This window comes from Condylostylus longicornis, unplaced genomic scaffold (genome assembly GCF_029603195.1).
Source record: "Condylostylus longicornis isolate FDR11 unplaced genomic scaffold, ASM2960319v2 ptg000004l, whole genome shotgun sequence".
Lineage (NCBI taxonomy): Eukaryota > Metazoa > Arthropoda > Insecta > Diptera > Dolichopodidae > Condylostylus > Condylostylus longicornis.
Window position 1 is genome coordinate 10,846,295 of NW_026577973.1, and position 72,089 is coordinate 10,918,383.

The 72,089-nt window shown below is 24.9% G+C and overlaps 1 protein-coding gene across 1 annotated transcript; it reads left to right on the forward strand.

Moving 5' to 3' along the window:
• The first annotated feature begins 22,977 nt into the window (after positions 1 to 22,977).
• LOC129613127 (uncharacterized) lies at positions 22,978 to 55,813 on the forward strand. Its single transcript, XM_055527077.1, has 4 exons — positions 22,978 to 23,458; positions 24,791 to 25,148; positions 50,739 to 50,815; positions 55,608 to 55,813. Exons 1-4 carry the CDS (start codon positions 22,978 to 22,980, stop codon positions 55,811 to 55,813), a joined length of 1,122 nt encoding a protein of 373 aa, XP_055383052.1.
• The last annotated feature ends 16,276 nt before the right edge of the window (positions 55,814 to 72,089 follow it).

Below are 72,089 nucleotides of genomic sequence, written 5' to 3' on the forward strand. Positions count from 1 at the left end.
CTTTCATATATTTAAAGGTCTTCGGACAAGAGTTTTTAAAGCATTTCGGTACTTATTAAATGGCTACTAAAATTTGTAGTTTATATGTACAATTTCAAGGCAGTAAACCCATACAGAAACTCCGATAAAAAGTTATGGAAAAGCATTTTTCTAAATTATTGCATATTTTCCCTCATTAGTACACAGCTCTAAAGAAAACAAAAAGTTTTTGCAGATTTATTGCATAAAAATTAAAACGCAAATCCATACAGAACACTTAAGTTACTGTAGGCAATGTGACGTGTTATTTTGTAATTCATTAGTTTGATGAATTGTACTTTTAAACTAATTTATTGTTAACATAAACCGCCGTATAGAAACCGAAAAACGTAGGCAACCAGCGATTGTCTTTTCAATTCGAAGAATATTTTCTCTTAACATTTATTCAAAACAGAATAAGAAAATTATAATATTCCTATAAATTTGTCTAGGTTAATATGAAAAATACGCCATGAGAAAGCAAAATGAGTAACAAATTTTTAGAACTTCAACACTTTCGCTGTTCTCTTTGTAACTTGAATTTTCACACTTTTTGTTTTAAATTTTTTTTTCTGTTTTCCACGATTAATAATAACGATCATTAAAACGTGACCCTTCGTAACCTGTATAAAGGTAAGTCCGAGTAAATATATTCACCTGTACATTTTTTATAAACAAATTGTGTATAATTTCGTATACTTATACACATTTAAGGTGCATGCATATCCAAATAATTATTTTAAACTTTTCCTCACATTTCAAACTATTTTTTTTAACATACGAGTGAGTACATGTTCAAACGTCGTACAGTGGAATTATTGTTTTAAATTTTTTGTTTTCCAACTGTGAGGAACTGTTCACCTTCATATGTAATCAAAGGTTGTAATTCTATGGCTAATTTTTAAAACTATTAATAAGCATTTTTTCTTTGGCTTTGAAAGAAATTCAAGAAAATATAGTGAAAAGCTACATTGAAAACTTTTCACTAAAATTATTACTTAGAAATTTACAAAGTAAAATTTTAGCTATCTTGCTGTGATATACGCTAATAATCATGCCTTCATCTTCAACAAGTAAACATCAACCATTGAAATTTGAAATTTTTAATAGCTAAATTAAGTAGTTTAATAATTTCTAATATTTTTGTATGTACTTACCTTTTGTTTATTGGAAATTTTAAACAAAAAAACAACTGAAATCAAAAATTTAAGTATGTACATATGTTTACATGTATGTGGATATATGATAGCAACGTATGAAGGTACAACATCCTCTTCGCAAAAAGAATCACTGTGAACAACTTGAAAGCAAACAAATTTTAACTAAAAATAATTTTTTTAAATTTTTATAATATTAGAGAAGCTTTCAATTTGATTATATTGATTATAAAAAGTATTCGCATAATTTAATTTGAAAAATATTTTTGTATGGGCCCTCATGGAGCTTCCTTTCAATATACTATGTATTTCTAATACATACTATCATATTGAATTTGACATGATTTCTGAATCTGTTTGATTATTAAAATATTAAAAAAAATTATATTGCGTCAACAACATGTCATACAAAATAAAAATATTAAAGAAGAAATTTTTCTAAATTTTTATTTTTAAACGTCCACATAATAATTATTCGCAAAGGTTAAGTTAGTGTTAGTGCAATAAAAGAGTAATTTTTAAAATTTCCTTTTTATTTAAACAACATTTACTATCACGTTCGACTTTCAGTGTTTTAATTTTTTGTTCAACAGTAATTTTTTTAATAATTTTTATTATAGAATTCACATTCATCTTCATGTAAGTAAATACACAACATTACCAATTTTTAGCATTTTTTCAAAAACTTTTTGAAAAAGGTGCTTATTAATTTCACTCTGTCAATTCGTCCATGTATCTGTTAACAAAACCTGTATGAGGTGAAATTTTATATATAAATAGGTTTTTACTAAGAAATTTTTTTCCTATTTTTAGAAAGAAATTTTTACCTATTTATTGCAACAAAACCACATTTTTAAATTCTGCAAACGCATAAAAGTAGTAGATGGCTTCTTCTACCGCGACATAACTTAGTTGAACTTAAACAAACAAAATAACTAAAGGTGTTTTCTTTCAAAAATTTTTGATACCATTTGTCTTTCGGCGATAAGCTGTAACACATTGAAATTTTAACAGATACTGATAAATAGTTTTTTCAGTTAGAAGAAAATTTTCTCTTCCTCGATTTTTTCTAAAGTTATCAGCTCGTGAAATTTGTAAAACTCGGATTTCCGAAGCTACAAGCTTTTGCAAATGTCAATAAAATCGAATAGGTAACAGTAAATAATTGATTAAAAAAATATAATCGCATATGAACTACTAATACAACGTGTAGTTGTTTAATTAATAATTTAATGTGCCTATTACATGTAATATCTATTTATATATAATATATTCTTGTGATTGTGTGTTTCAAATAGTATATTGCATGTAGCATCTCAATGTAACCAATACTAAGTAATCATGTGGATTACAGCATAAAGCAATGTGAAAAACATTTCGTCGGCAATTAGTTCGTAGCACTGTAGCTCAGTTGGTAGAGCGTCCGCCTAGAAAGCGGTATAGGTCACTGGTTCGAGTCCAGTTCTGCTTTTGATTACGTTATCCTTCTGTGCTGCAATTGTATGAGGAAAGTTCCATTAAGTTAATATAATTACATTATTATTTTAGCCATTAGCCTAATAATATTAACACATTATGTTAATGCTTCTTTAAATTTTTTTTTATCCTAGATGTATGCAATCATTAAAAATATTTTGGCATGTAAATTAAGTTATTTAAATATTGTAATTTTGTATTAAAACTTTGTTTTTAAAGGCACTATTTTCACCTATTGAAGGGAAAATTGCTTCTTTACAAACCATTGGTTTGACCCAAATTTTGTATAATACGAGTAATATTCTGGTTTAGCTATCGCAATGCAAAATAGAAAGAAGAATTATTATCGTCGCACCTTGTCGCAGTTATTGTAATACCTGTCATGGTATTACAATAACTGCGATGTTAACATTCTTTTACGACGAAATCTGTCTAGGTTAGAGTTAATAGTAATCTCTTCTATGAAATTTTGGCTTATCTTATTATAAATTTTAACTTTTACATTTTCTATATTTATAATTTAAGATATAAAACAAACATGGAAATAAAAGAACAACCATATTTGATATATTCACAATTTTACATGATAAACTTATTTTTCACATTTTTACATATAGACGAATAGAATTAATATCATGGACCCGAAATATGTAGATACGTATGCGATGCGTTATATTTCTGTTCTATAAAAAGGTAAACATTTTATAATATACAAAATCTAACTATGCATTTATATGAATTCTTTGAAAAAGAAGAAACTTCTTAAATTACTACACTTCGTACAATTTTGTGAAAAGAAATTTTAAAAGTTTCACTAATTTTTAGGATGTGTGGCAGTTTATCTAGAATGTAGTAGAGCAAAACAACATTTGATTAAGAAGTGGCAGTTTATCTAGAAATGGTGTGTAGCAACTGGCAGTTTACCTAGAATGTAGTAGAGCAAAACAACATTTGATTAAGAAGTAAAACAAGAAGTTTACCTTTAGAAATTCGAAATTACAATGCTGCTCAAATAAAAATTTGTTATTTGAGCTTTCGCGTTTAAAGCCTTAATTTAAGTACTCATATTTTAAAATATTAGGATAACATAATTTCAGCCATTCATATGAATATGATTTATCAATATGATTTAAAGTTTTGTTATACTGGGCAACTCAATAAACTACAGTTTAGTCATTCTTGCTTATTTACAATACAATCGTTACAATATTTTAATATGTATAATAATAATACATAAGTTGTTCACCTGATAAAATTCTTTCGTTTAGCGACTTCATACAAGTTTCCAGCGTACTCTATGGTTCTCTATAAAGAGCCACTTATGGCCACTTTTCTTCAACATTTCTATTAACGATATTTTTTACACTTTAAAGTTTAATGAGATGTTAATTTGCATTAGTGATGCGAAGACTTTAAAAAAAATCCTCCTTTTAATCGTTGCATCGCTGTTTCTTTTAATCATTATTAATTATTAAATAATTTAAATAGCTCTTTTCAATGAAAAGACATGATGTAACCTAAAAGAGCAAATAAATAAATTAAAGCTGCAGATTTGAAAGAGATGAAAAAAATCTTTAAGACAATCTTTAATAGCAAGCAAAAAAAGCAATAGTTTTAAAGCTTAGGTTCTCATAGCAGCTTTTTCTTGGTATACTTTGCACATCGGAGATTATATGCTGTAAAAGTTAATTTTAATAAGTGTGTGTTGCTATTTCAAAAGTTAAAATTATGTAATTTTTAATAAAGGTAAAAATTTGAAATAATTTTTTTGTACATTTTACGTAGTTTCCAAACATACCAAAAAAAAAAACAAACTTTCTACTTTTTATCAGAAATTTCTCATAAATCACTTTGCTAACATAATTTTTTCCAAAAATTTATTCTGCACTCAAAATTTTGAACTTATGTTGAATTGATTTACTTAAAATATTCAAACCAAATCGACCATTTATATTCATATTATCTTTATAAATATATAATTATATACAATGTCGTAGGTACGAAACACGGTGCGAAAAAATTTTTCAATTAGGCATAGAAAAATCAATCAACAAAATATAATATGTAGAAAACTCATTGTTACAAGAGTGATAGCACTTATTTTAAGTATGCTTACTTGTTTTATATTTAAAATAAAAATTTGATTCTCATGCAATTTCTATTTTATTAGGGTTACATATTACAATGCTTTTCTGTTGTTTTTGAGCATGAGAAACTACTAATTTCAGTATTTTTCGAATACATAATGCATCTTCAAAATTAATTCATTTAAAATGCCACAAATATATCAAAATTACAATAAAATCATAAATTAAAAATTCTTGATTATTTTCTTTCATTTATTATTCAAATATTATGACACTGAGTCACAATATAACAGTTTTTAATATAACAATTTTTTCTTTAATTTTAAATTCATATCAAAAAAAATTATTTATATTTTTAACAATTTAAACAGTTTTTTTTTGCATTAATTTATGTACTTGCTAAGTTGAATATCTAATTACGAATACTATGAAAATTATGCACATACCCATATACCCATATAACAATAATAATGAAAGTGAACGAATAGGTGACCCGATTTTTTTATTTCTTTAATTTTTATAATTTTTTTAAAGAAAAATTTCACTTCTTGTATATACACTATGTATAGCCTTAATTTATAATTTTATGCAATTTATTTAAATTTTGCAGCTCCCATTTTAAATACATAATGTAAAAGTGTTATACACGTACAATTATAATCATATTATATGCATATTTTAATTAAAACAACCAAAGTTATTAAATGCATATTTCATATTTTATAATTAGTTCATTGCTAATTTATTCAATTAAATTTAAAATTCTAAAAAGAAAAATTTAATATTTCTATTTTGCAGTCAGAAGAAAAAAAATGTTTTTCTTTCATTGTGCATTTCAGTTCAACTTTTGAATAATGTCTGAAAATATATGCTTAAAACTATTTGAATAATGAAAACGTCGTCATTCATGCAATAATAAGATTGTAAATTTTCTTGATTATTTTCATTCATGAATTTGAATAGAAAAATTTTATGACCTTAAGTTTTCAAAGAGAATGATACTAATGCCACGTGTATCATTCCTACGTGTATTACCTACGTACCTATTAGTCCACTAATGATAAAAATCGGCAATTATTGTTTTTGTTGAATTTTATAAAATCCCTTACCCAAACCTTATATGGCAGTTAGACATTTGCGATAAATTTTAAGGTGATAAGTGCCGTTCTTAAGGGAATGTTTCAATTGCACTGGCATTCGAACTACCATAGATTCGATTCCAAAAAAAAATATGTAACCTTTATCGTGATAGCTTTTGTCTTGATGCAACATCGCCATGTAATTGTAATATACTTAGGTATACACTGCTTGTATATAGCATATAAAGATGAGTATAACAAGCGTAATAAAAACGTATTGCTGCACTAAAAAATTTCTGAACAAAATGTAAGTTTCCTAATTAATTAAATATTTCTAAGTAATTAATGTCGCAATTTTTAAATCAATTCTTCAAGTAACATCATAAACTTAAAAACTGGGAAATGAAAAACACCTTGCATTTTATTTTAATAATCTAACGTTGTATGTTCATCTATTCATGCTCGTCATATTTTAAAAACTCTTGATTTAAAATATGATTTTAAATTTTAAATGAATGGTTTTATTGTTTTCAAAGAATGTCATTTTCTCATGGTTTATACATTCTTTCTCCTTCATTTTTGGTTTTTTTTGAATGAAAAAAAAAAATGTGAAATACAAAACCAAGTCATATTATGAACTTTTTTGCACAGCATAATTTTAATAAGTGCAAGCTTAACCAAAATTCATTCAGAAATTTTTTTACATACAAAGTAATCTGTAATGTTCATCTGTTTCTGTTTTTTTTTACCTTTTATAAATTCGCAATTGTATAGTTTTACATTTTGTACTAATAGGGACTCGATTTTTATCTCGCTGGATATAATATATTTTTTTTCGCCGCAATGGTTTTGCAAATTTGTAACAAATTTATAAATGAATCCTGTTTTTTTTTAGAAGTTTGCTTGATGTATTTAATTCGTTTTACATGTGTACATATGTTGGAGCATAGCATGTAAATTTTACTTTAGAAATTAAATAGCAATAGTTCTAAAGCCTTATATAGTGATTGCAAATGTTCTATTGTGCACAATATCTACACACATATTTTATTTTAATCATAAATATCAAACACATACATACAAGATTTGTATGTAATAATTTACCTTCGAACTTTAGTTTTGGTTTTTTTTAGAAACCCTGTTGTTTTAACTTTATACAGCCTTTCTATAGTGTAAATGCCTACCCTTTTTTTTTTCTATTAATAAATACGGAAAAATTAATTAAATTTGTTTTTTTAACTATTAACTATTTTTTTTATTATTAAAATATTAATTAAATGTCGGCTGGGTTCCATTTTTACAAAAAAAGACATTTTTTGTAAAGGCATTTAATTAATCTCGACCTACACATTTACTATTATTGAACACAACTGCAATATGTTTTCAATAAATCTGTTACATCATACATACTTTAGCAATTTAATTGCTTGGCATTTATACAAAAACTCTTTGAATAATTGAAAGTTTATATAAAAATTTCCCATGACAATTTAAAAATTTTTAATTTGTCATTTAAAGGCAAATGAAGTATGAAATTTATGAGCAATTTTAAAGTTCGCAAACAATCTTTAATCCTATAAAAATTTATTCTAATTAAATTTAATTGTCTATAATAAGAAATTTAATGTTTAAAAAGTAATCGAAATCTTTCTCATTTAATTTGAATTGTGGAAAAATGCATATTGACTTAGGGATTTTCTTTTCGTTTTTTAATGCTCACCATCAACTTCAACATCAAAAATAATATTTAAATTTTTTATTTCTTATTCTTTTCTTTATTGTGTGTATTTATGTTTGTATGAAAGGCAAATTTTTAATATGTCAGTGTGCCAAATTAATATTAAATTTTCTCCACTACTAAATTTCTTTTTGCACAGTTTGATTAAATATTTTTAATTTTAATAGATGCGTGAATATCCACCCGGTCATAATAGTAGAGTTATGAAATTTAAATCTTACAGAATTTGAAAGGAATTTTAGTCTGCATTAGAAAAGTGTATTACATTTTAGCGTAGAAATTGCAATTAAGAGTTATTACATTATTTAAGGATATTACAATTAAGTGTTTTGCACTCGCATTTTAAAAATTATTTCGTAATTTTGTAAAATTCGCAAAGTAGATTAATAATATTAAATAACATACTAACAGGACAGTAGTGGTACATTAAAATTTTCTACGTTTTAAGTATTGCAAAAGCACATGTTTCACTATCACATCATAAGGTTTCATGTTCATATTAAAGGTTAATGTTCATTTTATGTAGTTAGAATGAGACTATATGGTGATATATAATTAGATATTAAAGATTATTGTGACAATATATTATTAAATATAATCGAAAACATGCACATACTCGTATGTATATGCTACTGAAATTTCCTTATTTGCATTCTGAAATACATATAAGTATAATAGTACAATTTTGCTAACATACGTATAAATTAATAATATACTCTGAAAAATTAATTTTACAACTACATCAAATTAATCTTAAGGCTCATGTAAATTAAAATATTATGTATATACCTAATATATGTTCATATATATATATTTATGTATATGTTCATATGTATATAATAACTTAAATTAAATTTTCAAATAATTTCATACGTAAGATTGTAAAAATACTTTACAATTTAATAAATTATTTTTATAGTTTTTGTTTTAATCATAACCAAATTTAATGTTATAATCATATTTTAACTCCTATGTGAAGTAGTTGGAGTCCAAATCCAACAATTTCATCGGTATTTTAGATCAAACGTGAATTTAATTAATAATTTCAGAGTATACAGGGTGATTCAGAAAGGTATACAATAACATATACCATTGGTTATAGGGTCGAAAATGGGTAAAACTTTTGTTCCGGAATAGGTGCGAAATCTCAAGGGTTTCCAAATTCCAGGTATTTTAAGGAATTTTCACGAAATTTCTAGTTATAAAAAAGCTTTTTTGATTATAACTTCCGTTCCGAAAAATATAGGGGTTTCAAACAAACAGTGTCTGAAAGCTCTAGTAAAGGGCTTAAAATAAGCACCTTACTTAATTATGCATTTTGTGTACTTTCGGATTACCAATCGTTCGAACTTTAGGAAACATCAAATTTTCCCCTTGTTTAATTTTTTCAGATTTTCCTAACCAGGTAATTTCGTTCGAAATTTTTTGAAACTTTGAAATTTTTTTTTACAGAATTTTAGCCATTTTCTCAAACCAAAAAATATTTTATGGTACAGAAGATATAGCACGAAAACCATTTCTATGTTAAGATTTTAAGGGCGCTAATAAAATGTAAAAAACCAAAGAATTGTCATCATTTTTGATTTTTATTGATTTTAAAATTTGTTTTTTACACATTCTGAATAAATTAATCAGTATAACAATTATATTTGTTTTAAATTATTGCTAAACAATATGGAAAAATTTCATTAACTGAAATTTTATAAATAACATTGAAAGTTAATTAAATAAATAAAAAAAATTTGTTGAATAAAAGTTGAAAAAACATCAATTTTTAATATGCACCATATTTCTAATGAGATGCGATTCTGAAACACAAAAAAAAATTTCTATAAAAATCAAGAATATTTATTTCATTTTTAAAATCTCATTGATGAGATCGAAAATCAATGACAATATAAAATATAATGCAGTTGTATTACTACATAAACTCCTATAATGCACAAGACGTGTTAATATTTTTGCGTATGTGTGTATCCAAAGTTTTTTGTTCAGAAAAAGGACTATTCATTTCTTTAGTGCACATATAAATTTCGTATGGGAAGGCTACATCGCTGAGCCGCAAAATAATTTTATTTGTTATTTAAAATTTAATTTTAATTTAAATTTAGTAAATAATTATATTAATTTTTTGTGTTATTAAATAAAATGAAGGTTTATTATTTATATTAATTAAATTTTGTCTTTTGTTCACAATATTTAAGATAAAACAAAGGTGAATTTGATATTAAAGTTTATTTAAAAAGAAAAAATGACTTAATAAATTAGTAAGATTTGGTGTACTTTTTAAAGTTTCTATTGTAAAATTTAAATAAAATATAATAAATAATAAATAGGTGTTGCATCATATAAATGTCCCGAGGGTGTTGCTAAGGAACGAGGTGATCAGGGATATATGTACACAACCATTAGCAAAAACGACCTCGACACCACCGAAGTGTTTTTATTTTGTAAGAACTTTAAATTTTATTTTGTTGCCTGTGGCAAATATAATTTTATCAATTACTTACTAATGTTATTATTTGAACAATTTAAATAAGTATGTAATTTAATCTCTAATAAAAGAGAATTAAAAAAATTTATGAACTTAGTTGAATACATAGGTACATTTATGTCATAAAATTTCTTGGTTTTCCCTTAAAGTATTACTAGTTAGTCAATATGTTTTATTTTGTTAATATTTAAACGAAATAAAATAATTTCTGTATATATTTTGTATTTAATCATTTTTTATTTTGCAAACATCCCAAATCACCATGAACATTTCTAATTCATACGAAAATATCTAATATAAGAATATATTTCTTAACAAAAAGTATGCTGATCAACTTTGGATACACCGTATGTATGCATTAGTAAATATTGTGTATTACGGAATCTTGAGAATAAAGATGGCTGTGACTTCTAATACCATGTATGTACGTATATACATATATATCTATCTGATATTTCCAAATATATAATATATAAATATATAATTTCCAAATTTTTATGAAATCCACAAGAGTGCTGCAAATTATTTGTGTGAAACAAATTGATAAACATTTTTAACTCTACTAATTTTACATATTATTCGAATAGTTTGACATATCAACTCATTAGAAGTCATTTTGGGTGTAATCTGATAAGGAAATGTAACTTTAAGTTGTAGGAAAAAAACAAAAAGGTACTAACATGTTGAAATTTGTACTACTACGGTACTAAAATCATTTCATTTAATCTAGTTTCGAACTAAAAGCCAAATCTTAAGATTACTATCATCTCTTTATCGTAAAAGTTTACACAAATTCAATGCCATGTGCATTTTTACAAATTTATATCTACTGTGATAGCATACTTTATCGTGTTAATCATGATTAATTGATTATTTTTAATAAAAAGAGGAATACAAATTGATGAGTAAAAATTTTTTTTTAAAAACAAGTAACTTATGTAACCATGTTTGAAATTCAATTTTCTTATTTTCAATATTTTGAAAATTCCTTTTTAATCTTTTCGCATAACCGTACATTTTATCTTGTTATCATGATTTCAAAATTTTTTCAAGAAATGTGCTTATTATTTTCGCTTAATCTTATTATTTTTCTTCTCTCTCCGTTTGTCTGTCTCTGTAATTTTATTAAATGTGTAATTTTACGGGCAAATTAATCCTAATTAAAAATATACAGTTTCTCTAGAAGAAAGTTATCTCATATTCAACACTAGAATTGCGCCCAAACTAAAAAGCAATTCGAAAGTTCAGTTAACGCAGGTAGGTCAGAAATATTATTTCTTCTGTAATAAAGAACTACAACCAAATGTTAATCTAATAAAATAATATTTCAAATTAACTGTTGCGTCAAATCGGTTTTTCGAACAATTTTTGGAGCAATTTTTCTTCCGCATTACAATTAGTACCTGCAAGATTCCCAACTCTATTTATCTATATTTATAACAAATATAATATTCCTTTTTCGAAACTCCGCCTAATTTTCTATTTATCCAAGATCTATTAGTCCTCAAATTTTCAAAATGCCAAATATTGGCCGGTTAATTTAACACACTAAAGAATCATTTCAATTAAACTTTTTTTACATTTATATAAAAATAACTGTAAGTTGGACTTAAACTGTTAAGCCAAATGTGCTTTTTTTGCAAAATAATAAAATTTGTGGATTAAATTTCTTTTAACTGATAATTTTGTTTCTCTGAATTCAGAAGAAATTTCTTTATATTTTTGTTTTAAGAATTGATAAAATCTGATAATATTTTCTACGATATTTTTATTGCCTTCGTAGGAGAGAGTAAAAGACGTTTATAAAAAAGAAAACTTTTATGAAGAAAATTCTATAATTTTTATGACATAAATGCACCAAAGAAAAAACGAATAAAATAATTTTCATTTTTAATATTTTTCATTGCCAATTCACGTATTTCACTGACTGGCTGAAAAAGGCCTTTACCATAATTTGAATTTAAAATATTTAATATCAAAATTTCACAAAAATGACATCATAGTGCATTTGGTGAAATTATAAAATTTTTAAAATTCAAAATTAATTCTTATAATACTCAATTTTTATAATACCGTAGATTAATTAATGTAGAAGGCGATCCTTATTTTTTTAAAAATTAATCTCGGTACTAATTTCCATAAATTAATAATTGCAAATTTCGCATTTATAAATGAAGATTAAAAAAATTATTCTTTGATTGACTCATTTCATTTTAATTCCCTAAATAAAATATACAATATTAATTTTTACAATAATGGAAAAAATCTCATATCTATTAATTTAATTATTAACCCAAAACACTAAATGCAGCAAATTGCATCGCTTCATTCAGCAATTCTGTTATATACGTGCATATACTAAAGAAATAAAAATACTTATTTCTATATGTGCTTGAGAATTAATGCATATTTGAACATTTACACTTGAATTTATTGTACTGTTATTAGAAAATGTAGAAGAAAAAAACACCAAAAAAAAAAAAAAGAAATTTTCCTATGAAGGTGGGATTAATACTACATTTTCTTAATGGTTTTACACATGTGAACACATACTTGATAACTAGTTATCCAATTAGTTAAGAATGTTAAAATTTTTTTTACTCATTTGGATTTTATTGGTATTTTTATAAAAAATGCATTTTTTTTAAATAATGAAAAAATAAAATTGAAATTTTTTTTAATGAAAGAGAAATTAAATGATTGAAAAATTAAAAACACAATTTCCAATTTCCGGGAATAAATCGAATTTGGAGAAAAAAATTTTTTCTAGCATTACTATAGTTTTAATTTCTCGCTAAGATACGTGTCTGTTGTATGTATATATTACATAACTATAAGAATGGAGGAAAATTTCAAAATCTCATTCACAATCCATTGGTATGATTATTGCATATCACCGTTTAAATTATTTTACGATATTATTATTCCCGACTTCATCAATTAAATTTCCCTACATGCGAGGCTTGGATAAACAACCGAGCTGTTGGGCAATCATGATCGCAAGTACTTCATTGCAATCATAGAAATGCCGACGAATTGTGTGAGAATTCACGATCTTTGATTTTCACAGCAGTCTTAAAAAGACACCCAAATAATTTGGACTTAGGGACTGATGAGTCTCTATAGTGTTTAAGAGCAGAAGATTCTCAATTAGTGTGGAGCGTTGATCCAGAAGAGCAGAAACATGTTGGATGAACTCTCACTGGTGGGTGTGCCGTTCATTATCAAATATGAGGATATTTCTTCTGGAAAGTTGCTCGGATTCATCAAAAATTTGGGGCTCGAGGGAGTGTTCAAGGTAAGGCACTGGGCGCTCGTGGTAAGGAAACTCAATAGATCTTTTAGGTCGCGGCGCATCATCGCCTCATTTTTGCAAATTTCTTTAATAATTTTTGAAAAATCATTTTAGCTGTTGATTAGAGTAATTTTCAAAACAACCTTCATTTAACAGGTAAATTCATATTTTGAATATTAGAGCAACTCAATTAATAACGAAAGTCGTTTCTTATAAAATAATTTTTGATTTATTTTACATTTTTATTTTAAATATAAAATCTTCCTTACTTTAATTTTAATTATAATTCATACATTCGTAAAATTTTACTACAAGCGTTATGTAATTTATTTGTGAATGATAAATACATGAATTTGCATATAATTAGGCGTACATTATATAAAACTGAATTAATTAATTTTTGCCATTAATCAATCTATTAATTTAATTAAATCATATATAAAATAAAACGCAAAATTTCGTCCTCGATAAAATACATAAACGACATATGTTATTTGTACATTATCATGGATTGAAATGGAATAAAAAAAAATTAAATTATGAATTTTTTTCTACTCTTCAAGTACTTTAACAATATTATGGGAATCAGTGAGAAGATTTCGATACCCTTGCCTCTCTTTATTAGATGCTCTAAAGTAGTGAGTCTTTAGAACTTAAGCGAATAATCGTAAGCATTACGTATTCATAAATATCATCTTTAATCTCTTAAATAAACATCAAGTTTAAGATAGATAATGTTAATTTTATTTGCATCTCGCTGTATGTGAAGAAAAATATTTTTTATTTTAGTGTACACGACTGTTTGGTACACGATTTTACAATTTTTTTTAAGAATATTTTCTCGTTACGCGATTCTACCTTCCTTCATAGAACGGACGTTAACACGGAGGTCAAAAACAAAATGCCAGCTGAATATTTACAGTTAAAAAGTATGTACATAATTTTATTTTCAATCTTAGCTTTTTCTCTTATTTTGTCAACTAGAATTTTTTACAGCAAACACGTATTTGATGACACATTGTTTTTTAAGAGTCCCTTAAGAGACTTCTAATATAATTTTACCATAATGTTAAGTTTCTCTTTGTATTTTTGATGTTTTATTGGGCAACATATGGAACATCCAAAAAATCTTTACAGCTTTCCTAAAACCTACAATTTTAATGTTAAGTAAGTATCTATTTTAAACATTGTACGTGTGATGTATATGAAATGTATATAAAACGTTGATAATTGCTACGAAAACCAGCCCTATAATATTGGAACTATTAAAAAATTTTTAAAATTTAATAATCACACTACTACTTAAACTATAAGCAATACAATAATTTTAATTAAATTAAGTAAAAAATGTTAAAAAAATTGTGATAGCAATTGTTTTAATTCACAGTTTTTTTCTTCTTCTTCTTTGAAATAATGAAGGTGAATGCTTACTTGTAACTTTTATTATTGTCTGTTACAATTGATATTGTAATTTTATTTGTTTTTCGTTTTTGTTGTTTAGTAAATTTTTGCTTTTTTTGTTAGTATATAGATAGACACCTGTCGGCTCTAACAAAGATCGCAAAATATGTATTTATTGTTTTCATTTTCATCATTTTTTGTGTAATTTATGTAAGCTCCAGCTATAATTATGTTACAGGGCATTTTTGTAAATTTCACTTCTTATTTGAAATTAATTTGTTTCTTTTGTTTTGTTTTGCTATGAATGTTGTTGTTGTTATTTGTTTTTTTTCGTTTTTTTCATATCCTATTGTACTTTATAATCAGTTTTTTGCTGCTGAGGAATGCCTTCTGCTACGGTTTTTTTTTGTCTTTTTCGATTGCTTTCCTTTACGTTTTTTTTTTTGTCAAACCTTAGGTTTTTTTTTTATTTTCTAAATCATTCCATCGCTTTCCATTTCATAAATTTTTTTATAATTTTTTTTTTGTATTTATAATAACAATTTAGCAGTTTTTGTAATTTTCGGACACAACAAAATTATTGCTTAGAAAAATAAAAATTATTAATGTGCACGTGTGTATGTGAAATATGTATATAAAATGAATACCTATAGGAAGATGTACATTATATATTTCAATAAACGTTAAAGTAGAATTCATAATGATTCCTCGGATTTTTTCTTGAATTGTTTCGAATTCAAACAGATCTCTTTTCCAAATAAATGCTGACTGTTCAGCAATACTTCAAAAAAACATACATATGGAGTTAAGTTTTGGAGTAAAAAATTTTGACGTTTAATCAACTTTTCGGGAAGACAGAAAAACAAACGCTGTACAGATATTTGCGATATGTCCATTTCCGTAAAGAATTTTTAATGTCGTCTTGAATACGACAAATCAATGACTCTGCTATTGAAATACATGCTATCGAATTTAAGTCTGTTTTTCAGATTGAATTAAAATTAAATAAATCTCAAGATCAGCCTTAACAATTTCATATGGAGACGATGTCTTATAAAGTACAAAATTAAGAAAGTCGATTTTGCCATGGAATGGAATAATTATTTTGTAACTTTTGGAAGTTTAAAAAATTGCAACATGTAGCACAAATTTTTTTTATATGGAATATGCTTTTCCTCCATTTTCTTGTTTCTTCAACTCGTTAATGCATTTCAAAATAGTTCCTTTTTCTTTTCAAAGAAAAAACTCTCATCAAATTTTTAATCAAAAACATTTTATATAGACTATGAAATTATATGACTTATAAATTTTATAACTTATAGAGGGGACCTGGGACGTCTTGACGTAGTTTTCATAAGGCAATATGTTATTATAGAGATTTTAAACATCAGTTCCGGTACATAAGACGGTCTAGTATGTGCAATTACTTAAAAGAATTATCAACGTCCCATATTCGAGGAACATTCTTCCGAGCATTTTGCACTTCATTAGCCATTGAACTTAAGTTTCCAGGTAATCATTTATAAAAAACAATAACACAATTTGGCAGACCCTTTTATTTACTGGATCAACGATTTTCTCCTTAAGTATATTGTTGGAGTATTTTAATAATATTATTGTGCATTTTTAAAATTGATGATTTATTAATAATACTCAAATAAACAGCCATTAGTCGAAAACCTTTAATTTATTTTTTTGTTTTTGCGTTTTTTTAAATTGTGAATTTTTAATTTCATTCAGAAATTATAATTTTTGATTTCGTTTTGTTTTCATATTATTTTCTGTTACTGTGGCCGCGTCTATTTTGTTGAATTGATTAAAAGAGTCTGAAAATTTAAAAGTTTCTAACAAATTATGAGTACGGTCATTGACTGTTTAATATAAAAAAAAAATTTTTTATTTTTTATTTCTTAATTTATTTTTATCACTTTAGGTACACTGTACTGCGTAACTTTAATATTAATTTTTACCGAACGCGTTGCATACAATAAGGAAGTTGATGTGATGGCACCAAATTTCGAATGTCGGGTTTCGGGTGGGAACCCACTTCTCTATATTATAGAAACGTAAATGTAGGTAGTCTATGTGTGCTGGCTGTCGATCTGTGTGTGCAAGCGTGTATCTTAATTGACACACGCGCGTCGATTTAACATTTTTACGCATATAAGGAGAAATAATCAACCAATTTCCTTGAAATTCAATATTTAAATTGGTGGTGTTAAAACAACGGATCTATAAATATTTTGGAGATATCAGGGCTCGGTAACCGAACTGGGAACCGATTTTAGATATTTTACCATATCTCCGGAACGGATTGATGGGAATTCTTGAAATTTGATATTTCTGTTCTGCTGGTTACAAAAAACCAACAAGTAAACCTTTCAAGCAGTTCGGGAAGCACGAAACGAAATTTTACTAAGAGCCCACTAAATTCACACATTTCCAGGTATATTAACTAAAGCTTCCTAACTTCTTTAAAATTGAAATAAAGTGTTCAAATAGCATTTTCAAAATCTTCTGTAACACTTTCACCAAACTAGACAATACACATTGCGGTCGGTTATGTGCTGACCGCACCAGATTTTTCTTTTATTCATTTTGATTTTACAATGAAAAAAATTAATAAATTTTTACTTCTGAAAATTACAGTTACATCGTATTTAATAATCCAATATTTTGAGAAAGTGTGAGACAATAATGTCACTTAAAAAGAATTACGTACATCGCCCCCTGTTATTATATTATAGACTATGATGTTTTTGATTGACACAATAAAAAGAGAGGTTAACATATACCTACACATATTTATCATGTACTTATATAGAAAAAGAATTTGATAGAAAAAAAGGGTTTTTTTTTGCTCGGGTGTACTTTGATATTATTTTTTAGTTGAAGATTTTGTTGGAACAATTTGTTGGAATATTTCTTATATATGAAAGTGAAACTGACTATATTACTGCTATTCATTTTGGACAAAACACATACATACATATATATTTATCATGTATGAATGTAAAGGTAAAGTAAAGAAAAATTAATTTGTTTTTATAAAAGAAAAAGAAATTATTGAATCACCCACTATAATTAGTGGTCAGTCATTAGTGACATAATAAAAAAATGAACTAAGATAAATGTGAAATTTTATTAACAAATTTTGTTGTCATATTGAAATTCGAATTAAAATAAATTTAAGCATATTTTGTTAATTAAATGTAAAACTACAGTAAACAATTTCAATAACAAATTTAATTACCACTTAAAGCATGCCAGAAAGATCTGTTGTTTTGCTATGGATTTGGAAGTTTTTGAATTTTTTGCAGCAATTCGAGTATTGTTAATATTGTGTTATAAAAACTTATATAAAATTATTTTTTTATGGTAGCAGCACAAAGAGAGACCTTGTATACCTCATAAGATTAATGCTAGAATATGAAAAATTTTTAATAAAATTTTGAAAATTCTGAAATGCCTCCAAAATATAATGGATCTAGAAATTAGTGTGAATTAGTTACACGAATTGCCAATATCATAGGGGAACATATTAGTCCAAAAAAAATTGATACGGACAATTTTGACACTGATCTCTATTCATGAAATAGTGAAAATTGTTGATTCTTCATAGAGGTTAACTTTTGCGAAAAACTCAATGTTAGAATAACATTGAAAACTTCCTGAAAATTTAAAAAAATTCTGTCGAATTCATTCTTCATTAGAACAAAAAATCCATTGTTTTACGTATGTAGATATATAGAAAAGTCTAAACTTTAAAACTGCTCTTCTTAAAAACTATGTTGTGGCGATTGAGATAATTTAACACAAGAACGAAGATATATATCTTCAATATACTGATACCTTATTCTTTTAAGCGCAAAGAATTTTGCAAAATTTTGAATTTTGATTCAAATTATAATCAAATATAATAATAATTTATTCTTGAAATGGAAGCGCAACTATATTTAAATACGATAGAGACTAAAACCGATAACTCAGCAAAATTTGGTATATTTTTGACAATTCTAACTAGAAAATACATTCCATTATTTTCTAATATGGCTATAATAGTAGCCCGTCACAATAAATCGCAAACTGACATGGCCTCCTTGGTTTTACTAATGGGTCAAAGTTATTTTTAAGAAGTCAACCTTAAATAGCCTTTCAATCAATTTGTTCGAAATTATTTAATTCTCATTTAGGCATTTTTACCTTATTAACATAAATATTGTGTTCTTGAAATTTATTTATTATAAAATTATTATAGAAAACCCAACAGATATGTTTTTATAGAACTGCTGCTGGTATCACGTCACGTGTTAAAAGAAAGTGTAATTCTCATTTTTACTTTTTGCTATTTTTTTTTAATTTTATAATAGTTTTAACCTTTTTATTACACTAGATTTTATTTAATATTAAAATAATTCCTGTTTTACATATAAACATACTTGTAAAAAAAATTTTTGTTCATGTAAAATTAAAAAAATTAAATTAATGACCACTTTCTTTCTTTAAAATTTTTTATTTTTACGTTCAACGCCTTTTCAAAATTATTTTTTAATTAGTTTTAGTGAAAAAATTAATATTTTTATAAACAAAAATATAAAATTAAATAAAATGAACCATAATTAAATTCTTCATTATTTTTCACTTTTATAAAAAAATAATGTTAATCTTGTTCTATTATTTTACAAGGCGGTCACTTTACATGCCCAATGAATATGTTTTGTTAGTTTGTTTAATTGAAAAAAAAAATTATTAATTTACGAAATTTTTTATAAATTAGCAATACAATAGTCACAGAAACACAATTAAAAATATTGAATAAAATATTCATACGCAATAATAAAAATGATTTTAAATTTTAATAAAATTGGAAATCAATAATAAATTGAATATAAACTTCACTTGAAATTGAATTTAATTGAGATTATAACAACATGATAAATGATCAACCGTATATGAAAAACACATAATTTCTTTAAGCTAAGAAAACAGACAAGTCATTTTACAAAACTATTTATCTTCTAATTTTATTAATGTTAAAAAATTCCAGTGATAATTTTTGAAAAATTAAAAATTTTTCTCGTAAGACTTTTACTTACTCGCCGTATAATATCTATCTATAGCTTGTATGTCTGTTTATTCAATATTATGTGTATGTGTACTTGAATATTTGTCTAAAAATAAAAATCCTTCCTTCCAAAGTTTTGACTTTAATACAACATCCAAGAAGATATTGTAATAAAAAATTCGTATAGTTTTGAATTTGAGTTTTATTTCTCAATTTCAAATCGAATGAATGGCATTTTGGGTATAAGATACGTATATATTTGGGTATATATACACATAATAACAACATGCTATTGGATAAACATAATTCCGGCTTAAATTTGATATCAGTTTCCTTTTTAATTTCTTTTTAATCAACCTGCTCTCTGTCTGAAGTGTTTTTCATCAAAAATATTTTCTTATTTTAATTTCATACATATCTACATACATACATACATACATACATATTATAATGTATGTATGAAAATGTACATTTCTTTTCCCAATCCGAAAATCGCAAACACTTTTGATACTGTACACAAGTGGAAAATGACATGGCGCTGAATTTTGGTCTTTTTGTTTTTTTGACTTCCAAATCGGTGTGATGTATAAAAAAAATTGATATATTATTTTGTATATATGCGTATGTATGTATAAATTTGTATAAAATGATGAAATTTCATTGAATGAAAATATATAAACAAACAAATTTGAAAAGAAAATTTAAAAAATAGAAGGAAAATTATATAAAAACACCAATACATAGAAAAATATTATGTTATGAAAATTTTGCGCGCTTTTCTCTTTGTTAAAATTCAAATTGATATCAAAATAAAATTGTATTACACACATATGTATGTGTGTATATATTTATGATGACAATCCGCTATAATCGAATGCAATTCACCTTTTATTTTCAAATAACAAGTACACATGTATTCGGATAGTGAAATGTAAAATGAAATTTAAAAAAAAATATGGGTTGCCAGATGTACTTAAACATTTAAATTTCATTTAACTTCAAACACTAGTTCTATGGATTTTTTTCTTTTGTTGATATACCAATGTTGTTTTTCTTCTAAAATCTAAGATTAAGTTTTTTTTTTTTAAATGCAGGAGGATGACTTATACACATATCTGTAAGGCCACTAAGCTCAGAGCTTGAACAAATCTAAAATTGCGTGAGTGTCGCAGTGTAGCTGCGGTGAGTTGTTACAACAAGTCGTTACGGCTGCAGTGACGTGGTCTTAGAGAATAAATTGAAAATAATTTTCAAATTCGGACGAAGAATGGGTGTTGCATATTATTTGTGTGAAGTAAATTTAAAAATATTTTTAACTCTGTTGATTCTACATATTTTACCTAAATTTTTTAATAAATCTACTGCAGGTAAATTGTAAAAAATTAATTCCAATTTTGAGCACATCAGATTTTTGGTGTGTTATGTACCAAATCGAAGGTTACTGAATTGGAATCTAAAAATATTGAATTTATTTAAAAAAAAAAATACAGATATTTTGTGCAATATGACATAATATTTTTTATAATTTTTCTAATATAGTGAATTCAAAATCCTTTATTCCTTACTTTTGTGTAGATTCGGTAATGCGAGCAAATCGAGAATTGAGAAACGCTCGGGTCTCTGTTGTCTCTGTTTACCCAATTGTTGTGAAGATATTTTATGTTTTTGATTATATCAAAAATTTATGTAATTTGCTGTCATTTGTTTGTCGTTTACTGTTTTCATAGATTTTTCAACTTTTTTTTGTAATAAATTACATTGTTCACAATCAAGCCAAGTTCATTAAATAACCGGTCATGATAATGCACCATCCTCTGGAAAATACAAAATTAAGTGCATGATGGTAACCTTAAATCACAAATACCAACGTATTTGCAAGTCTTCTATACAAAAAAAGTGTCTGCTTCCTTTTTAACCTTTACCTTTACCTTTAAAATTCAGTTATTTTTCTTTTCTTTTTCTATCTTGTTTTTTATTTCTATTACAATGTTAAAGAAAACCGTAAAGAAACACCGAAAACAAAAAAAAACACTTATTAAGTCACGTTTTTCCAAAGTTTGTAAGCATTTTATCTATATACATACCAGTATATTTGTATGGTTGCACCACTTCTATTACTATCGTTACTGCCACTATACTACCACTACTTCCAAATCATCGCTGCAATGTGCTTACTATACTTTTGAATTTTTTTTATTTTACGTTTTCATTGTTGTAAAAAGTTGAAGCTATAAGATTTTTTTTTAGTTTTCGCATTGGTATAGAGGTTGGAATATTCCCATAAGTTTTAACACATTTATCTAGTTTTCTTGCCTTTACTTTTTTTTTATAATTTCTTTTACCATTTCTTCTGACTTTTTATGAGTTTTTTCTTTATTTATTTTCGTATTCTATTCAGATTTTTTTTTTTAATTTTATTTTTTGTTTTTGGTTCCCTATCTGGTCGCTTCTTTAACAACTTTTGGATGATCATCGTGATATTGATGTTGATATCGGTTTTATACTGTTGTAGTCATACAATAACAGCTATTGATAATGATGTTGATAATAATTTTTTAATTCTGTAATGATGACGATGATGGTTGTATGTATGGTTGTTTGTGATTATCATGCTTAGCTTTTTCCTTCTCAACCTTAGAGTTTTGCTATTTTGCTGATTATTTTGATCATTATTATTTTTTTTTTAATTTATTTCTTCTATTTTTATTTAATTTTTTTTTTCCTATAAAATGTTATTTCATTATGGTATTTGGGTACCTCAACGACTTTCCTCTATAAAAGTATTGTGTTTGTTATAATTTAACATCAGTTATTTTAAAGCTGTTGCACAAATCACATTAGAATAAGCCAAAATATATACATATATATATATCTAATTAAAAAAAAAAAGAAAATAAATCCTGCCGGTGCCAAAGAAATTTAATTTTTTGGTAAACGGTTTTTAATAGTTTATAACCTTTCGTAATATTATTTAATTAAAAAGGAAAAAAGGATATCTCTTAAATTATTTGTAGTGCCCTATTCAAGTGTTAAAATATAAAACGTATAAAGAGAGAGAAAAAAAAAATTTCATAGTGCACACGAAACAAAAATAAAAAAAAAGAAATATAATAAAAAAATTTTAATTATTTTAATAATTAAAAAAAAAAATAAATTAATTTACAATTATGATTGTGCATAAACTATTAAGTGGCTCTCTAGTGATTTTAATATCATTAAATTCAATTTATGGTTCTCCATCACCACCTATAATTCAACAAACACAACAACATAATTCAGAGGATTATACAAATGCTGGATTACGAACTGCATTTAAAGTATATAATGAATGTTCGGCTGTTGAAGGCGGTTTTGTGCCATGTTTAAAAAAGAAAGCAATTTCATTTATTGATCGTATTGAATTAATTGATACCATTAATATTGGTGATGGTATTAAAGTGGTTCGTATACCAAATGTACCGACACCAATTAGTCGGGCACTTAATGAAAATGAAATTGATTCTCAATTACCAAGAAATATTGAAGATCGTGATACACAATTAACAACAATGTTATTCGAAAGAATTGGAAAATTCTTTAATGGTCATACATTACAAATTAATTTTCCACAATTTGATACAGAAGAAATTGGCAGACAATTAAGTACAGGTTTGTTAAAATAATTACTAATAGAATTATTAAAAATCAAAATAAGTGAATTAAAAAACTACTCTGAATAATTTGTCTAAAAATTCTAAAATTTAAATGAGCAAAGATTTTTCAATTTCACTATATTTTTTTAATAATTTCCGTTAATTTTGTGCAATGATTAGAAGTTTAACATCAAGATTCTAAAAGACTCTAAAATTTTTGAAAATTTGCGGGTTCTGTCTTTCTTTAATCCTGGTTCTTTATTAAATCAAGATTTTTAAAATGTAAAAAAATTAGTGAATTCCAAAAAATCGCCCTAGTACGTTGTCGATTCATTTGACTTATCTATTTCTTTAAAAAAACTATGTGAACAAAAACTATCCTAAATCCTATCCTAACTGGAAATAACTTTTACGTAATTAAATTTTTAATCAAATACACCCAAATAACAAATATGAATGAGCCTATTTGCTCGTATAGGTATGCAAATTTCAAAATATTTTTTAGTTCTCAAGTATACAAAGGAAATTTGTATAAAATTTCGTTCAAAGAATTTAATAATTTCATTTAAAATGCATGTAGAAAAGGACTACAGAATTTATAATTTAATTGCAATTCAGTAATTTTTATTAACTGATTTAGTAATTTTAGTGACTTATACAAAGTTGTAAATTAATATGAATCCTAACAATAAATTCATCTTTAATATTAAAATATCTATAAATAGACCGTTTGCGAAATTTTTATACACTTATAGTATACACTACGTGCCTGAAGCACCCTTAAAATTAATATTAAAATCCATCTAAATAAATAATTTTTAAATGCTACTTCCAAACAAATTTACAAAAACAGGAACTGTCCCCCATAATCAAAATACGCCAACCCCTGTGTTAAGGAAATTTCAACATTTTTCTAATTTAATTCTTCCAGTAATTAGTAAGTTAATACCAAAAAAAAAAAATCGAAAATATACACATCTGCATAGAATCTGCTATAACCCACTTTCATTATTCGAAAAGCAATATTCATTGCCAATGGACATGATTTCTTTTTTCATTTCTTAAATTAATGTCAAATCAAATCCAACCCATAATAATAATAACATGGCATTAGAAAATCTAAGAATTCATAAAAAAAAGTTTATTAAAATTTTCTCATATTTAAAATTCAAAGCAAATTAAATATTTTGAATACATTACTCTATGATAATCATTTCATAAGACCAAACAGAAATTTATTAAAAAAAAAATTTAAAAAAAAAAAATACTATGACAAAAAAAAAAGAAACAAAGTTATGAGCCGAAAAAAATAAATGATTTTTTTTTTTTAATCTATTTTAAATTTTAGGTCGTGGTAAAATGAAGAAAATGATGGGTATGATGATGATGGGTATGGCTATGAAAATGATGGGTATGATACCAGTTGCAATGGCCGGTCTATATATGTTAGCTGGTAAAGCTTTAATTGTATCAAAAATAGCACTTTTATTAGCTGGTATTATGGGCCTAAAGAAATTAATGTCTGGACGTGGTGGAGGCGGTGGTGGTGGTGGTGGTGCTGCCTGGCCATCTGGTGGTTCATCTGGTGGTTGGTCATCAGGTGGTGGTGGTGGTGGTGGTGGCGGATGGGATCGTCGTTCAATTGATAATGCACAAGAATTAGCTTATCGTGGTTATGTACAACAAATGGAACAAATACAAAAACAGCAACAACAAGAACAAAATATAAATTCATCAAATACAAATCAACAACAGCAACAACAACAATTTACAGATAATAATGATAGTGAAAGACAACAACAATATTTACATCAAGAATAATCCCATCTATCATAATAATGTATGTATGTACATTTATATATACACATATATGTATATAGTTATTTAATATATTATAACATATTACTTTTGTACATATATATATATATATATATATATATGAGTAGATGTGCTTGTATTAAAGTCATATTTATTTATTTTCTTTTATTTTATTTTATATATATATATATATATATATATATATGTATATATATATTATATACGTATGTATAAAAAATATAAAAAATATGCATATCGCGCCGCCACGCGTTCATTATAGGAGAAAAATAAAAATAGTAGATAGAATTTTTTTCTATTTCTGAAGAGAATTCTATTAATTAATATTTTAATTGAATTTTAATATTAAAAATAGTAAAAGACGAACAAAAAAAAATGTTTTTATTTAGTTGATAAGTACAAAAAAAAACAAAAAAAACGAAAAAAACGAGAATTAAATTAAAATTAAATGAAAAAATTTTTATGTAATTGAAATTCAATTTTTTTTTTTTACTTCATGTCCAAATTTGTTAAGTTTAATTTTTTTAATTTAATTCATAATTTATTTAATTATTTATTTTTTTAAAAATCTATACGAAAAATACGAAAATAAATTTGTACTTTTGCATGCCGATTAAAAAAAAAATATTAACAATTTATAAATTTTTTTTTATTAAATTAAAAATTATTTTAAAAAAATTTTTATGTTAAAAGAATTTTTATACATAATAGAAATTTATTTATTGTTTAAATACAAAATAGAAAAAGAAAATTAATTTAATATTTTTTGTTTTAATTCTATAATTTTGTTTATAACTAGTTGATTTTATTGAAATAACGATAAGGAAAAAGCATTTCTAATAAGAACTCTTGAATTCTATAAAAAAAATTCTAAAATTTAAAATATTTATGGTTTTTCCTGCATTTTATCTAAAAATTAGTAAGTGGAAAAATATTAAATTCTAGAATTATTCCAATTTTACAGTTAAAAGTAATTACAGATAAAATTAATAAATATTTAATTCTGTTATACCAATTGAAATTTGTCATACCTACATAGTATGTACATATATTTTGTTAAAAATTCTAAATTTAATAATATATTTGTACTTTATTAAAATCACAAATTTTATTAAATTTAGTATTTATTTCACAGAAAATAATTTGAACAATTAAATTCCAAAAATTCGTAAATTAAGAAAAGTTAATTAAATTTTATTTTTGGTACTTGTGCATAATATTTCATAAAGTAAGTTGATGTGCTTAATAGATTCAATATGGATTATATTAATATTTAATTGCAGAATTCAATTTAAACATTTTATTTCCGAATTTATTTTTAATTACTCTATTATACTCTAGGGCTGTAAAGAACTCGTAATAATTTCAAATTTAATATTTTAGAATTTAAATTTGTTATCATTTTATCAATTAAATTCAAATTAAAATATGACATTTTTAGTAATTTTATTCTACGTTATTATAAAGATTTTTAACTGTTCTACTGAATATATTTTCTGAGTATAAAAGTTTTCTTTCAAAATAAATTTGAATTATTATTGAAACTGTTTATGAATTCAATAATTTGGATGTTAGTTATTGTATTAATCATTCACATTATTCTAATATACCGGAATATTTTCTTCTTCTTAAAATATTCTTTCTCTTTCTATATTTCTCTACAAAATCTATATTATGTCTACAGTAAAATTTTGAAAAAAATTATTCTAATTTTTGCTTTAATTTAGATTTACTGTTTATTTTTAATTTACTGATTTTTTCTTCTATCACTACTTTTTTTTATCATCATTATTGCATTCATATACATTTTATAGATTATAACTATCATATTATGTTTAATCTCATCCTTAGCTCTCAATTCTAAATTTTAATCACACATTAAATTTGCATATATGTAGTTATCTTAGAATATTGAATTCCATTGCATTTCCTCATATTTTCTGTAGTTGTTTATCTTCTATTTTATCTTCTTTTGCATTTTTAATCAACGCCATTTATTAAAATTTCTGATTACAGATTTTCTTTACTCATATACATACACACAACAATATGCTAATAATAATTTTCATATTGACTTAGAAAATAGTAAGAAAACGAAAAAAAAAAAAAGTTATTAAAAATTTTTTTCTATATTAGTTACTCTTATTCTCATGTACATAAACTTTCATAACATTACAACGGTATTTTAACTTTAAAATTAACATTACATTGCGTTTTTTGTTTTTTCTTCTATAAATTTTTCTTTCAATCTTCAACTTTTTTTTTGGTTTTTGTACTAAACTAATTTCATGGTTACGAGATGAGAAAAATGAAGAAAAATATTCAGAAAAATTTAAAAATTTTCCTTTGCATTTTTCATTTTATCATTTTTATAAGGCAAACAAAATGAATTTTCACATTTTTCCAAGAGGTTTTTCACAAGAGCAAAAAAAAAAAAATAATGCTTATGATCATTTTTGTGATTTGTGAAATCAAGAAAATCGCATAATTAGAAAAGAAATTATAAAGCAATAAATGAAAATTTTTCCAATTTTTTTTTTCTTCTTGAAAATTGTTTTTCTTTTCTTCAATAACTTGGCTGTTTTTCATACATACATATATACACATTTTATATACAATGATTTTACATAATAATCTTTGTGGACCCCAGACATGCCTTATTGATATTTTTACTTTTACTTCAAAATATTTAATAGTTTTTTTTTTTTCTAAAAATACTTTTCTATTATTTTTAGTTAAATTAACATTAATTTATTATGTTTTTATTTATATTTTATATTTATTTTTTAAATTTTGTATTAAACTTGAAGAAAAAAAAATTAAAATAAAAAAAAATAACGAAAGTCAACTTTTTATTTCATAATAAATTGGAAAATTGGAAAAAGTTCATATTGCAATTGCATTAAGAATTGCAATTAAGGTGAGTAGAATTAATGACCATTATAAGTGAAATCAAGAAAATCAATAAAAATCAGAAAAGCAAAGGAAAACTGTTTAAGAAAAAACAATTTTCGCTTTTTTTTTTGTGACTGTGATTAGTTTTTAATGACAAAATTGGAAAAATATTTTGTGTAAGTATTTTTGTAGTCGGAATACCAAAAATGCAATTAAAATGAAAATAATAAACGTTATTGTAATGAGAGTTTGTGTGCTTGTACATAAATGGATGTAGACGTAAGTAAATCAATTAAGATTAATATTATAATTGACCAGTGATTTCCAGTGGTGTTAGAAATTTCTATTACTAAAAGTGTAAATTTTTAATTTTTATATACTTAAGTATATAAGCTGATTCGCGATTCATTTAAATATTTTAATATTACTTTATTATCAGACAGTTTCCTTAGATCTTTATATAAAATAGAATATTTTCGTCTTGTCTAGTATTCTAGCTTTAATGAAGCGCTCACTGCAAAATGAAAATTTTAATGGCTATTTCTTAAAAATAATGAAAATTCTTTAATGGGTACAACTTTATTATTATCTTAAATATTAAAAGAATGGATTTGAATATTTTGGGAAATTATAAAAATTTTTAATTTAATTTTCTCTTGTCTTCTCCAAAAATTTATCTTTTTCAAACCTTATTTTAATAACTCTGGAATCATGTAAACCCCATACATTATTTTAACAATATAATAAATTATAATTTAATTTATTGAAGAAATATTCAAATTATATTTTTGAATATTTTTTTTTCTTTTGAAATTTGTGTTCTTTTGAAAAGGCTTTCTATAACAAAGCACGAATACAAAAAATAATAAAATATTGTTATGTAGGTAAATAATAAGTAAGTACAGTCGAACACGGATATATCTAACTACATTATTCTCTTGCATTTAATTGAAGAGAGAAAAAGAGATCAAATAATATACGCAATTAATGTACTTTTGCCTTAAAAACACATTTACGAATATATATTGGCAGCTTGTACAGTTAAACAAAGCAGAATTCGAGCAATTTGAGTTTGGTGGAACAGTTTCGATGTTCGTCATTACAGTACGGATTATAATAGCAATGAGCCTAGATTGAAGATATTGAGTGCCGGCAATTCTAGGAATTCCATATTTTCTAGGAATTTGAATTGCGTTTAACAGTGGATTAGATATTAGTAGTATTGTGACTCAACTCCCTTTTGTTTTTGCTTTTTTTCGAGTTTTAAGGGACTTAATCCAAAATGTTTTTTTGTGTTCCTCATACTAATAACTCTAACCCATACTAACTCTCCACTATTTTCTTTCCTTTTCTGTTCTCATCATATGATGATGACAATGTTTGGCAATCTAAAAGCTTCATTTTTGTGCGCCTAAATGATGATTGTTTTAGCTCTTTCTTGATGATTAATGCTTGACTTCAGCTATTCGTTTGATATACATGATAAATACAGATAACGTATTATCACTGGAAAAATGAAAACTACATAAACTACAGGCTTCTCTTAAAATTAAGGCATATTGATTTTGGTTTTGACTCATTTAATCGCCAAAAACAACTAATGATCTAACATCTGATAGCAACTGCGTAAAATGCTGCTGTGGCAGAGGTTCCACAATTAGGTAAATGTATGAATTTAAAAAAGAAAAATATCTTTTCGCGGTATCTGCAAAGTAATTTGTGATTCTGTTGCTTGTATGGGTGCTTGACTGTATAATAAAACGATTTCAAAAATATTAATCATATTCAAGATAAGCCAAATCCCACATTATTTTTTAGGGTGTTTCTTCGCACATTTTTTTTTTAAAATTATATGAAAAATTAAATAAAATTGATTGAATTGTGGCTTATCCGAAAAATTATTCAATAAAACTATATTAATGTTATTTTTTCTTTCGTGAAATTCTTTAGGTTCAATAATATTGCAAATTATTGTTTGTTTAATTATTTTTATGATTTCAAGTTTCATTTGAATAGAAAAAGGTTTGTTATTTTTTTCGATATACTCTTACTTTAAGGAAAAGGTTTTTCCACTTCTACTAAATTTTTATATTAAAGCCATATTATTGAATTTAATTATAAATGAGAGATTTGAGTATATGACTGTGTTCATATATGTATGTATGTATATATGAAAATAAAAGATGAAAACATCAACTTTTGAAATGCAAAGTAAATGTTTAGTGTAATTGTGGAGTTGAATTAATCAAAAGAATCGAAAGGAGCATTAGATGAAGATCAAAAAGAAGTCCTAAATGGGCGTTTAAAATCAAATTTAATAACTTAATTGTAAGCGCATATAAAATAGTTTCCATTTTATGTGTTAGTATATCTCAGACCATTGATATGTAGTGTAAAGATGTAAACTGGAACACAGATTAAAATAAAGTAAATCAATAATAAAAAGGAGCTTTGATTTTATTTAGTAGCCCAATTAGGTGTTAAAATCTGTTTCAATAAAATTCTGAAACGACATACATAAAATTCAAAATTTGATATTGCAAAATAAAACAATACAAATTTATTACTTAAATTCGTGTTGTGTGCTGTATACAGCTCGTATATGTATCTGACATACTTCAATATTCATAACAGCAAGTTCAATATCTTAGTTGTATCTTGAGAGAATAACGTATTTTGATTTACAATATAAAAAACTTCCTTCCATAACTTGTTCTTGTATTTTTATATGCGTTTTTATTTTATAACATAAAAATTTATTCCAAAGTTGTTGTTACCACTTTTCCAAAAAAAAAATATTGAAAACATGTGCTTATTATTTCCATTCTGCCCGTCTGTTTATAAAATCTCTACAGCTTTTAAGATTAGCTTAAGCTTTTAAGAAAGTTAAAATTTTTTGCACAAATAGATCATTACTAGAAACTTATTAATTATAAGGTATGGTATGTTTTAGATATCTCAAATTTCAGCAGCTTATAGACACTGATAAATCGTTTATTTTGTTAGAAGAAAAAAATTTTACACCGACTTCTTCTCCTGAATTATTCAATCTTTCAAAATTTACACAATGTGAATTTTTGGCGTCTCATATTTTTGAAACTGAACTCTTTTCCCAATTTCTACAAAAGCTAAAAAATAACAGTAAATGTTGTGCAATCAAAAAATATATTTATTTACCTCAACTCATTTACTTTACTACTGAATTCGACCATTACCTTAATATTTTCTATTTTTTTGTTTTGTTCATCCTTGAAGTATGCAATAATTTTGTATATATATTTTTGGTATATGAATAAAAGTAATTTAAATGGCAGATTGTTGTGAAAATTGTATTTTCATTTATTTAAGAGAAAAGTGCTACTTCAAAAACCGTTGGCTTTATCCAAATTTGTTATGTTCAAAATTTAAAAAATATATTTTTTAAATTCTTATAATAATTTATTATTTTATTTTTATAATAATTGACAAGTTAAACTTGTTACAATATTGCATGAATGAAAACTACCTCATCACGACACATTATTCCGATATATGTAGGTACTTACACATGACATGGACAAACATAAATTTCATGACTTCGTTGACCAACATTTTCATTCAATTGTTTTTTATTGCTATTCCGTTTGTATACAGTTAACATTTTTCTAAAAATAAAGTGGAAATAATTTTAATTTTATTTTTATTTTTTGAAAGAATTCTGTTAAAAGTAAAATGTATGTGCAATACTTTCCACTACTTGAAAAATTAGTGCAATGCTCAATGTACAAATTTTCAATTTTAAAATAACTTGAAAATTATAAAGCAAGTTTCCTAAACTTTTGCGATTTTGATTTGCTTTTACATATCTACTTTTGTGTATATGTACGTACATATACACAAAAGTAGATATGCAAGAACTGAAGCATTTTCATCAGTTTTTACTTTCATGCTAAATTTGTAGATAAAAATGACAAAAAAAAAATAAAAACAACCGAATATGTTTTACTAAAGAGGTCAATAGCTTCAACAATGGCTTGTTTATTAAATTATATGTGTATATACATATAAATAAACTATTTCATATGAATTAAGGTAAATGGTTGAGTTCACTAGAGTAGTAAAGTTAGTAGACTAGAGTAAATGACGGGTGAATATGCTAATAAGATTAGATTATTAAATTAACTTGGATTTGTGAATATTTTAGGAATAGCTGAAATATTTATACATTTCATATCAAATAAAATTGAAACTGAAACAAGAAAGAAATAAAAAAAATAGATTTGGCGATTTTTATGGTTAACGATTGAATAAAGAAATCAAAACTTGTGAAAATTTTTTAAATATTTAAAAAAATGTTGTTATTTGCCGGGAAATAATACTGAAAGAAAGTTGATTATTTTTGATATTTTTGATTAAAAAAATTTATTGATTGTGGCACTATTTTAATCAACGCGAAAATAATTAATTAATTTCAGAATATAGAGTTATTCATTTAATTCTAATCAATTAATTAGAATTTCTAATTCTTTTAAAATTAGAAATTTAAAAATTTAATATTTAATTTTGCTATAAGCAACAAAACAATTCAATCAATTCAAAATATTCAATCAAAATTATCGCAATACTTACAAATCCCGAAAAGGGATCTAATTAAGGAGTGGTAAAACTAACGTCCATATCTTTTTTTCTCCTTTGTTAATTTTTGGTTGGAAAATAGGGCTTTAACAAATCCTCTGAATCGGAGCTTCGTCCCTCACTGTAACATTGGTTCCAGTTTTATATCTGCTTGGTTATTGTATCATTCGGGTTTCGAAACATGACGTGTCCTCCCCGTCTTCAATGTCTTTCTTTTATAGCTATGTTTGTAGGCTTCTGGTCATAGTTCATTATTTGTTATTGTTCTGGATAAGAATAGTCTCTACATAAACTCATAAAACTCTTATGTTAGAACTTGCTAAAAATTGTATAAACATTAATATATTTGCTTAGTGCTAAAAATTTTGAACTCTACAAACGTAATAGAAAAGTATGGAAATAGTTAATCAAAATATTTTACACATTTTATTATTGCTTTCATTTTTATTGATACGAGTATGCGTGAGAAACCGTCTATCTAACAGTAGTAGTCTAAATATTAAAGTATTATACACCTGTAAACTTGACCATTTTTCTGAATACTCATTCTATTTTATAGTTCAATTTAAATTATAATTAAATGAGATCACCTAAAATTTCAACCTCGTTTAATTTTAGAGTAACATTTTATTAAAAAGCAATATAAAACAAACATAATATAACAAAGCCAAACAAATTGTGTTACAAATTAGAACTGCTTGTCACCTCATTCCAAAATCAAAATAATAAATAAAATTTCTTTTGAATTTCGTCACTTTTATAATACTCAATAAATACAAAGCTATTGAAATATTTTTCAATATCTTTTATATTTTTTCTGCAACAATAAAGATTTTATGAATATTTCGTTATGTAAGTGGTATACAAAAATTTATAATATATTTTTTCTTTGTTCCATTAGTCAAATTTGTCATTTTTAGAATTCTTAGGATATTTTACAGAAAATCATTATCATTTTTTAAATTATATTAAAATGAGTTCAAAATATTTTCTGGAAAAAGTTATTTTAAACAAATGAAGAGGCACGAGGATGCAATTGTGTTCTGAAATTTACGACATGCGGGTATGCGTTTGGAAATTTTTTTGAAAATTATCATCACTTTTGGTCTTATTTTTAATTTGATAAAAAATATATTATTTATGTGTATCGGAAAGAAGATAATCTGTTTACCTCAAGGCAAAAATCTTATTTAAAATTTTGTCTAAAACCATTAAATTAATAAGTAACTAATATTGATTTATGCTGCCCATCAACTTGCATCCTTCATAACATTGAAAACATATTGATCAACATAGGTCTTGCACTTAAAGTTGGTATCTTTGCATTTCAAGGGCTGTAATAGTTATTATGAGTTGTTACGAAGTACTCAAATTTGAGAGTAATTTGAGAGTAACATTTGAATGTTCTATTTTTCACGTGATATTATGAAAACTGCATTATTACTGAAATGAAATTGAATTAATTTATATTTTGCTTAATAAAGAAATTATGGACTTAATAGGAAATAATAGTCTAGTGCATATTAATTTTAGTTCTAATATTTTGTACAAAGGTATCAGTCTGTATACATAATACCGTTTGACTTATTTTGGAAATTATTCTATAATTAATTAATTTTAATTTTATTTTCATCTATAAATTGTGGACTTTAACAAAATTTGAAATTTCTTTGATACTAATTGATTTTCTTCATAAACAATTTTTATTTTTGAATAAATTGGAATATGAAAATAACAACATTGCTATAAAAATTTCTTTTTCATTTAAAATAAAAATTTTTTGTTTCACTATAAAAATATTTCCTATATTTGGAAAATGTTTGCAAAATATTCATAACGAAAATGATAGGCGTAACTCAGCAACAAGTTGGGAGCCATATACCATCTAGTGAAAGTTTTTAAAATCTTAAAATTCAAATGGTTTGTTTTGTTATACCTGCTGTACTAAAAGAGATCTTTTAACGTATCATAACTCAAATTAAAACTTAAACAACTGCAAAAATTTTTATGAAGAGCACTCTGCAAATTTCAAAAAATTTTATGAAAATTTGTCGGGACAAAAAAAAGTAAAAAAATAAAAAAAAGAGGAAATCCGAAAAAATATGTTAAAGCAAATAATGCGGTATTCCTTATTATAAATACTTTAATAGTCCTTTCAGAAACTGTTTGTTTGAAACTTCTATATTTTTTGGAACGGAAGTTATACGGTGAAAAACTTAAGTCCAAAACGAATCCGATTTGACACTATGTTCCAAAAAAATTTTACTCATTTTCGACCGTCTACCCGATGATGGTATATCGTCTATACGATGATGACTCCTAACTTGTTGCCAAATCACCTTGTATACAAAAAAAACTATTTAAATTTATTTTCACTTTTAATGTTATTAATATGTTAATAATCACCAAATAAAATTAAATAAGAACATAAATTATACTAGTATAGATGGCAGTTTAGCTCTTTTTTGTTTTTGACATTTTTAAAACAAAATGTGATTGTCTACGTATATATGTATGTATGTATATACTCAAAGACTTTGAAAAATTTCTTAAAAGATTAAATTTCATATAAAAATCCATAAAATATTTTGAATAATAATTTTATTAAAATATGCTAATAAAAAATTATTATTTCACTTTCTTTTTATAAAAATATTGCAAATTTTATTTTTAATTTGTTTGATAATCAATGATGAATTTTAATAATTGCTTAAAAAAATTTATTGAAATTAAAAATATTAAAGAAATATGAGTGATATGAGTGATTGAGTCGTATTTTCGTTATGAGTGAATTAATTTTGTGTTTTGATTTGAAAGCTTAATTTACTTACACTAGAAATTATCTTTTAAATTACAAATCGCCTCCGTTCCGAAAAGTTAGAAATGAAAAGACATAATATAGTTATAATTGTGCAGACATCATTATTAATCGTTGTAAAATATTAAAAGTAGAACTTTCTGAAAAAAAAAAAAAACAAATTCGTAAACTTAAAATTTGGTTGTTTGGTTCACATCTCTGTCGCCCTTTAATTAGTACTGATGTGTCATTTTGCTGACATAACCACCCTGTAACTACCAGATCGCCATCGAACATACGATTAGCTTTTACTTATCTAAGCCATCCCGTCTTTTTGAGAAACCTGTCTAAATCTCCGATCTTCATATCCTTTGCCCCACGTGACTCGATATTACATAAGTACCGACAGATATTTTTCCCTATGCTCTGTTTTTAAGACAAAAACACAGCTGTTTACAACAAACATTAACTCATCCCTTAATATGGAATATTAAGGGAATTTTTGATAGTAAACAGTCCTAAGCAAAATTTATTTTACATAAGGTCGCTAACTGCAACTTTCTAACAGAAGTCATCTTATAATTTATTTGAAAATATAGCATCAACCTTCAAGAAAGTTTTTAAAAATCTTTGTGTTTAAAATTTAGAATTATGAATTAGGTAACGGCTATAGCACTTTCAAATTACTCACTGTATATTTAGTGAGATTTTAAACAATCTTTGGTTGTGCACTTAATCCATAACACGTGAAGTCAGAAAATTTTAAAATTAATTAAAAATTCAATTAAAACTTTAATTCCGCGAATCTATTAGATACAAATACAAATGTTTTCAATTTACTATATTTTTGCACCTCTACAAATTTTATTTTACATATACTTATATCTATATAGTTACATATATATCTTTGGTTCAGCTGTTAAATACTATAATTAAACAAAATTGAATCCATTTTCATAAGAATTAATTTTACATAATCCATATTTCATTATCTAATATCTATAAATTCAATTAAATACATACGAGCTGGGTATGTACAAACTATCGCTAAGTACACATTTTATTTGAAATTTTCAAATCTATTTACATACCTTTAGGTACAAATTTCCTTACTTAGTTACCTAGCCGCATTAATATGCAAAATACAAACTCTCACAATATTTCGTTTGATTTACATAACTAGTTGGAATTTTTTTTTGTTTCGCCTAAATTTATGCAGAAAATTACACTTAGCAAAATCTAATGAAGTATGTAATTTGAATTTCGAATTTAAATAATTTTCGAAAATGAAATCTAATCACATTAGTCGCTTTATGCACCAATGCGCGTATGTTCCTACATACGAAAAAAAAATTTATAATTTCGTTAGATTGAACTGAAATTTTTGAAGTTTAAAAAGAATTAAGTACTTAGAAATCTAAAATGCGAATAAAAAAAAGGTATTATTAATACCAAGAGCCTGAAATTATTTCTGATATTTTCTAACGTATTGAAATTCTATGAAATCCGAGAAACAAAAAAAAAAATGTGTGTGATATTAAAATGATTTTGTAGTGAAAAGTAAAAGTGAATATTAAAGATCAAAAAAAAAAATATTTCATCCATCAACTTATTCATACCTAGTGCACACACTTCGCGTTTCTATATCAATGGCGCATCAAGTGCTACTTTAAAAAGAAATTGAAAAAGAAATACTTAGAAATTACCGTTTATGATTATGAATTTTCTTTTGATATTCTTCATATATTTTATTTCTTTATCAATTTTATTTTCAAATAAATTAAATATAATTTTCTATTTTGTTGCTAAAAAGCGGTATAAAACAATTATTAACTTGGGAATCTTTTAACACATGATTGAATGATCGATCACGATTTAAAATTATTTTTTATCAACGGGACTTTTATTGCTGCTACCTTACTTAATTTATTTTGAGTTTTTCCAATAAGACACAGCCATTTATATTATTATTATTTGAATCATTTTATTTCCATATACAGGTTAGTTAATAAGATTATTACATTTTCTGCTTTGAATGTATTTACTCATGATTACTAATGTACTTAAATAAAAAAATATATGTATGAATGATTTGTTGGAGACATGAATAAAGTTTTTTTAGAATGTATGTTTGAAAAGGCATTAAAAGTATTTCGTTCGTTCATAATATCGAAAACCAGAAAAAGAACAAATGTTGAATTCGGAAATTGGGCCGATTTGGAAATTATACTAGTATATACTCATACTAGTAATGAGTGCCTGGCGTTAATTTTTATTCTATTTCTCAAAACAAACCAAAACTATTTAATATATTATTGAAATGTGAATACTTTCCGGTCCATTTACAAAATTCCACGATTAGCAAATCAAAGATTGAAATACAAAAATCAAGATTTATGATTTTTCGTAATGTATGTAGGTACATTACGAAAGTATAAGACAATTTTGAAAAAAGAATAAGACAATACTATTAAAAGTACGCCATTTTCAAAAGTATTTTAAAATTATTTGGATTGAGGTTAGTAAGGTAGAGATTCTCTCACATTATTGATCACCTGAGTGGCTAGTACAAGTTATATGGATATTCCGTTTTTGAAAGTATTTGCTCGCTTATATTCTAAGTGCTTTTTTATTTTTGAAGCATTTCTGTAATTTTAAATAAACTTAAGGTGCTCTCTTATTCTTTTAATCGTTATTGAAGATAAGTGTGTTCAAAATTTTACTTGGATCTTCACAAAATATTAGTAAATGTGTGCCTTTAAAGTTCTTTATCTTAGTTTTATCTTAGTTCGTAAAATCTATAGGTGTTTTGCGTCTCAGACATTAATTGAAAAATAAACTCGACAGAGCTGTAATAAGAGTCTTTAAATTTAAATTTTTACAATCGATAATTTTTTAGGCTGAAATTATTGAGTTCAGTTTCCTTTCAGCTTCAGTTTTCATATTGCTGCGTTTTGGAACTCAAGGTACAGTTTTGGCTTCTCGCATGTTATCTAAAAAATTCAAATGAAGAAGTAATAGAATAGAACTAGGACCTAGACGAAAATACCTTGTAATTTGGCATCACCTAAAGTAAAAGGGAACACAATTTTAGCAAAGCACTTTGGTTAAAAAAAAATTATTTGCAATGATTAATTTAATAACTGTAAAAATCTTCATTTTGCTTATTAAAGTGTATCTATTTTTTATTTTTTAACTTGGTTTTTATATCCGACTTGAGAACTACTATTAATATTCTTATTCATCATTATTAAAGACAGTATTCAATAGAAAATAGTTTATATTGGTCAAGTACTATTAATTGTAACGAAGTACCGTAAAGTATTATTACTTCCACAGTAATAAAAATCATAAAAATTGTAAGTCACGTTTATATTCTAATTTAGTTTATAATTTATATATGGTACATATTTATTACTTATATTTTGTGCTCGTTCATATTTCTTTGAATAGATTCTTTGATGTAATATTGAAACAAAGTTGTAATATATACAAGGACAGATTATTAGTGGAAATAATATTTGTAATTTTATTCGGGAATTTTCTTTTATTTTAGCATTATGTTTAACAATAATTTAGTTCAGCTCTTGCAACATGTTCATATTTATAAAAATGTCCCACGGCCACCCATCACATGCAGAAGCACGCGAGCAGTTCATAATTACATCTGAAATCATATCTTTTGAACTGAAGATCAATAAGAATTTGCAAAATAAAAAAAATGATAAGCAAAATTAATAATAAATAAAAATTATTATTTGGAATGCTTCATCTATTTGCTTCACTTTATCATTTTTGAATGCGACTACAAGTCGCGTTTATTGATAGGTCCTGTTATCATTCAGAAATCAGAGATCCTCACTGTCGGTTGTTTTCGTCTTAGTCTTTCTTATTGATATTTATTTTTAAAACCAATATGTCTGACAAAAGATATTATAATTTCCTTTGCACGTAGCAGATCTTGTGGTGGGAAATCAGTATGGTCTGCATAATCTATAAGTCTTCCATCTATTGAGTGAAATTTAAAATTATATATGTAGTATACGATATGTAGTATGCTTTTTAGGCACGATTGTAAAGTTCTACGCAGAAAATTGTTGACCTTGCCCAACTCCCGAGGTGGTAAAGAAAACCTCGCTTGTTTTACAGAAAGCTCGCTTTTCCGTAAAGTCTTTCGTTTGAATTATTTTTTCAGGTGTTAGTTATTTACTCAGCGTTTCTGATGATTTTTCTGTGGTTAGATTTTGATGAGAGAACCATATATTAGTTGCTTTATTTTTTCCAGTGTATTAATTATTGGATTTTAAGGAAATTTGGTTAAATTAAGACATTTAAACAAGTATGAGAAGAAAAATCTTTGAAGAATAGATTCGCTTATATACAATTCAAACATGTAGTCTAAAGCATTAAACATACAGAGTGAAAGAATACAAAGAAACATATTCAATAGCACCTATTTCGGGCGACGAGCATGAAGATAATCCGCGTCTACACGTCGTTCAGCAAAAAAACACTAACTGTCATATAGTCAAGTAAAGTAATACAACGAAAAATGGGCCAGTCAACCCGGAGATTAAAGAGAATTGCGTTAAATTACATGGAAAGTTCTAGTAAAAGTTTCATTCTGTAGTCCTGTACGAAACAGGAAATGAAATTAACTTTATCGTACAAGTACGCATTTGTTGAATAATTTTAATTTAAAGTTAAATTTTTTGTTGTAAAACAATCGATACAAAACAAAACCGTGAAGTAAATAAAAATTTTAATAATATTTTTAAACTTCGTTGTAAAAATTTCTTTGAATTCCTTGAATGTTTTACAACATTTTCTTTCACACCATGCCATACAACGAAAATATTATTACTCTCTATAATGTTTTACGTGATTTTATATGAAATAAGTGTATGTGAAATTTTAATTGCTATTCATTTTCATTTATGTATTTGCTTTACACCATAAAACAAATATAAAGCGTCTATATATTATAAGTAAAACAATCTTCATTATTATTAGGTATGTACATATTTAATATCTACTATCATTATCATTACAACATGAATAGAATGTTATTATAAAATATTTTAACAATATAACCAAAGGCAAAATATCTAACACATATGATTTATAGACCTTATAGTTCACTATAACACTTTTATCATCCTGTATAATGAAAAATCCTGAAAATGCTATAAGTTTTCTAGAACCTCTTTCAACTAAGTAACAAAGTTAAATTTAAGATAGCTAACTACATTTTTTCCATGTAAAGATTGAATAATAAAATTTTATAACTAAGTCAACCCAGAGGTTATACACAATATATGTAGGTACATATATAATTATGTACTTTCAATTAAATTCAATCATATAAAATATAAAATAATGTTATTTTTCATAGTGGTTATGAGTTATAGGTTCCTGCAGAATATATTAAATCATTTCTTGAAAAGTAATTTTTTTTTTTTATAGAGATAAAATTTTCAGTATAGAGTTCATAAATTTTATTTCTTTATTTTAATATATAAAGCGAGTTACATGCATATCTGTATGACATAATAATATACAGAGCATCATAAAAAATTTATGTATACTCGTATAATATTTGTATGATGCCCACATTAAAATAATATCAGGGCTGTGATATGCAAAGAATACACAACCTATCGTATTATGTACTTCCGGCATAATTTGTACCCTTAGGAACACCAATAGATCTATTCTTATAAGATTTATTATTTGTTTGCAAAATATTGTAAATTAATAAGGATTTTAATAGCTTTGTTGTCGCACCAAAGTCTTTAATTATGAGATTTAAACGCGAGACTGTATACATAGCAGACCGAAAAACCGGGTTATCAAATATATTTCTTTTGAAAATATATTATGATTAGTGAAATTTGCTAGAATTTCGGCCACAAAATTTTCTTAGAAAATATATGCTATGACAAATTACTTAAAATCTAATTTCAATTAGATACTGCTCTTAAATAAGATTGCCATTTATATTTTCTAACATAGTAATATTAGACAAAGAATTAACTACCTTAAATGTTATGACGTGTAAAATTAAAAACAACCTATATGGTCTCCTAATGCTGTAATGAAAGTTAATAGTTGTTCATATTTCAAGTATATATTTGGGTCTACTGCATATTTATAATAGTAAAAGTTTTCTGACAAATGAGAGGATAAATTGAATGCCGAAATAATAGCCGAAAACATTTCTAATATTACAAACACTGTAATTTTATTTGTATGTATATAATAAAATTAAACTAGGATAAACGACCACATACTAGTCGTAAAACGAAAATGATAAAAAAAAGGAAAAATTGTGAAAATATCACACAAGAAGAAAACGGATGAATGAAAAGAATTTTTGATTTTATTTTCTTATACAACACATCCTTTCTTTTTTTAAGTAAATTGAATTTTACTCTTAAATTTATTATGGAAAAATTTAAGGATATTAAAGCAAAAATAGTGTTATTTTCACGAGAATTCCAAATTCAATAGCTACAAGGAACTTTTCATTTTCTTTTAATACACAATAATACGAGAGCAGTTTACTAAGAGCAAGATATTTCACATTCATAGATGAATCGCACATATAAAATATTTTCATAATAAAATTGAATGGAGTATATTAACGATTACAAGTTGCAGTTCTTTGATGCAATTTTAAAATCAAGTTCTTATTAAATTCTGCAAAAGTGATTATTATATTAAATTTTAATATTATGTTGTTTTCAGTTGAACATTGCATTTCCTACCACCAAATTTCTTTAATATTTTCTTTTAAAATTCATAATGTATGTGCAAAAATTTGCTCATAAAATAAAAATTTAATAACAATAAACCTGGATCAAACCAATGGTTTATAATGTAACACTTTTCCCTTCAACAAGTAAAAATATTACTTTAACAAACAATTTGCTGTTAGCTTTTTGTAGAAATTTGAAGCTTCAAGTTTTGGAAATATATGGTGCCGAAATTTGAATTTTAAAAAATTTCGAAAGGCAATAACGTGAGATGGTATCGGAAGCAACATCTCTTCTAACAAAATTAACTATTTGTTGGTATCTAAAAGTTTCTAAAATTTCAGACACCTACAACTTGCGGTCTTAAAGAAAAACGATGCGATCTAGAAGAACAACGATGCGGTCTAGAAGAATAACGGTGCGAATTAGAAGACAGTGTGGAAAAAACGAATTTCAGATAAAGGTACCAGTTGAACGGACAGACGAACAGATTGAACTAATAAGCAAATTTTATTGAAACTAATAAGCAATATTTTTTTTTTGGAAAAGTGCTAAAAATTAATAATAAAAATATACAAACGGGATTTCGTTGGAACTACTCTCTTTAATTTACATAATCGCATAGTGTTGTGGAAGTTTGCTTTACTTTATTTATAACGTTAAGGTTAAAAATTTTAATATGCTTCAATATGTTCCTTCCAATTACATTTTCAATTGAAATTTACAAAAATATTCTTATTTGAATTTACGGAGTCAATTTAATGGTATTTATTCGTTCAAAGGAATAAATAAAAATATTTGTACTAACAAGAAAATGGAGTTACATTATAATTCATGATAAAAATAATCCTGTTATTGTGAATTTGTTAAATTATTTTTGATTTTATGCAATAATAATAATTTTCTTTTAAAAGAAAATACTGAAAGATTTTCTCAGAATTAAGCTCTTAACATATATACGAACTTTTTTTCTGACATTTCAATTCTTTAAGATATTGTATGCAAAATACAAAAATAACATTTTTTTAAAAATTCACTCAATATTGCATATGTATACATTTTTGTTACTAAGGTAAATTCGAAAATATATAAAAGAATTCTGTAAAATAAGGTCTAGTTCGCGTCATTAATATTTACAGATTAAAGCTTAATAATATTTGCATAGCTATTATAAAAATAATATAACTTTCATGCAAAATATTATATTGATTTTGAATTAAAAGAGATATCAAAAATTTTTGGTATAAAATTTAGTAACCATGGCGGAGAACTTTTAATTAAGTCTTTCGGTTTAACTAAATCCCGAAGAATGCAACTATTCCAATTATGTCCGACAAAGCACTATTAAGAAGTTTTGATATTACAATAATATCAACACAACAATACTTATTCTAATTTGATAAAATGCAACGATCATGCTAATGTCAAAAATGCAACCCAACTGACGAACCAGTATAAATAAATTATTCTTGAATGATTGTTTGGTTATGATTTATATTTAAAAATCGAATTTAATTAGAAAATTTCAATTCATAATCTTGACTGATTTACTCACACGGCGAGCCTCTACACTCCAATGTACCCATATACAAACAAATACAATAATAACACCCACATACAAAAGAATTTATGAAAAGTATTAAAAATTTACTGTTCCGTTTGTAAAAATAAGAAACATAGACGTCTGATTTTTTGGCAATAAATTATACTTTTGAATCAGCCTTGCACTCTATGAGTTGATTAAGCTGCTTTTGTTCGTTCTTCAATCCGTTTTGAGTTAATCGTTTTTGATTTATTTTGAAACCTAACCTAATTTTCGTAAATTACCTGTTAATAATAATTTTAATAAAGAATATATATAATTAAAGTCTGGTCTTAGTAAGTTCAGGAAAATGATAAACAATACTTAAAGTAATTAAACCATATCTTTGTTTTGCACAGAGTCACTGAATAATCTATAAATGAGTTTGTTAACAGCAGCACTATTTCACGAATTTTGTTTATAGCTCTATAAAGGCTGTTGTAACCAATATCATTTTTAATAATTTAATAAGAAAACCAAAATTTTCTAATATGAATAAAGATTCCATAAAGCTCCAGAGATGAACTAAAATTCTTTTACATTTTTCTAAACTAAAACACATTGTTATTAGCAAATCTCTTATTGTTTAATTTACTAGCAATTTCTTAGTTATAAAAAACACAATTACAGTACAAAAAGATTTTTCTTTTTTCTTATTTCAGAGAATTTTCCAAACCAACACTTTTTATGTATGTATCTCTTTAATTACACTATTCATAACATTTTATCATAAATGTAAGTTTACTGTTAAATCATATGAAACGATTAAATTAAGATAGCTATTAAAATTTTAACTAAAATTTTATCATATTTTCAGTGAAGTTAATAAACCAAATTGTATAGTTAGTGTATAGCTATTACATGCAATTCAAAGGTAATGTACCTTTAAAAATTTAACTACAGACACAATTTACTCATATTTCATGAATTTTCTTTAAATTTTTATTTACTTTTTTCGCAGAATAAATAAAAGAAAGAAGTTTAAATTTCTGGTAAACAAAACGCTTAATTTCATCTCATACAATTTAATTAGATTTCATTATCATAAAATATCAGATCTAGCAATTTGTTTCGCATAATACAGAATGTTCTAAAAATATAAAATAAGGCACGTAGATTTTATAATTCAAAATACCAATATTATTTTAATGAGAATATCAATTTTATTATAGAATGTTGGTAAATATTTAAAATTTGAAGTTGTATTTCTCCCAACATCGAAAAAGTGAACAATTTGTATTTTTTTGAGACGATAAACTTATTCATTAACATGTTGTATACCATATGTCAAATGTTTATTGAACATTATTATTCAACTAGTGTGGCTATAATAAAAGTTCAACATTTTTAATGATTCAAAATGATTCCAAGAAACAGATAAATCATTGATTAGAAGTTGAAATAGAAATTTCCATGTAGAATGGCAACTCGTCGACGTAGATCGGTTGTCGGCAAAATGCGGCTAATTCAATTTCAAAATTCGGCCTAACATTCAACCAACTTTCCAACTAAGATTAGAGCAAACTTTTTGAAATGTATTTACAATTTATTTTCTAAAATAAAGCCAAATACACGTACATATTATTAATCGAACAAATTACTTAAATTTTTCTGCGTTAAAACTCATTTTAGAGCAATTCATTTATTCAACAGCTGCAAGAGTGCATAAAACAAATGTGCACTAACCTTATCGCCACAGTATTAAAATATTATTTGTAAAAACATTTTCACATTTAATAATTTATGAAATTTTTTCTGTACCAGCTCTCAACATTTCTCTATTAAATGGTAAATATAAAATAGCTATTACCTTTTGGAACACCTTGCAGTTAACATATAGATTAAAGAAAGTGTTTTGTTTTTTTTTATTTTTTTTAAGACAACTATATTTAAATTTTATAAAATTGTATTCATGTTCTTTTTAATACTTACTTCTTACTGTATACTCATAAAAGTAATGATCACTTAGGTAATCATTAGGAGGTCATTTATGATGAAGTCAGCTGGCAATAAAACTATTATTACAAAAACAAATACATTAAAAACAACAAGGCAAAAAAAAGAAAAATTATAAAGTAAACACAAGAAATTTAAGATTAAAACTTTCTAAGATTCATAGAAATCGTCAACAAAACTTAGTTTAAAATTTTTCATCTACGTGATCTGTTGATCTTACTTATTTGCTAAAAACCTAACTAATTTTCCTTTTTGAAAATTATATTAGAATATACAAATGTGTGTGCAAGTGAAAATTAAAAAATGTATTTGAAAATTTGAGAAAATCATTAAAACTCTTTGAAATTTAAATATTGCTTTGATAAATTTAGAAGCCCTAGCTTAAAAAAAAAATTGTATTGTAAGGAAGCTGAAAATAAATTTTCTATTTTTTCAAGAACTACTTTTTGTAAAAATTTAAAATGCATTTTGTTAATAATCCTTTTTTGTTCGCATAGTTTATAAAATCAGCTCAAAATATTTCAAATAGTGTTTTGTGAGCAAAAGAAGGAAGAGCACCTAAAAAACTCACTTCAAAATTTAAAAATAAGTTCATTACAATAAATATTGTTTACAATAAATATTGAAAATTGTTTAAAATTATAGAATATTAAAAAATTAATCTTATTAAAATCTTAGATTTTTAATGTGTGCTATGAAAATTATTATAAATTACAATTTAGATAAGTTATTTATGAAAAAATCAAGCCTGGAGATTGAACTTTTTTAATTAAAAAACTTAGTTTGTATGGTTATAAAATTTATTATTATTTTTATACCCTACACTTCGTGAAGGGTATATTCACTTTGGTATGGAGTTTGTAACCACTTGAAGGACCCGTCTCACAAAACTTTCACAAGTTTTTTCTTTTGTGCAAACGACGGCTGCTATTGTAATTGAACCAATTCGGACAACGGGTTCGGGTAGCTGCCATACAACTCAAAGGATTCTTTTTAAATATTTCAAAATGTAATAGAGATATTAATATCAAATTGTGCAAAGATATGTCAAATTATACTTCACATATGCTCTGAAAATTTTAACTGAATGACTGCACTTGTTCGGGTAGCTACCATACAATTCCGAAAGTTAAGTTAACACTTAATTAATATTTAAATTTAAATATTTGGGAAAATATTAAAGCTAAATAAAATATGCTAGATTCATGAAAATTGGCCGTCGTGTGTGTCTGACTTATAGGTCAGACCTAATATACGTTGAGTTTCTATTGAGTGGTTTGACAGGTTCATGTTAATGCCATTTAGCAATCAAAGTTATTTCTAAATATTTCATAAACAAATTTTTAAACTCAGATTGTCAAAGTGTAGGACTATGCTGGAAACACGTCCAGTAATCTATAAGAAAACACTTAATTAAAGTTTTAAGTGATTTATAGTAATTCTTAACTTTAAACAACGCTATGAAATCCATGTGGTTGTTTAAAATACTACGAATTTAATTAAAAAAAAAAACAATAAATATAAAAAAATCATTAAAACAAGAAAAAACTGTACCATATTTTTTTTAAAGAATATTTTCATCACTTGTTATTTTAAACACTCAAACACACAAAAACTTTTACACTGAATATTTAAAAATCTTGCCCACAATAATTGAAAAATAATTTTCTACAGATTAGGTACATTTAAATAAACTGCAATCTTTTTTATATAGCTACATTGACTTTATCTTTAATCTGAATTTAATTTGAAATTCATGTTGAGATCTAACATAATTTCATTTAAAATTCTTTGTAATTAAATCGAAACATCTTGTCTAATAATTTCAAAAAATTTAATGCCAAATCATTAAAGTTAACAATACAATATCCTTTTAACAATAAGAATATATTTTGTTCGGCTTTCGGTTAGACGTTTCTTATTCCTTTAAAATTAAAATATAACCCACGTGTCAACAGTATGTATGTAAGCAATTTGAAAGGACACACAACTAAAAAGAAATAACAAGAAACATAAAAATTGAATGAATTAAAAGCAAAGAGTGAGTTAAAATTTTAAAGGAGAACCGAGATAATAAAGTTACAATTCTTTTCTCGTCTTGTAAAATTTTAGCCTTTTCGTTGTAACGTTCAATTAAAAATCCTTCATCACTTACAAAATGGAGCAAGGAAACGTGATAAGAAATTAAAATAGAAAAAAAAGGCAAGAATCAAGTCAAAGATTAAAAAAAAAAAAAAACCAAAGAAAAAAATCTCAAAAATTTAATAAAAAGAGGATTACAAGTAGTTCCAATTTCTTCTCTTTACTACTTACTTTCATATTTCTCTTTTTAGTTGACTAACTTTGAAGAAAACACGAAAATTAAATAAGAAATTTTGTTTTTTTTTCCGAATGAAATTTTCCTTTCGAATGGCCAAAGAAAATTTTTACAAATTAAAAATTCAAAGTGAAAAATGTCAAATGCAAAACAATAATCCTGTGCCATTGAAATAGTAAAAAATGGTTTGTCTGAAACTTAAAAACTGTTCAAGGATTTGCAAAACCAAGAAAAATAAAAAAAATAAGTAAAAATTGGAGCGGAAAAGAAAATTAAGTAGAAAATTATTGTTGCGATTTTCTTTATTTTTTTTTATTTTTTTATTTTATGTCCTTTTACGAACTTTTATGTTAAAAAATGATTTATGAATTTTTAAAGATTGACAGATTTGTTGTATACGCGTAGGCATAATATTATTTTAAAGTGTGACAGATGCTGCTTTGTCATTTTGGTATAAAACGAGAAAAATAGACTAAAATAAAATACTCAACGAACCATTGTTTGTTTCAAAATAATTAAAATTTTTACTTTTTTAATTTCTCATTCTTTAATAAATGATTGTACGATTTTAATTAACACCGTTGAATTTTTCTAATTTAATCAAAAATATCTTTTAAAAAAGTTTTCATTTTAAATTTTGAATTTAAAAATTAGAATTAAATTTAATATATTATTATTAAATAAAGAATTATTTCTTATTGTTATTTATTATTATTAAATTAAATTTTAATTAAAATTGCAAAATTCTGGAAATAGCTGATTAAACATGAATAATATTGGGGGTTTTAAAAAAAAATTGCCAAGTTAAAAACTGCCATTCGGTATTTTTGTTTTTGTATTTTATTTCACCCTTTAAAAACACAGAACGATTTTCTCTCAATCTTTCCATAAATTAGTACATTATGATTTTTGTCTTGGAGTCAGATCTGGCTCTGAATTGTTTGGCGCCATACGCGATTTCCGAAGAGTGAGCGCATGCCTCCTCTCCATTTAACGTTTTCAAAAAGTTTTATCTTTTAAAATTTAGTTTTTTTTTTTAAATTTTCGAAGACGCTTCTATTTTCCGGGGCATATTGCAAATGCTTGCTTTGCCTATATGGTAGATCCGAAGCTGTTTGGAGTGCTACTGAACTTTCTATTTTTACATTTCCTTGATATATAAAATGAAATCAAATTTAAACAGCATGACATTTTCATAACATGCTGGATAGTAACTAATACACGAGGCTTCACACGAGACTTAACTCTGGTTAAATTCTATTATGTTCTTTATGATATACGCATTTAATAAATTGTGCGTAATTTTGTAATTTATTCTGGTAATTTAAAACTTTTTTAATAATATTATGAAAAATGTATTCTAATATAATTTTACAATAAAAATTTTTCCATTGAATTTTTTTAATATTTTTAATTTTTGCATTAAAATGCAACTGAAAAAAGAAAATAATATAATTAAAAATTTTGCAAGTATGTATTAAAAAAGTTTTCGACTTATTTCAGTTTTTTTTTTGATAAATTTTCTTCTACAATATTATTCAAAACATAAAACTTTATGAATTCATCAGTTAACATACACATTGTATTTTTTACCGGTTGCATTCCATCCAATTAGGGAGGGTATGTGATGGCACCAAATTTCAGATGTCGAGTTTTAGACGGGAACGCACTTCTTCGTAGTATGTCGATCTGTCGATCTGTGTATTCACGCGTCTATCTCAAGTTCGGCTGAACCAATTTTGATGAAATTTTACATTTTTGATAGTATGAAAAGAAATTATCAAACAATTTTCTTAAAATTTAATATACAAATTCGACGTGTAAATAAATCTATAAATTTTTTGGAAAGATCAGGGCTCGGAAACTGAACTAGGGGCGAATTTACATTTTTTACCATATCTACGGAACAGATTGATGAAATTGTTTAAAATTTGATATGTCAGTTCTGGTTGTTACCCGAACCTGTTGAATTCGGCTTTTTATGGAATTCAGGTGGCTCAAAAGGGAAATTCTAGTAAGACCCAAATTTACGCTTTTCTAGCTATGTTAACTAAAAGCTTGCTAACTTCTCTAAAATTAAAAGGAAGTATACAAAAGGCATTTTTATAACCTTGTGTAACACTTTCACTAAACTAGATAATAAAATTGGGGTCAATTTTTGTTTGAACAGCTGCAATAAAAATTTAGTTGAAATTTTCTTAATTAAAATTTACTTTTAATTAAAATATTTTTTTGGAAATATTCAAAATTATTATTATTAAAAATGTTTCTGTTTTTTTTTTTAATTTTCCAAATTTTCAACTATCTCAACTGTTAAAAGATATAGTAATATGAAATTTCTCTGTGCTTAAATAAAAATGAATATTTATGATTTTAATTATTATAAGCCTTTAAAAAACACAACCGCTTGTAAATTTAAACTATATTCAATAAAGTATAAAAAGCCAAATTCATATACTTATTATAACTTTATAACTCCAGGAACATTATTAATCTTATGTGTATAAACGACATATAAATTTACACATGTATGTAATATAGAACAAAAAATGTTGGCACACGACGAAAAAATGCTAACAGCAATAATAGTGCAAACACTTTATCATATTTAAGTCACGGTAAAATTAAGTTGCAAAATAATTTTTCTTTCAGATATAACCAGAATTTTCTGGAAGGATTAGTAAATGTACTATTTATTCATATACCCCGCACATATCAACACGTTATAGTAATTATATACACTTGATAAACGGGAGTTACATGAAATTATGTGTAAAAATAAATAAGTGTTCAGATTAAGAAAATATTCTTTAAGCGTTTTCAGAACGATTACAGCTATAAATCATAAAATTATTATCTTAAATGTAAAATAAAAACAATATTGTTAAAATACTATGAAAAATCCTAGCGGAAAATAGTTTGTTAGCATTAAGTCTCTCTTTTTCGAAATTTGCATTGTTAGAATAATTGGATAAATATAAAAGATCTTACCATCTGTGTAATAAAATGAACTGAATTATGTAGGATGAGTTGTCGACTTTACCTGTGAACATTAGCAGTATCTCTGAAAATATTTAAGTTATCATTAAAAATTTGGTATGCATATGCTATACAGAAAACATAATTCAGCTCTCATCCCACATTTATGTCACATTTTATGTCTTAATGTTTTAAATATATTACGACATAACGTTTTAAATATATTACGACATAATATTAAAGCATTTTATAACCAATAGCACTTTCAATTCAATGTCAAATGGAGTGCATTATATATTCCATTGAAAATTTTTAAAATCATTTTTAATTAATGCTCCGTTTTCGAAACTTATTATGTGCCTTGTACCTAGCAAAGTTCATTATTTTATTAAAATAGCAAACTAGAGATATAGGTTATAATAAAACAACTGACTCCAACCTATATACTACATACTTGCATACTATATACTATTTAACGGTTTGCTGTTTGAACAAAAATTAGATTTTCATGGTTTTCTTAATGACTAAACCACTTATAATAACCACTTTATCATTGCGTATTCGATCAATCTGTAGGAAATTATTTAACAGAGAATATCAACAAAAATATTTTAAAATTTTGATCCTGACAAGAGTTTCCACGGTTGAGCAATTTAAATTCCACGTAAATTTTTAACTATATTAGAAATTTGAAAATAAAATCCTAGCTTCTGGATTTCCCTGCTCATTTTCAAGTATATACCCCTTTCTTTCGAACGCTCATTTTTACTTCAAATACTTTTAATAGAAACTGTTGCCTGAACGTCTAGTACAGATATTTCAATAATTTTTTTTTCGATTTCACACAGATTTCATTTAGAATTGTTTTCAAGTTTAAAAATTTGGCAAAACAAATTATTTATCATTATGCCTCAAGTATTCCAATATATCGCTTCCAAATTTAATTCTACAGAAGCTTATACCTTCCAATATTTTTGTATAAACTTTTAAAATAAATAATAAGAGGCACTTTACTTTCTACATATTTACATAGATAAATATATGAATAAAAATATTAATATTTTTTTCAACTTTAGGAAATAATTAAAGCAAAATAATTAAAATAGTAAAAAATAAATGAAATTTCACTTTTGCTTTTAGATTTCGGCAAGTGCTTTAATAAACTCAATAAATTTGAAAATAAATTCAATATTTGAGTATACATACATTTATACTTAAAATATTATTTTTGTTTTTTGTAACATGGCTTAGGTAGATTTGGTAATTGGGCCATACATATATTTTATATCATATAGATATACATACATAAATTAAAAAGATTTATAGAATAAATTGAAAGTATCACTTTACAATATGCTAACAACAAAATAAAATTATATTATACTATAAGCTGTAGAGATATAATATATGTAAAATTGTGTGTTTCAAATTATTTTAGTTAAATTATATTATACGTACATATTATCATGTTTGAAAAATATGTTGCCGCAATGGTAATTGACTATAATTAATCTTAACATATTGGAGTTAAAATATTGGAAATTAAATGCTGTATAAATCTAGGCGCTATTCAAATTTGAACAAGAACTAAACAAATTTTATTCAACAGGCTCTATAAGAAATGATTGTCTTAAATTGTTTCATTTAATTTTATATTATTTTCTGAGCTGGAAAATCCAACAGGATTTATTGTCCTTCATATTGATTCTAACAAAAAATATTATAAGCTTTGGTAACCAGTTCTGTGGTTTAAAATAAATACTGATAAAGCCGGGAATTAATTCAAAAATTTTAAACCAAATGAAAAAACTTAATCTAATTTTAAAATTAAATTCAAAACTTTAATTTTTTCATTCATATAACCTCATAAAGTCCAAATTAAATTTCGGCAATGTAGAGGTAAAATTTGTAAAAAATTCCATCTGATATTTATATTGTATGAAGAAATCTAATTTGCAATCAAATAAAATTCATATTAGGTGGTTGATGCTTGTCACCACAGGATTATTGTTATTTTTTCGATTTTCATTTTTCATTTTTCTATGTGAATTCAATTCAATTTCATTTTCAAATATTACATTTGAACATATTCAGAGGGACAAACTTTTATTTTTTTTTTTAAATTTTCAGAAATTTTCATTTTAAAAGCGACAAAACCAAATGTTCGATATAAAATTCCCTTTTTATATTTTCACCATAATTTATAAAGTAAAAATAAAAGCAAACAAAAAATATTAAACGTGCGAAACTTTTAATAAAAATCAAATAATATTAAAAGTACATAGATACGAGAGAAGTGGGGGGGGGGGGGGGATTTTAATGAAAGATTTTAGTTAAAAGATCATTTCTATATTATTTCGGATTCATTTAACTATATTTGATGATGAAAATGATAATATATACTTAACGATAATGATTATGATCAAAATATAATATCAATGATGATATTAAAAGTGAAGTTCAACAAAATTCATGTAATAAAAAATGAAACGTTTTCAAAGTTGAACTATTTTTGGTATAGAATTATATATGTAGATGTTTTGGTGTTGGTATTGTTATAAATTCATAGAGAATTATTATACAGGGAGTTTCGCAAAAAATTTCAGGAATGATGCTTTTATTAATTTTCAGGCAAAATTTGTTTGGCTTGGGAAGGGGATACGGATATACTCGTTTTCGAGCTACAGCCTGTGATAAATTTGCATTTTTCATATGTTTTTTAAACACATTTAACTTATTTTACACATTTAACTTATAAACAACAATAATTTAAAAAAAAAACGAATGTCCTGACTTTGACGAACCGCATTTCGAAAAATGTGACTCAAATAAAATTGATTTTAACACGGAAAAATAGTTGTCACAATCAATTGCCTATAAAACAACCCTCTGACAGTTACTCTATGCCATATGGTTCTGAATTTATAACAATTTATTTATACACAAGAAAAATCTGGTACCTTTCTTTTTCAACAGCCTGCAGCTCGAAAATGAATATATCAGCACCCTCCAGTAGCCATGCAGTTTTTTACTGGAAATAGATCAAAGAATCTTTCTTGAAATTATTTGCCACCTTATGATAAACACCCTGTATAGAAAGATATAGTTTTTATTTATTTTTTTGTTTTATTTTTATTTTCTGTGTTTTACTAAACATTTAATGAATAGTTATTTTTTTTTATTATGTATATTACTTTTTTTTTTGTTTTAACCCAATATAGCATACAACATCTAAATAATAATTTGTTACACCTGAACTATTTTACATATAAAATTTTAGTATACGAATTTCTTTATTAAAAAAAATTAAAATTTACTATAGATAAATGAAGAATTTAATGCATATAATTTTTAGTGGAAAATAAAAATAAAAAAAAAAACAAAAATGAACTAGTAACTAGAAGTAACTAGGTTTCTACTTTTATCTACATTAATTTCTAATATAAAAGTTACGACAATTTAAGAAAGAAAAAAAAACTAAAAAATAAAAATTATGATTAAAAATCTTTTATAAAGGTGAGTTATTTGATATTTTTTTTTAATCGGTTGTCAATATCTGATGGTATCAATTCGTCAAAACAAAAAATTTAGAAAAAAAAACTAGATTCAATTCCTTAAAAAAATTTTAATAATTCATAATTAATAAATTGAAAAATTCAATTAAAAAACCAAAATGACGAAGTAAAAATAAATTTCAATTACAAAAATATTGTTACCAGTGAACAAGAAAAAAATTAAAATATTAATTATAATAATATATAAATGTCAATAAAATGTTCATCCTGACGAAAATGAAATTAAATTTTTTAATTTTAATTTTAATTTATTTTAAAATTCAACAAATAATTGCCATGTTTATGGAACATAATAACATAAATAATTTAAGAAATATTAATTATAAATTTAATAATGAAAATTTCCTTTTAAATAATATTAATAGTATTATTTCAACAAAATATAATAATAATCATAATTTATATAATAACAATTTGCCATTTTTATACAATACCATTAATAATACAACAAATTTAAATGAAAATTGGAAATTTCTAATGAAAAAGGATATTTTAAATCAGATTAATAACAATAATAACAGCAATAATATAAGTGATAAATTATCATCAAAATTTATAAAATTTTTAAATCCTTTAAATTTACAAAATAAAAGAAATTTTAATTTATCATTAAATGATATTAATAAAACTAAAATTTTAAATAATTATTACAAAAATAATATTATAAGTAATAATAGCAATTATGATGAAAATTTCAAAGAAATTCATTTTAATAATACAAAAAAGGATATTGAAAAACATGAAAGTAGTAATGTACAAAAAATTCATAATATGAAAAAATTTTCAAATATTCTCGATTTTAATAAATTGAAAATTATAAAAATGAATATTTCTAAACATAATGATAAAATAAAAGAAGATCTTAATAATTTTGGTGACATTACAAAAGCAACAAAAGGAAAAAATCAAATATTAAATGAAAATGCAACTTATTCAATACAAAATAGTCGCAAGGATACAAAATCAGAAAAGAGAAATTTTTTATCATCGTTGGATGATTTTTCACCATATACTGGATTAAATTTTAATGGTAAGAATAACAGAACTGAAACGATAAATTAATGTATTGGTATTAATGAATCGTCATCGTAAACTCGCGAACAGCACATTTTTAGTAATTCAAGTTTAAAGTTATAATTTTGTTTGTATAGTTGGGTACTCGTTTATTCAAACAAATTACTGTTTTAAATGGTTATATTTTAATGCCTTGTCCTAATATCCATTAATTTCCATTAATCTATGGAAAATAACGACTGTATTAACATTAGTCGGTCTTTAAGAGAAGAAAAAGTCAACAACATTTATAACAGAAATATGTAATCCTTTTAGAAAGAGAAAGAAATTAATAAAAACACAATCTTTCTGGCATTACTTTTAAAAAATGAACAAATATAAAAATTATTGATGTTTTTTAAACTCCTCCATCTTTAGAATTACTTCTGTAAGCTGGTTCTGCGTTTCTACTGGCGACTTAGATGTTTTGATTGCAGATGTTATATCAGATATCAGAGATGTTATATCATGAAATTCTTCAGATATAACATTTGTTTTCCATAAAGTTAATAGACCACTATACCTCTGTTTGGTAATTCCATTTTGATGAGTATATAATATAGGTGTTTGAAAAAATTTTTATTCTTTTTTGGTCTACGTGGTCTACAAATATTTATTGTTAGCGATTCGTTTTATATTTATTTGTGGCCGATTTGTTTTGCAAATTTAAAACATTTCATTTTTGTCCAATTAACTGATTCATTTTTAGTATCAACTTTTCCATTTTTAATTAAATTTTCCGATAATAAACTGAGATTTAAAAAATTATGGTATTTCAATGCTGTCATCTTACATTTAAGTCCTACAAGTGAGTTTTCATTGATGAAATGTTTTGTTTAAATGAAATTAGTTAGATATAATGTTTTATAACTTTCAAACTACTAAACGTACAGCCCTGAAAATTTTTTGACATAAAATTTAAAATTTCAAAATTTAGCCAAGAATGGCCTTAGTGAGTTTATTTAATTGCCAATGGGCTTATTGTATTTTAAAAAGAATGTGAAAAGTTTTAATATTTAAAATACAAATTTTTTATCGTATCTTAAAAAAAAATTTACAAATGAATTTATTAATATTTGAATAAATTTATTAATAATAATTTTATAAAGATTAAGTCAAAATGGTGTTCAAAAAGATAACACATAAAAATATTCAAATTTTTCAAGTCTGTTGCGTCTTAATTTTTCTTAAAAATAGCAGCACAAATATGCACCCAAATAGTGAGTCTACAAGAGTTTTAATAGCTATTAATCGTATCGTAAGTAAAATATTATATTAATTTTATATACCCAATACTTACTATTAGTTTCATTCTCAAAAGTTACGCTGTAACTTCCGATAAATTTTATGTTTCACTCATTATTACATAAATGAAAATAATTCTAAATTTTCAAAAAAAAATTTTTTTTTATCGTAATTATTTTCCTAAGAACGTAATCGTAAATAATGTTCATAGCTTTTTTATTTTGAATTCATAATGTTAAACGGAAAGATTTTGCTTTACTTTTGATTGCATATATTTGGGCGAACATTAATAATATTCAAAGCACTTTTCTTTACTGCAATGCTGTTTAATTTACGGTCTCAATTTAAACTGTAAAATAATTTTTTTTTTTTCAATTTTATTTTTATTATTGAGCATTTAAATAGTTCAAATTTTGCATTACATACAGAATTATTGAATTTGTTTCAATCGAATTCTTGCTAAATTATTTTTAATTATTATTTTCAAAAATATTTTACATAATTTCTGTATAACGTTAGAGTTTAATTAACAATTTAGCTTCTAGTTATTTAACAAATTAATTCGATGAAAAATAATTATCGTATTCTAGTTTAATATTTTATTAATAATCTTACAGATTTATTGCTTGATTGCCTTTTAAATTTGATATCTTAATTTTACTTTCAAGAAATCACAATTTTCTTCAGGCTCATACATAATTTTAAATGGAAAAATGAAATAATATTCTTACATAAAAATTATTTAATTAATTTATATTCACCATTATATAATAGATATATCTATTACAATAAATTTAATAAATTACTTTTTAACATACCCAAATTTGTTACAAATTGTACAAATAATAATTGGAAGATTTTTCTGTAATTTTAAGAATAAGTAATTTAATCTTATACTTCATTCAGACTTAATTTTATTTTATTTGCACATAATCAAATTTCTGTTAATTTAATAACATTTTTTATGTAAGAAATAACATTTTAGCCTTAGTTCCTTTGAAAATTCTAATTGTTATCTATCATATTTCTTATATTTCTAATATGTTAGATAAGTTTCTATGAAAACAAAATCTAATTAAATTTTTCGATTGTTAATGATTTTCAGAAATTTAATTTGATTAGTTTGCCCTAATAAATATTATTTTTATCCAAAAATCCAATTATTGTATGCTAATAAAATTAAAAATAATTGTTATGGTTTGTTTATGTAATGATTTGTTTTTATTATTACGAAATCCTTGCTTATCCTAAAAGATTTGAAATAAATGAAAATTTTTAGTGTTAATTAATGTGGATTTTAAAGTCATTTATTAAACCAGTCATATTTTTTAAAATATTTCTGAATTATACTTTCAGTTTTTGGATTTTATATTAGTTCTTTTAGAATATACAAATAATAATTTCAAAAATTAATAATATCATTGCGTATATAGTTTGTAGCGCTATACAGAAGACATTTTTTTGTATTTACACAACAAATTGCTTTTTTGAGAGATGCTAGTTTATATTAAGATTTTTAATATAAATAAGAGTCACTCAAAAAAACAAAAATTAGTTTTATTGTGGAATTCAAAAAATTGTTTTCTGTATAACACTATAAACTATATACACAATGGTAATATTAATTCTTTTCACCGGGTCTCTAAGAAAACGTTTAAAAAGTACCTCAATTTGTCGGAATTTGTTGTTTTTAATAGTTACTGGCAATATTTTTGTGTATATCATATAGGCACTAAAACATTAAGAATCAAAATTTTGGAATGTAATTCAAATTATTATTAAAATGTGCTTAAATGAATTTTTAATTTTCCGGCTTAATAACAAAAAACTATGAACAAACGAGGAAACCCTATTCTTATAGTTTGATTTACATTACGAAACAATATTAAATCGAAACGAAAATAATATTAATATTATAAAAACATTCAATTCTATTTTCAGACGACCAAACTTACGACGATTTAATTGATCGGGATTATGAAGGAAGAAAACATAAAAAGAAGCATAGATTGAAAAGAAAATTAAAAAAGTTGGCAATACCATTATTATTAGCTTATAAATTAAAATTTTTTCTATTAATACCTTTACTAATTGGTGGACTTGTATTATTAGTTGGAGCAACTGGGACAGCTGGATTTTTTTTCGCTTTATTTGCAGCAGTAATGAGTCTTAAATCTGAATCCTTACATTTCAAGGGTGATTGATTAAAATTTATTTTAATAATAATTAATTGATGAAGTTCAAATTCAGTTATTACAAAAAAAAAATTTTTCGAAATTAGTAAACATTTTGGTAATAAAAAATATTAGCCAGTAATAATCTGAAAATGAAATAAAATTTTATAAATTTCAAATTATAAAACTAAAATATTTTGAATTAGACACAAACTGTTAAATAAATAAAATGCATTTGGATGCACATATGATTGTATGAATTAAAATTCAACCAACTGAAAATATTAGATTTAATTTAATTATTTATGATACAAAAAAACTTAATTTATTTATTTATTTTTGGATTTATTTTTTTAAATTTAATTAATCTTTGAACTTAAACTTTGATTTAAAAAATTATGCTAATTTTTTTTTTAAATAAAAATTAATTATTTTTAAATTTCTGTTCTTTAGAATTTGTATAAGAATGCTTTGTATATAATAAAATATTTTAGAACATTTCAAGTTCGGAATAATTATGTGCAATAGGAATTTTGGGAAATGAGATTAAAAGTATTTGAATAAAATAAAATAATTTTATTAATTAAGTATTTTCAACAGCAAAATTATTACTAATTTTTGTTTTCAAAATTTTTTAATGAGTAAGTATCTTATAAAGTAAATATATTTAATTTATTAATTCCTTATCACGTATCTACGACGAAATCTAATTCCCCGCTAAGTCCATTCAGGTGCTTTTAAGAAAACTGGCAAATCAACCACAGATAACCCTGAGAGGTTTTCAAACACATTAAATTGGTACTCCTCCAAAAAGCGTCTCTTCCTATGCATTAGATTGGGCTACTCGCAGAACACGATTCCCTTGTTACCTGAAACCACAACATCTCGGCAATCCCTAGGAGAAATCTGATAAGATAATGCTCAATCTTCTTAGAATTTTTCTAAATAAACAGTACTAATTACAATAATGAAATCATTACTTAACATTCTGCGAATTAATTCGAATTTTGGAATAACTACAGAGGAAAATACAGAGGACAACAAGGTTGTAAATTACACTAATTGTTTCTAAATATTATAAATTTGATTAATTAAAAATTTTTTTCTCAAAACCATTCATTTGTTTTACATTTATATATATAATATATATAATATATGCAATTAATTCCGCCATCTATTGTTTTTTTTTTCAAGATTTACAAGATGTTTATTTTCTAATCAAATTTTCATTCCTTGAATATTTTCTTCTCTTTTTCTAAACTTAAACTTTTAAAAGCAAGGAATTTTAACTTCTCATTTATTCAATATTTTATGAGCACTTATATTATGATATACATATATAAATATTATATAGAAATTCCGTGACCAAGATCAAAAATAAAATCTTATTAGTAATTAATACAAAAAATAAACAAAAAATTAAACAAAAGAAAGAGAAACCATTGAAAAGAATCATGTCTAATTTGATAAGATGACAGTTTTCAAAACACAATAATTTTCAAGGATTTTACGATATTAAAATTTAAGAATATTTTGTTGAATTTATTTTATTTTAAGGTCGTTCCCCTAAATAATTAAAACAAAACTGTGTTTTCCTTATTGGTATTTTAAAAAAATTTTAAATTAAAACAAAAACAAATTACATAAAAAAAAATTGAAAATAAAAAACAAAAACCAACGAAGTGAGATAAATAAAAATTTCAAGGATTTTTTTGTCCTTCTATTGTTTGTCAAAATTAAGAATTAAAAATTTTTCACAGAATAAATTAAATTTTTGTAATAAAATTATTTTTTTTTTTTTGTTTGTTGTCATTTTCTTCTTAACGACGAATTTATTGACTTAAATCTCTATTTTTAATTTAAATAAATTAAAATTATTATAAATTCAGTTATTCTATTTTCTTTGAAAAGTTAAATAAAATACGAAATTGAAAACAAAATTGAGATTTTCAGGCCTCACATTAAAACTTTTCGATTACATTTTTAATAATTTTTATTATTTTAAATACACCTACGTACAACATAAAAAAAAATTTTTTCTCGAGAATATTTTAAGGCGAATGATGCTAAAAAACATAATAAAGATCTCATATTCGGGTATTTTACAGAAATCCGTATAGCCTAGGCGTATTATAAAAAATTAGTCTGAACAAAAAATTCGAATAAGAAAAAGATTTCAAGAATCTGATAAAATTAGGATTCAGAATGTTAAGTGGTCAAATTATTAATCAATAGCTTAAGAAAAACTAGTGTCCTCGAATTTTCTGTTTTTTGAAGAAAGTTTACTAAATACAACTTGAAATGCAAAATATGTGGTCTAGAGCTGATGTGAAAGCTCTCAGTCGATGACTCCACAAAATTTAAAAAAGATAGTTCCGGGGCAGGTAAGATATTTGATATTATATTTGATATTTGTTCAAATTTTCACTTTATCTGGCAAACTCTACACGTAACATGAAAATAACTTATTAACAAGTTATAAGGGATTAATGTAGAATAGATTATTCGAAAACGGTTAGTCTTACACTGACATACTCATATTAACATACACACATTAATCATTGGCTTACTGTTGTGTAGAAGCATTGATTGACAATAGAAGTTTCGAATTACACATGGTTCTGACATTAAGGGATTCGAAACTATTATGCAAATAAAAGGTCCAAGCAATCACTTCCCAAGAATTTGAACACCAGTCCCTATAACATTATTAATATTATTAAATAAATTCTATATTGCAGTTGCTAAAATGCAAATTATACTGAAAGTTGATCAAATTACAACACTGTCAAAACGAAAATTATGTAAAATTTTCATCAAAATTAGTTTTATTCCATTCACATAAATCGTTGACAGTACTTGTTAGAAATTGGTAAGCAATCACCAATTGGTAATTGGTGCAAACCACTTCGACTGATACCTTGGACTTCGTACCGAATAAGTTTCTATTCTGACGAATTGATGAGCATTTTTAAAGACGTATACAATTGTAAGCCAATCAAATTAATTGTAAGGATCAAGAATTTTTATAAATTTAGAAATAAATTCAAAAATTAAACACAATAGGAAAATTAAATAAAAACAATAAAAAATTCACTAAGAAAAACTTTTGAATGAATTTTAAAATCAATTGGTCAATGAAAATTTTACGACAAAGAATGATTACGTCAAAACATTTTTATGGTTTGTCAAATCTAGCTATTTATAAACTTTTCTTGTTTTTATTGTACGCCAGCACTTTTAATTAAATTAAAAGTTTTAATAGCTTTTCATACTGAAATTAATTTTTTTTTTTAATATTCTCTTGTGATATCAATAAATTTTGTAATGGTAGGAAAAAATACTTAAGTTGAAATATATAACTGGGATTATATACCCATTTCAATATTTTTATGCAGCACCATATATTTCTATTTCACCACATACTTTAGATTGCTTTTAATAATACACACGAATTATCATAAGTAATCCGTAAGTTGTCTTCTATTTCAAATATTTGCAATTTAACTTTAGAAAGATAAATAATAAAAATTCTCTAAGGGCTTGACAAAGAAAATTTCAAGTTTGTTGTTTAGAAAAAACAGTATAAAATCAATATAAAACGTTATTATGTAGCGAACTTATACTACATCTTTGAGCATATCCTAACTTACCTTATACTGAATAGGCTTTTAGTTCATTGACCCTTTTCCATTTTAAATAATTGAGAATAATTCCAAAAAAGTGCAGTTCAACCGAATTTATTTTTGAAAAAACGAACACTTAGTATGATATTTTGTTAAAGAAATTTTCAAAAACGGGATTAATTCAAAAGACATACGATTTAAGTAGAGGTAAACTCTTCACAGTACTTTTGGATTTGTTACAGTATTTCAAAAACTTCATTAATCTTCACAGGGCGTCTAACATAGTAGAGTTGATTTTGTTTGGGCTTTGAATACAGTTTCATTTAATTAGATTTTAAATAGGCTTTTGCTATTCGAATTCCTTGAAAAGTTCATCGTTTACTTCCGGTAGCAAATAGAACTCAAATATTAAATTTCAACAAATTCCGTAAATTAATTCCTTAAATATAGTAAAAAATTTTACATTTTCGTTGCTTTAATTTCCTGAATTTAAATATTAAATTTCAAGGAAATGGGTTGATTATTTCAATTTATAACTACACAAAAGAAATTTGTTCCTTAGCAAACATAAAATTGGGTGGCTTCTCGTACAGTTTAAACCAAGCTATATAAATAAAATTCCAGGAAATACGCTGATTATTTTTTTAAATATTGTCAAAAATGTAGTAAGGTCCAAGCTCCAGAGATCTGACGTATTCCAAAAGATACTCAAATCGTCTCATCCTCGATAAAAACTCACATGTAAATTTTCGTTAAAATCAGTCCAACCGAACTTGACATACAGCTCTGCACAATGCATAAACAGATGAACAGGCAGATAGACGGACGGACAGACAGGCCGACATCTCCCTAAAAATACTTTATTTACCATTTCTTAACATGGAGAAACATTTCTGCCGAAAACTTGACATGTGAAATTTGGTGCTATCACATAACCTCACTTATTAAATAGATCTTATTTTAATTACCCTATCTCGGTAATTAAAAGCAATTCAAAATTTCAAAAAGGTTTAGTAAAACAATTTGTTACAGTACTTACTCAAGGTTTATTAATAGACCACGGTGGAGGAGGTGCAAGAAACAAATAAAAATCATTAATATTTTATTAAAAATATATAGACTGAAAAATTTTGTAAGAGCATGTTAATGGCAAAAAAAAAAAACAATTATTCAAGACACCTTTTATTGTTAAATGGCCTCTTGGTATGGCACGCTACCCGTATTTGAAAAATTTTAAAATGCATAAAAATCCTGTTTATTTACCCACACACATTTTCATTACAAAAATTGAAAAAAAAAAAAACAGGAAAAAAAATTCTTAGGAAAATTCTTTTTTTTTTTTAGAGGAAAATATTTTTGCATAATTTCTTTTAAAAAAATCAAAGAATTCACTAATAAAAAGAAGCAAGTGTCCAAAAAGTGTTCAAAGAAATTCTATTTTAAAACCTAACAGCAACAATTGTTAAATCAAACTAGAAAAAATTTGATTTTCACATAAATTTCCACAGCCACAAAATCAAAATTTCCGTATCAAGTAAATTAGAATATACTGTTTAACCATGAGAATATCGAAGAAAAACTAACTAGAATACTTGACCACTTTTTTTTATATTTTAACTTATTCTATTTTAATTTAATTTATAATAAAGTTGGGTCAAACCAATGGTTTGTATTGTAGCACTTTTCCCTTCAACAAGTGAAAATTCTGCTTTTAAATACAGTCTATGTATACCTATCACACTATTAAAATTATTTTCATTCATACACAAAACTATTTCTAGGATTGCATATATTTAGGATGATGCATTCATGCAGTCTTTCAAATAAAGCAAAAATTAATATAAAGAGGGGTTAACATAATGCTCGATTTTAAGGTTTAATTGTGTGAGTTAAAAAAAATAATTATATTTTTTAATGTCATGGAATTTACCGTTAACTTTTTGCGTTTATAGAAATTTGAAAAAGCTTGCGGTTTCGGAAATATAAGGTGTCAAAAATTCAAATTTTACAAATTTCAAGGGGCGATAACTTGAGAGGGGGTGGAGATGGAAAAAAATTTTCTTCCAATAAAATGAACTGTTTGTTAATGTCTAAAAGCCCCTAAAATTTCAAGCTTCTACAGGCTGGGGTGTAGAAGAAAAACGAGATCAAAAATTCACGGCCATTTTGTTTTTCTAAAGTTTAACTATAGTACACCGCACTAGGGAAAGCAAGCCGCTGCCTTTCTGCGTTTGCAAAATTTCAAAAATGCTTATGGTTTCATTGCAACAAACAGTTAAAAAAGGCCATTTTTAAGGTTTTGGGGGGGTATAACTTCTAGAGGGGGGGAGATAGGTAAAAATTGTCTTCTACGGAAGTAAGTGTCTAGTAAAGATCTATGTACATACAACATTTCAGCTTTCTATCTTCAACGGTGTAGAAGTTTTGTAAACAGACACACGGACAGACGGACGGACGGACGGACGGACGGACGGACGGACGGACGGACGGACGGACGGACGAACGGACGGACGGACGAACGGACGGACAGAGTGAAACTAATAAGCACTTTTTTCAAAAAATTTTTTGGAAAAGTGCTAAAAACACGAAATATATACAATTTTAAGATGAGAAAATTGTTTTATACCCTAAACTCTACTTAATTTTATAACCGCAACTATTGAAGAAACAGTCGTAACTTTAGTGCAAAAATTTTGCACTAATTTTAAAATAAAAATATGACCCAAAATTTGTTCGCCTTTAACATACAATATACACAATACAATTAAAAATATTCCCACTCTTATTGATCATAACCATTTAAGCACAAAATTCCCTTTTATAAAGCTTATTTAAGTTACAAATTAAAAATTCAATTACAATAATGGCGTTACAGAGTGTCAAAAAAATTTTCCTTAAAACAAACTAGCTATAAATATATAAAAGAATATAATTATAATTTTATTCATTTCACTTTAAGTTATTATACATAAACCACACTATTTTACAATTTAATTTAGTCGAAAAACTTTCTCAAAGTTTCAATATTAATATTTGATGTAAAAATTTCTAAAAATACATAAAACAAAATTATATCAATAACAATAAATGTATAACATAAAACCACCAAAATAAAATGCAAAAAAAAAAATATAATAAATAAATCAAAATCAACTTCAAGAGCACAGCTTATAACAACATCAACATTCTGTCGTCTGATATAATAAAAATTTTAGAAGATTATTACAACGAGTACACCATTCAATATAGCGAAACTCTAATAGATTATGAGTATGAGAAATATGCATACAAATATATGGTCCTACACATACACTCGTAGCAAATATTTTGTGGAACCCTTTTTCTTTTTAAACTTTTACTTTTGTCAACATTACACAATATTTTCATTTTTCACTGAAAAATTGACGGCAAAGTAAGATGCGTAAACAAAAACTTTTCAATTATTTTAAAACATAAAGTTATCACGTACATTTCTAATGAAAGAAAATTATTGTTAATAAATTATATTGGACCGCTTCATTATTAATTGCATACTATAAAGGTATTATGTATAGCTTATTAATTAAATGTTTAGATTTATCAATGAACATCAAACGCAGAAAATAGTATTAAAAGTGTAATACGAAAAAGCAATAGTATATGAGGTAAAACCCTACATAAAATTTAATAATTTGAAAACGGAAGTTTATACAACTTTTAGTACGTGTTAAATGTTTGTCAACACCCAGACATCTTATTCAAAGGTACTCACACCTTTTTCATTTATAGTTACGTTGGAAATCAACTTTAAACTATTAAAAATATTAAATGACGTGAAAATTCAATTATAAATTGGGTAGTGTGAATGCGCTCAAATTTTGCATAAATAAAAAAAATACAGTGGAATCTAGGAAAAATTGCTGTTTTGAGAACTGAAAAACCAATGAAATTAATTTATAATTAAATTATACTTTGTTTCCCCAAATAGGTAAGAGTCAGGGTTATTTCAATCGTGTTGCTTATAGTTTTGGAGAAAATTCAATTAAGAGTTATGCAGCAATTTAGTTATTTTTAGGTTATATACTTGGAATCTACTATTTCTATAGATTTCGGAAAAAAGCGAACATTCACAAAATTTTGAATAACTACACTTTCAGTTAAGATGATCGGAACAAATCACATGAATCACTTCGCATGAATTTCGGTGTTTAGGTTAGAAGAGTCAAAATCATTTTGAATTTGACAATGTTTTGATTGCATTCAAATGAAAGTTGCACGAGAAAATAAATTTTAGTGGAAATTTTAAGGCCAACTGCTTTTCATTTTAAATTAAAATTAAGGTGTAGATTTTAAGTTGAATAGCGCATTTGTGTGTCTACAATATTAAAAAATATATTTACAATTGTTACGTTTTAGTATGAGTAAAAGTGTAAATTTTTGTTCAATGTTTTTTTGTTTCTCTCTTGGAGCATCTCTCATTTTTTTTTTCCAATAAATCACTTACGCTTAGTTGATTGTTTTCTGGTCATGTGCGTCCACATTTAAACATCATAAATAATTTTACTATATTTAATATTGTGAATATTTTACACAAAAGTTCATATTTTTTTCGAAAATGTTTCATAACTAAATAAATATTCATAAGTATGTAAAAAAAAAACTGGTCAATATTGTTTTAGTATACTTATTTGCATTGAAAACACGATTTTTTTCTTTAGTATTTGTTTTGTTTATGGATGAACTTTTAACATTAATTTTCAAAATTTCATAGTCACACTTTTACGTTAAAATTAAAATATTAAACTATTAACTAACAATGGAAGTACTAACAAAAAACGGAAAAACAAACGAAAACTCTCACTTTTCAACTTTAGCATATTTCCGGAACAAAACGAAAAATATTTAAAAAGTAAGTTGCCCTTGTGACTTAAATTTGTCGGCCAACTATTCGTCATTGAGTAGACAGTGATAAATCCGATTATTTGGATAACTCTTGTGTGATCTTCAACAATATAAGACTAATCTTACTTTATAGCGTTCCCATTATAATATTTTCTGAAAAAAATGTATGTAGATTTCACAGAATGTTGGTTAACTGGTCGGTTTTATATTTTTGATAATTTCCAAGAAAATATTTGACAGATTAACTTGAAATTTTATTTATAAATTTCTTTTGACAGTACGAGAAAAAATTTAATTTTTGAAATGAATCAGGTGTCAGCAACTGGACTTTCACTCAAAAAATTTCCTTAAAATTCAAATTTTAAATTTTAAAACAATGAACTTATAATTTTTTTTCAATCAGGGCTCGGAAACCGAAATACTAATTGAGGGAATTTCTGGAAGTTTAATATTTGGGTTCTGTTCCATAATCACTTTCGCTAAAGTAGACAACACACATCACAGCTTTTATGCTGACCACATTCGATTTTTTTATTCTTGTTTTTATAAGATTTCAAATTCCGAATTTTTGATGTTCGATTCGTAAAATCGAATTTTTATTTTAATTTTTTTTTTTCAGAAAATGTGCTTTTCCAAAAACCTGTGGTTTATGAATTTAAAAAATTAAATGCCGCCTTAAAAGAAAGCCATTTTTTTCCTGGGAAGTATTTTTGACTTAAAATAAAAAATTTTTGAAATGCATTTTGATCAAATTTAAATGCATAATTAAATCAGGGAATAATTAAAAGTTAAAGTACCTGAATGATTTTTAGAAATTGTTAAATTCAAAATACTTCAAAAATTTCAAACTACTCGGAAGCTATTTTAAATGTTAATATTCAAATATCAAGTAAATTTTATGATAAAATCCAAAAGTTCTCGTGGTAAATTTTGCTATCATTTAAATGAGAAGGGATAGGAATAAGGAAAGGAAAAGGGATAAGGAAAAGAGAAGGAATAATTTTCCTAGTTTCTAATCGAAACTACTTGAATTTTTAAAAAATTCCTTGAAGGGGAGAAGGAATAGATGTTATATCCCTTCGAATAGATATTAATATCGAAGTGACTATGTTATAAAGCAATCAAATTACCTTAATCTAATTCGATAAAATATTGAAATTTCAACAATATTAATTTTATTAACAATAATTATTTTGATTCGATTGAGAATTGATATTTGATGTCATTGCAACTGTTTTAAAAAGCTTTGGTAAAATATATTAAATTCAATTTAGCATATTTTTCTATTAATATTATTCAAAATTTAATAGGTGAATAAGTACATACGCTTAATATTATCGACATAAGGCAATGTTTTAATACAATTTTTATTAAAACAATATTACAGCAAATATAGCACTTCCTTTACTTACTACAAATGTGTAGTTGTCGAGTATGCTGTAAATTATTAAGACCATTTATTAATATTATAATAAAGTTTTATATAACACACTAACCATATTTAGCCCATTTAATTTATATACTACCAGTTTACACAGCACAATCATACCCGTACAAACGAATATTCCAAAGATATTATAAATTTTCCATTACATTCGTTACGTTGAGAAAGAGATTTATATGTTTTTAATTAGTTTCGAATTCTTAGTCGATGAAGCTATGACCGTCCGCCCTTCTGTTTGTATGCCCGTGCCAGCGATAATAATAATAACCTCACTCAATAACGCATTGAGTTAAGTTAATGAAATTTTCACAAATTGCTCGAGAAAGTTATACGAACCTTTGGTATGAACCCTTTTTAATTGGGATTAGCTTAAAACATTGCAACATTTCACATAGCAACCACAACTCCAAAGATAATTTGAACACGAAGACGAAAACCGCAAAGCATAGAATTTTTCATAAATGAGTTTATTAGCAGTGTTAGTAATTCAACAAAATCTGCTTCTGGTTCCATAAGTTCTTACAATAGCTGTCATAGAACTGCAAGAATAATTTGATCATACCTCGGAAGCTATATAAATCCTTTAGTATTTATAGCCATAAAATTTCGTCATACTTGCGTGAAAGATTACAATTCTTGCTGTTAAAAGCTTAAAACAAGTTTAATAAAAAGGCCAACATTCTACTAAAATATCAATAGAATTCTTAGAGAGTTTTCGTATGAGTAGCACAGAGTTGACACGGATTACTTTCTCGTTTTTAATATACATTTTTTATATTATTATGTTCCTTTTATTAAATTAAAATTAATGGTATTATTTACACTAATTACATAACGGTACAGCTAAAATGTCTTTGATGAATAACAAATCCATTAATTATGAATATTTTTTTTAAACAAAATGACAGCTGAGGTGTAGTTGACTTTATTTTTTCTTTTATTTTTCGAACAGTTTGCGTAACAATTGTGTCGTGAATAAAATAAACATTAAAACGCTCGTGTCTTTGTTATTACCTTATTATTATAGCATAGTTGAATATTATATAAAATAATTGATTTTATTATATTTTTATTAACACCTTACGTTTACCTTTTTCAAATAAATTGAAATTCAAATTTGATATTTTTATGAAAAAAAAAGAAAAGAAAAACCAAACCAGAAATTTTTTTTATTGTATAACTATAAAAACTTAAACGTTTCTAAATTGTTAATTAAAAAACCGGAACCAAAAAGAAAAAAAATAATAATAAATATGGCATTTTAATTAAATTTTATTAATTGAGTGAAAATTTTCAATTATGCAACGAAAGTAAAGTGAGGAAAAACTTTAAATAACAATAAACATAAATTTCCCTAATAAAAAAACAAAATGTATGAAAACATGATTATGAGCTGCCAATTAATAAGAAATCTATAACTACGTACGGCAGAATCTTTTTGGTTTATTTTAAGTTTTATTTTAATTTAAATTTGGATATTATTTACTTTAATTCTTATACATACATAAGCAGCTGACGCGGTGGCGACGAAGGTGGCAAACAAAACTGTTCTCGCGCCGGAACCCTTCTAGACAATCAGACGAAATACTATTTGTTGCGAGCTAAGAAACGCATGAGTGAGGAGGCATTCGCTCCAGCGCTCCGCTGGAGAAATCTTCTAATGTTACGCCAAGCCAAGGAGAATATAATATTTGAGAATTAACGAAAATCTAACGAAAAAGTTTCTTAAACTAAAAGTGGTTTTCAACTCAATATCAGCGAGCCCAGGCAAAATCTTTTACTAATAAAATATTTTAATTTTACTCACCATAATGCAAAACTGGAATACTTACATTATTCCCCTCAACAACAAAATTACGGTAATTAAAATGTACGGGAATGAAACTGTTTCAATTAAAAATTTCGTTTCACAAAATAATGTTTACAAAATATTTTATATATTACATAGAAACATTATCCAAATTAAAGACATGCAAATATTTAGAAAGCACAGATTTTAATTTTAATAATTGAAAACAAAATTTAATTTTTAAAAGATGTAATTAATCAAAAAATTTAAGATAATTAAATTATACTCAACTTGAACACAATGTATGACAGGAATAGATATAGTTTACCGTTTTAACCTTGTGATATTGGTACGAATAAATAATTCTTTATAGTTACGCGATAAATTCCATAGATACGCGTTACGTAATTTAAAAATTGTTCCCGTAAGGGCAATACCCTATCATTTTTTTACACTGGTTTACGCGAAATTTCAATATCTTCCTAGATATTGTAAAATGATTTTGGAAGTTATATAAATTTTACCATAATTTTACCAAAAATACAGTACGGTAACCTAAATAACAGGAATTGTGTAAATATTTTTAAAAAAATAATGACCGCATTATTACATTCGCTTGTACAACTATTCAATATAACAAAAATATTGTATAACAAAAATTTTTTTTTTAAAACTTATGACGCCTACCGTAAGAACTCTTTTGATCTACATCAATTTCAACGAATATAATATTCATATTACTATATAATTACTATTCGTACGAAATTTGAATACTGCAGATAATCTAAATATTTTTGATACAGGTATTATAGACAAACTATTGTACAGATCACACCAAATTAAATAAAGTTTTGACATTTATCATTATGAAACATTTGTAAAAATTTGGCGAATTTAATTCAATAATTTTTCGAGATATCGCTTACATGACCAGCGGACAGGCATGGCTAAATAGGGGCAGAATTCGACGCTAAACGGAAATACGTAATATGTACATACGTTAGATGTCTACACTCATCATTATTTCTCAATGTTACATATGGAATAGTAAATTGTTGTTATTAGAAATGGAAATTTTGGTTTTTTCATTATTGAATTTGAAAGACTTCTTTTATGTTGTAGTATG

Excerpts from the sequence above, each read along its gene's own strand:
- LOC129613127 (XM_055527077.1), top strand. The coding sequence starts at position 22,978 with ATGATTGTGCATAAACTATTAAGTGGCTCTCTAGTGATTTTAATATCA. Across the intron at positions 25,149-50,738 it reads ATGGAACAAATACAAAAACA|AACAAAAAATGTTGGCACAC; the intron begins GCAACAACAAGA and ends TATGTAATATAG. Across the intron at positions 50,816-55,607 it reads TTTATCATATTTAAGTCACG|AAGATCTTAATAATTTTGGT; the intron begins GTAAAATTAAGT and ends ATAAAATAAAAG.